Source organism: Mercurialis annua, linkage group LG1-X (genome assembly GCF_937616625.2).
Source record: "Mercurialis annua linkage group LG1-X, ddMerAnnu1.2, whole genome shotgun sequence".
Taxonomy (NCBI): Eukaryota; Viridiplantae; Streptophyta; class Magnoliopsida; order Malpighiales; family Euphorbiaceae; genus Mercurialis; species Mercurialis annua.
In genome coordinates this window covers 43,352,163-43,424,251 of record NC_065570.1, presented here as the reverse complement: position 1 = coordinate 43,424,251, position 72,089 = coordinate 43,352,163, and the positions used below count along the sequence as shown (strand labels likewise).

Below are 72,089 nucleotides of genomic sequence, written 5' to 3'. Positions count from 1 at the left end.
TGCCATCTCAATACTTGCATGATAACTGTTGTTATAGGAAAACTCAATCAATGTCAAATGAGTATCCCAGCTACCCGAAAAATCAAGAACACACATCATAGGCATATCTTCCAACGTTTGAATAGTCCTCTCAGACCGACCGTCAGTCTGAGGATGAAAAACTGTACTAAAATCCAATTTAGAACCCAAGGATTCCTGTAACGCCTTCCAAAACCTTGAAGTGAAAACATAACCCATGTCTGAAACAATCGAAATCGGTAAATCATGCAAATTGATAATCATGTCGATGTACAACTGATCCAATCTCGAATCCTTATACGATACCTTAATCGAAAGAAAATGAGCCGAATTAGTAGTACGGTCGACTATCACCCAAATGGAGTCGTACCCCTGCCGAGTACGTGGTAACCCAACCTTAAAATCCATGACAATCCGCTCCACTTCCATTCTGGAATAGGTAGTGGCTGTTGATAGCTCCAACTTTACCTGCTGGCAAGTCAGACACTTAGAAACATACTCAGCTACATCCTTCTTCATACCGCTGCACCAATATGTACCCTTAAGATCACGGTACATCTTAGTAGAACCGGATGAACACTGTAAGCAGACTTGTGCGCTTCCTCCAGAATCTGGTCTCGCAAACTATTTGAATTTGGAACATACAATCTCGAACCATACTTCAAAACTCCATCCACAAACACAAACTCAGTATTACCATCAAACTCAACCTAATCCATAATCCTTTTTAACTGTGGATCCTCAGCTTGTAAAGCTTTGATCCGATCAATCAAAACAGGTTGCACCTGCATATGTGCCAACAAATTTCCTCCCTAAGAAATCTGAAAGCAGAAACCCGAAACCAGCATTTCATGCCACTCACGGACAATGGGTCTACACCCAACCTCAGAAATATGAGCTAGACTATATGAAGACTTGCGACTCAAAGCATCAGCTACCATATTAGCCTTATCCGAATGGTACTGAATAGTAAAGTTATAGTCCTTTAGTAGCTCTAACCACCTCCTTTGTCTCAAATTCAACTCTTGCTGATCAAAGATGTACTTCAGACTATTGTAATTAGAGAAAATCTCACAAGTCGCACCATAAAAGTAATACCTCCAAATTTTCAAGGTAAAAATCACAGCTGCCAACTCTAAATCATGAGTAGGGTAATTCAGCTGATGCTTCTTTAACTGACGGGAAGCATAGACAATCACCCGTCCATGTTGCATTAACACGTAACCCAAACCAATTCTAGAAGCATCACAGTACACAGTGAAACTCTCAATGCCAAAAGGTAACGCCAAAACAGGAGCTGTAGTTAGAATCTCCTTCAGCTTCTCAAAGCCTGACTCACACTTGTCAGTTCACTCAAACTTAACACCCTTCTGTGTCAATTTAGTCAACAGTGGATATATTCGAAATAAATCCTGCACGAACCGATGATAGTAGCCAGCTAACCCAAGAAAACTTATGATCTCGGTTACTAACCTTGGCCTCTGCCAATCAATCACTGCCTCAATTTGTTAGTAGTATGTGCCCAAGGGCCATTTTGTATATATACTTGTATAAATTTAATCCTCATGGCAATGATATATGTTTTATATGACTAAGTGTTCTTATCAAACTAAGTGTTCTTTTATTACGTATTGTCCTTGATTACTTTGTGAAATAATTTATTCTTAAGTGTTAAAAATATGAGTGATAGATTCTTTTATACATGTAATCTAAATAACGGTTCACGATCTTATGAGGTCCTATGTATAAGGACAACACATTATCCAGATCGTCACCACTGTTTATTCTCCCGATTAGTAAGAGTTACTAATGACCGGAGCTAGCGAGTCTCATGCTACTTGAAGATGGAAATAAACATGTGAATAGTCAAAGGTTGAGTAGGTTGAACATTTGTGACGTTAGATGACTAATACATGGTAATTCATACAAGTCAATATTATGTCATCTACTTCGTGATTGTACACATGTCCTTTGACTTGTGGTAACACCGTTATCTTGTATATAGGTGATTAGAGTTTGATACTCCTTATTTCTATATCTTTCATGAGCTAGGATCGTGGGATGTGTTGGATCTAGTCAGATGTATATAGAGATAAGTGATTACTCAGAGAGGATTCATTATTCCAGATGAACGAGGGTAAATGCTGTCTCAAATTATTCTTGATGGATGATAAAACTTGCGCAAGTGTTTATGACTTTAATAGAAGAGTTCTGATACTATAAAGGTGTATCTAGTATGAGTCATATTTATCAAGAACTAGAATTGAGAGATGAGAATATGATCTAGACATAATATTGTTTGACCATTTGTGACACTAAGTCGAGATTGGAATCTTGTAATGAAAGGATTTTGAGTGTACGCTAATAATGAACATTGGTTCATAAAGAATGTATCAAAACATTCATTCCTATTTGGGAGTCGCGATATGTTGCTTGACGTCGCTCACGATTTACGAGAGTTAATAATTAACGAGAGTTTAATTATTAATGATAATAAGCAATGGGTTTTTTATTTTTCTCGTTGCCATCTAGATATGAACCTAGTAGTCACACATAATAGAGTGTGTAATCGATTGAGTTTATAAAAGATCGATTTCATATAGATACTAGCATATCTCGGAAAGTATTCTAAGTTGAAAAACGTAGTTCAATTTGGGACTAATTTGTAAGAGTTGTAGATTAGTAGGAATCTAATTGTACTTGAACCAAATTTTATAATTAGAAGGCTTAAGTAATTAATTAGTGTAATTAATGATACTTATAACACTAATCATAAATTAGTGGAATGATAATGTGATGATGTCATGGTGACATTGTCATGGGATGATGTCATGTGATGATGTCATAGTGACACATAAAGTAGCTACATGTGCAACACTTGTCTTGTCATGTGTCAGATGTTGGCAACACCTAAACTGCATGTGCAACACTTGTCTTTCCATGTGTCAGATGATGGCAATACCTAAACTACATATGCAACACTTGTCTTGCCATGTGTCTTAAGGACACTAAACATCCAAGCCTATAAATAGAGCTTCAATGTTGAGGTAAAAGCATAACAACACGATCACAAAAGTATAAAAACACAATTTGCTTAAAAGTTAAGCACGGTTTTAATCCATTTCAAGCTGTGGTACGTGTTGGATATTGGCTCATTTAATTTTTTATACATTGGATTTCGAAGTGTTAGATTTCATGGCATATTTTAATTTTAAAATTCATTTTACGGGTCAAAGTTTTTTATTTTCTGCTTTGATTTTAGCTTAATGTCACAAAAAACCTCAACCTTTCAATATTAACCAGTGTTGTAAGATCACCAATTGTATTTAAATTTATGCATTTGGGTTTCAATTGTATCCAATTTTGTAAATTTGACCTTTTCCACTCGAAGAAAATTCAAAAAACCTCATATAAAATGATTTTTTTGATTTATTTTTTCATTTAAAAAATCAAAGTGAATAATTTATTTAAATCTTTTTTTATTTGAGAATAGGTCAATATAGTATTTGTTGATGTAATTAAAAGTGAAAGGTGTGAATTTAGGTACAATTGATGATTTTACAATGTCAGAGTGAAATTAAAAAAAAAGCTAAAATATTGAAATTTTTTTGGGACAAGGACTTTAATTTTTGAAAACAGGATATTTAAATAGTCGGTATTTTTTTGTCAAGAGATAGATAGATATATATTGAGTATAAAGGCATAATATAAAGTGAATTACACAGAAGCTCTAAAATACATTATAACACAAATCTTTTCACGTTGAGCAAGTAAATGAGTTTCTTCATTGAAATTTCTACTCATGTGCGTAAAAGACGATTCTTGAAAGATTGTAGCTAGACGCCAGATATCTTGACAAATTCCCCAAACTAATGCCAAAGGAACCACTTTTGAATTGATTGCCTGAGAAACTTGCAATGCGTCACCCTCAAAAATCAGTTTACGCCAGCCAACAGATAATGCCCAATGCATACATTCTCTTAAAGCCAAGAATTCAAGAATACCGGAATCCCAGATGCCACGAAACATTAATGAAAATTTAGCAAGAATAGTTCCCATAGAGTTTCGAGCAATGGTTGCAACCGTACCAAACTGAAGTTGGCTATGAGAGGCTGAATCAAAGTTAATTTTAATACTGCCAGAAGGTGGAGAACGCCATCCTTAAACAAGAGGAACTCTTGGATTAGACAATAAAGAACTAGCATGGTTAACTGGAGTTTTCAAAATCTGGCACTTAACAAATTCATAATAAGCAGCAAATGCCAATTGAGCTGTTTCAGCTTCAGTAGCAATTTGACCATTAAAAATCCTTTCATTTCTTGCTTTTCAAATGTACCACAAGAGAAAACAAATTTGAGCTATAACCTCATTAGATAAAGAAGAAGATGGAATAGCAGTAATAAGCTTAATCAAATATTTTGGAAAAGTAGTAGCATGAATAGAGTTGGAATGAAAAGACAATGGTGAATAAAACCATACCAGTTTGGCAAAAGGGCAGTAAAAGAACAAATGAAGCAAAGACTCATATCCCTGATAGTAAACACACAACGGAGAATGATGAAATCGAAGATGTAATTCCTCACCGGTTGGCAATCCTTTAATCAAAAACTTCCAAACAATTTTTTTTATTTTGTTTGGAATGACCAAATTCCAAAGCATTTGCCATTTTTTGTTCTCCATAACAAAAATATAAATAGAATGTCAATACGTATTCTGAAGAGCAATGTAATAACCCGACTTCACCGTATATTCACCACTTTTAGCATGAAACCAAATAAATCTGTCAGGCAGCGGACTATAAGGCAGGGGGAGAGATAAAACTTTAGCCACATCAGCTGGTTCGAAGAATCTATTAAGTAAAGGAACATTCCATCTCTAATTATGATATTGAAGCAGACCTGAAACCATAAGAGGAATTGATGAAGATGAGATCCCTTGCTTCTGTTGAATATGAAAAGGAAAGACAGAATGTATCCAAGGGTCCTGTAAACATTTAACAGAATTCCCAGAGTTGATTTGCCAAATAGAACCCTATTGAATAAGCTTCAAACCAAAACATAAACTCCTCCATCCCTAAGAAGGTTTAGAACATAAAGATGCAAGTAAAAGATTAGTTCTAGCAAAACATTTACTCTTCAGGATTTGATAGAGTAAAGATGTGTTATTAGAATTAATTCTCCAAATCTGTTTGGCTAAAAGAGCTTGGTTAAAACATGCAAGATCTTTAAAACCCAGACCGCCCTCCCATTAACTACAACACATCCTTTGCCATTAAACCCAACATATCTTCTTTTCAGACTGCTTTTGACCCCACCAGAACTGAGAAGTGAGCTGATTAATACGTTTACAAAGAGTATTGGGTAATTTGAAACACATCATAGCATATACAGGGATGGCAGAAATAACGGCTTTAATAAGAATCTCTTTACCCCCAGCAGATAAAAGTTGTTCCTTCCAACTAAGCAGCTTATGATAAACTCTATAACCAATATAATCAAAAGTTCTTATTTTTGATCGAGAGAAAAAAGAAGGTAAACCCAAATAAGCTTCTTGTAAACCCAAATTATAAAATTGTAATAAAGCAGAAAGGTGATCTCTATCAGCAAGAGGAACATTTTGGCTAAAGAAAACAACAAATTTAGAGTAATTAAAAATCTGACCAATAGCCCTTCCATACATATCTAGTAACCGAGTAACATTTAACACTGAATGTTGAGAAGCACTTGAAAAAATTATGGAATCATCAGCAAATAAAAGATGAGAAACAGTCGGACATGAACGAGTTAATTTGATACCTGAAATCTGATTAGAAATCACTGCTTGATCAAGTAAATGAGATAACCCTTCAGAGCAGAGCACAAATAATAGAGGAGATAACATATCTCCCAATCGAAGACCACGAGAAGGTTTAAAATATCAATGGGAGATTCCATTAATTTTAATAGAGTAAGAAACCGAAGTAACACAATCCATTATCCAAGAAATAAAAATAGGATGGAAACCCCAAGCAGTCTAAATCTGGACCAAATAACTCCATTCTATTCAATCGCAAGCTTTACTAATATCCAACTTAAGTGCCAAGTACTTCTGTTTTCCATTTATCTTACTTTTCATGAAATGGAGAATTTCACGAACAATAAGAATATTGTCAGCAATAGACCTTCCTTCAGTAAAAGTATTTTGAGAATGGTGTAATATTTGAGGTAAAATTCATTATAGCCTAGCAGTAATAATTTTAGAAATGATTTTATAATAAACAGTGCATAAACTGATAGGCCGTAATTCTGTAACATAATATGGATGCTTCACTTTAGGAATTAAAGAGAGTAAAGTATAATTGAAACTACGCAAAAGTTTTACCTCCCTGAAAGAACTGTTGAACAGAATAAGTCACCTCCTGACCAATAATATCCCAGAATTGTTGGAAAAATAAACCTGTTAAACTATCGACACCAAGAGCTTTAGTTGGATTAATACTAAATACCGCCTTCTTAACTTCAGCAAATGAAACAGAAGCCACAAGAGAAGAATTCATAGTAGCTGTCACTTAACTACGAAAACCATGAAGAATCTGTGATATATTCGAAGGATTTGTTGTCGTAAAAAGTATTTGAAAATAATTAAGTACAATTGTAGCAATCTGGGAAGAATCAGACTGCCAAACTCCAAAATCATCCCACAAACCATGAAGTTTATTTCTGAGTCTTCGATGCTGAGTTGTAGCGTGGAAATATTTTGTGTTGCGATCACCACATTGTAACCAATTTTGTCGAGATTTCTATGCCCAGTAACTCTCTTCCTGTTGATGAGCAATATGAAGTTGGTCTACTAAGCAATTAATGATACCCCAATCTAATTTTTGAGGAGAGGATTGTTTATGTGCTTGAATTTGATATTGAAGGGTATCAATAGTCCTATGTGAGTTAAAGGACTTAGAAACTTTCCAACAAACTAGCTTATGACGAATAGACTCGAATTTAGAATACAAGCAGAACATTGGAGAACCAGAAACAGCTTCACACCAATAAAAAGAAATAATATGTCTGACCTCTTAATTCTGTTAGTGATATGCACTAGGTCAATCATGTTTGACCATGTTTTGACTTTATCATTTTGTTATTTATTGATTGGCAGTTTTTATCATTTTATATTAATGATTAAAATACTTGAATGGTTAATTCTTTCTAAGGTCATCAAGTATGTGACTTGATAGTAGAACCCTTAGGTTTAATAAAAGAATTATATACCATCTATCCCTAGTCTTAATAGAACATTGAGACTAGTATGATGTTGACTGATGATTATGTTTTACTAATCATGTATATGAGATATTAAGTCAAATCATAGGTGCTATTTGAGAAATAAGGCACTGGATGACCCACTGTGAGAATACTACATAGATCACTGTCATAAGTAATTCTCATTACAGTTTTATTAGTATAATCCTTTGACCTTGAGATCATCATGGATTTCTACATAGCTATTTCATGTTTTGATACAGTCTTACATTATCTTTAACAGGATAATGGAATAGATTGTCATTGGATATAAAAGTAACTATGTGAGAAATGTGAGTGACTGAGAAGGAATTTGTCCCTCATTTATTTGAGTAAGATATCTATGGGCCCCTTGAAGAAGATAGACTGAAGGAAATGCATGGCCATGCTAATTGATAAGGAGTTATCATTTTCAGTCTACTTAGAGTCAAGAAACTAATGATTGAATATTATAAGGATGACATGACTATGCCTTATATTCAATCTGGATATCGAGAGACAAAGGGATTAAAATATTATTGTAAATGGTTAAATCAGATTATCGATATTCGTATAACTTGGGTAGTCATAATGTCTTGCTAGAGGCCACTTATGACTTGTGGGCTGAAATAGGGATTTCGAGCCTACTGCCAACGTTATATGAATCTACAGGGTTGCACACTAAGAACAGGCCCAAAACAGTTATGGGTTGTACAAGCCCAATGTGATTAAGTGATTAATTATATATATATATATAATTCGTAATATATATATATATATATATATATATATATATATATATATATATTAATAAATATATATATTAATTCGAAATTTAAGGATAAGTGTCTTCCTTAATTTATTATTTTTGGAAGATAATAAATATAATAATTAATATATATGGATAATTATCAAAAAGAAGTTTTTGATAAACATAAACTTGTAGAATTGCAATGAGATTGAAATTCGAATTTGTCTCAAACCCTAGTATTGTTTATCACTATAAATACACATTAAGCAATTGGTTTGAGAATCACGAAATTCATTATTCACTAAATCACTAAAATTCGAAATTGCTTGTGAAGCAATAGTGCTAGCACACAAGCACTAGTTTTGGCTAAGGTCTGTTCGTGTGGATACTCGTAGAGGACGCATTCTTTTGGAGGCGTTTCTGATCCGAGGCCAGGTATCACCAAAGTGAACCACCTCCTTCCTTCCTACATTGCTGTTGAATTCGACATACAAGTAAGTAATTATTCTGTTAATTCGAATTACATGGATCTTGATTTGGGTTTTTAGATAAATTTTTGAAATTTCGCTGCGTTATGAACCTATAAAACCCTACAAATTCATGGCCCATCTTTGGTCAAATATGAATGTGATAGACGTTCTTGGCATACAAGGTAAAGTGTTCAGCAAAATTGTACAATGATCTGATCCTAATTCGGGTAGATGAGTAACAAAAGCCATTGAATATAAATTAATCCAACTCTGAGAAGCCATACATCTATCCAACCTCTCTCTATCCAGCTGAGAATATGGTCTTTTATTCGACTAAGTAAAAGGAAAACCATGAAAACCCAAATCCAACAAACCTAAGGAACTAATACCGAAAAAAAGATAAATGAGAAGAAGGCCTATACAAAATACCCCTCTCTTTTTCAGACGGATGCAAAATATCATTCCAATCACCACAAAAAATATAAGGCTGAGTTAAACACCCTCTAAGACAAACTAAATCGTGAAATTGAGTACAACGAACTTACAAAACAGAATGCATATGACACAGAAGCAGAACAAAAGAAGAACCAGTAGAAACACTAACTGTACACATCCAAAAAAATAGGCCCTATGTGTAATAGTAAGTTGTACATCATCTTTCCAAAGCAGGAGAAGGCCTCCAGATAAGCCTATTGGATCCATTGTGTCAATATTGTTGTATCCAAATCGTTTAACCCAACTGTGAATCTTGGATGATTTGTTTTTTGTTTCCATGATGAAAACTATATCAGGAGAATTACTTCTATATAAAGATCGCAAATGATGAAGAGTTAGAGGCCCCCTAGCCCCTGACAATTCCAAGACAAAATTTTCATTCTGATTGTAAGTTCCAATCTGGACTGGCATCTTTTTCATTTAGAAAATATTCCGCAACAAAAGTATCAGTGATATGCAAATAGAGCCTCGGTTCAAAAATTAATATATGCTTTATTTGGTCTAGCAATTTGATCATCTTGACTAGTTGGTCCAATGAAACAGACAAGTGTGATGTGTTCACATCTTTTTTTAATTATTTTTCTAAATGTCTTAAAAACCGGACCGGACCAACTGGTTCGACCAATTGAACTGGTAACCGGTCACATGTCCGGTTATTTAAACTTGGAGAACCGGAAATCCGGTCCAACCGGACTGGACCGGATTAAACCGAATGAACGGTCAGAACCCGTCAAAATAAATGATTTTAATTTTTAACTAAGGTAAAAGTGAAAAAGTTTTTTAAAAAATTAAATCATTAGTTTCCATATCAACTATATTCATATTTCATTCGTATATAAGATTAACTAATGTGATTTTTAAAATATACTTATACTTTAACTTTATTAGTTTAATTAAAAGTTAATTTATTCTATTTCGTATATAGTAATATAGTACTAAATTTTGATAAATAATTTAAATTATTAATTGAATTTCATTGCATAATTGTAAATTTTTAACATTTTAAATTAAATAGGTTGTTTGTTTCTACGTTAATTATAGTCATATTTAATTTATATATGAGATTATATAATATAATTTTAAATATATAATTATGTTTGAGTTTCATTTGCTTAATTAAAATTTAGAGTGTGATATTTATTTAATTTTTTTGTGGTAATTTTCTGAAATACATGTTTCGGTAACTTATTTACACTTTTACCTGTCAAGTTTTGACTTTTCTTTTCTGACCTTTTTTATTTACGAAAAATACATTTTTTTAAATTTCACAAATACCTTTTTCGGTTTCCAATTTCGGTTTTCAGTTTTTTCGGTTCAATCGACCGAACCGACCAATTGCACAACCCTATTTTTCAGTTTTTAATAATTTATTCTTTTATTATAGATTTTTTTCCTGATTTTTTTTATAGTGTAACAATAGTGTATATATAGTGTCTTTATGGTGTTTTTATAGTGTAAGATTAGTGTATATATAGTGTATATATAGTGTATTTATGATATTTTGTAATGTTTTTATGATGTATACCATGAAAACGCTGCAAATACACCATAAATACTATAAATACACCATAAATATACTAAAAAACGGCAGAAATACACTAAAAACATAGATATCCCGAAAAACACTGGAAATACACTATAAATATACCAAAAATACAGCAAAACATAAATATATTATAAAATTATTACAAATGCACCATAAATCAATTTGTTCTTTATAAAATCAGTAGCAACAATCCATAGCGCGAATGTAAGAGACGAACAGACTATCGTGAATGGAAAAGACGAACGAAAAAAAGATCGGAAACGACGAGAAATCTATCGGAAGTTTACGAACGGAAGCGCGAACGGAAAAGTAAGTGGATGAGACAAACTGAAAATCAAACGAAAAAGAAGAAGAAATGAAGAGAGAACTTTGAAAGAGAAGAGAGAGAAAAAAGAAAAAAAAGAGTGGCTATGTAAAAATTTAACATAAAATGAGATAAGACTTCTATATATAGTGGGTATTTTTGCAAATAAGTTAGAAAAATAGGTAGCGTTGGAAATAAGGGAAAGATGGGTTAAAATGCTGTGAATACTTTGCCAAAACAGGTATTTGGAAAATAATCCTAATTTTTTTAGCATTTGATAACTAAATATAATAAATAATTTAATTACTTACAAATGAAGAATTTTTAATATATAAATTAAATTAGTTGTTTATCTTCAATTTGAATAGAATCATATTCAAGTCATATATGAGATTGAGCGTCATAATTTTAAAGACATGTTTATATTTGGCAATTTTAATTAACGAACTAGTTGACAATTTTAAAATGTATTTGCAATTGTGAGCGGAGCGGGGTTCGGGGGCCGCTCGCCCAAGACTTATGGATGACTTCTCGATCTGGAAATGGTTTGAAAAATGGAGTCGCCACCTAGTTTTATTAGGAAATGCCTTTTAACCGGCTGGATAGCCTTACTCGCCTCCGGTAAGATAATCGTGCATCGGACCAAAGACAAGGGTTCGTGGACCTCCCCGAGTCTCATGTGCTTGGCTTATCTGTTATCGGCTTTATTTTCTGGACATATTTGTTTTATATCTCATCTAAACAGTATATGCAGTCCACATGATATGAAATCTGTAAATAAACAGTGATGAAAGCAGTAAACACGTTTGACGCGTATATGACTCGGTCTGGACTGGCATTTGAGGCAAGTAGCAGGTACTCCTAAGCATACATCTAACCTTAGAGGTTTCTAGCAAGTAGCACAAGTCTGGCTGATCTTGAAAAACCTATACAACTGTTACTACTTTTTCATGTTAGTCCTACGATGTCTAAGTGATGGGCTGAATTTGCATTAATGGGCCAATTTTGAGTGATTAGTCCTTTAACCTGTTAATTATTGGATTTGGATGCTTTTGGAAAGCAGTAAACAGTATCAGCATGCTAAAGGGCAGTTGGATATACATACAAGGTTAGAAATACTTTTAAACCTCGTTGACTTTGAGTGCCTAGCACTCGCGCGGGTTTTGACCATCGGTCTGGTCAGAATTGGCCTTCGGTCAGATCACGAGAGTTGTGCGTCTCGTTGATCCGGTTCTATTCGTTCAATCCGGAGTCGATTCCGAGTTCGGATTAGCCCGGAATCGGCCCTGGAAGTTGCTGGTTCGTTGGGCCTCGGACTCGTGGGCCCGGTTTATACACTATGATACATATTTGGACTTCTGGGTCCGTTTTACATCGGGTCTGGCCCGTTACAATACAGAATATTAAAGTACATTAAATTCTCTACGTCTGGGTTCAAACTGGGCCTTATTCCGAGTCCGGATGAGCCCGGAAACACGTTTTGAAGTTTCGATCAGAGTTTGGAAGATCTGGGAACGATTCTGGGAAGATGTAGCAGCAAAGAACACGGCGCCGGTGTGACTGCCGGCGCCGGAAGTATGATGTGGCGGCGCCGCCGGATTCAGCAGCAGCGGCGGTAGTTCGTCGGCAGTTTCTGGGTTATTTTGTTTTGCTTCGTTCTCACTCGTTTTAGCTCCGTTTTTCATGAAAAAGTAGGCAAAACAGCAGAAAATTGAATAAGGAATCCAAAAAACACATAATCGAAGTGTTTAAAGCTCATCTACGCAAAATTATTTTCCGGGCAGCAAGTACGATTTTAGCGTTTACGGAGTGGTGATTCAGATCGTCCTCATAAGAAGAAACCCGAGAGTCGTCCTTCCTCATCTGTTGATCCCTCTATTCCTTTGCCGCTATCTAGAGTTTTTTTGTCCTGCATCCTCCATTGGTCGGCCGATGGTTCTGCCTCCTTATCTCCTTATTCCTGAGCGACCTCAACATTTCTGGTATATGCCCCTCCATCTTATACTGGTGCCCTTGCTTCCCAAGTGGATTCCTCGCTTTTGACCGCTAGTGATGGCATTTGTATTGTTCAGCAGCATTATATTGCTAAGGAGTGTGAACTGGTGGCAGAGCAAGCAGATTGCTCTTTTTGCCGAATTTCAGGCGGAGGAGGCAATTATTGAAAAAGATCTCATGCGAAAAGAAAATGACGATCTTCTTGCCGAACTTGTTCGGCTTAAGTCTGATCATGCTGTGGTGGATGAAGATTTGGAAGATCTGCTTTCCTTATCTTTCGGCTACTAAGTTTGCACCGGAGGGCTATCCGCGAGAGTTATTTGTCCTTGAATCCTGGAAGGGATACTTCCTTTCTCACAGTTGATGCTCGTTCTTTGAAGGAAGAATTTCAACGCTTGTTCGCTGATCACAAGCGGGCTAAAGCCGTACCTCCCGCTGCTACTCCTTCTTCTACCTCTGCTACCGTTGCCTCGGTTCGCGCCAACCATCCGGGCCTACCTCCGTCGTCTTTGAGTTTCCCTTCTCCTTTTGCCTCACAATATTTGGGCTTTCCGGATCCCAGCATGCCCTTCCTGTTTGAGGGTTTTGGGTTTCTAAACACGCCCAATGGTGGTTGACTGACCTTGTAATAGTTTTTGTAGCCTTCTTTTTGGTAGTTCATAGCCATGTAGTTTTATTCATTATACAATTTCAAGTGTTCTACATTCTAGAATCTAGGCACTTCTTGTCCTTCCGTTGTTTCTTAACAGTATGCTCCTCTTCTGGTCGTCTTGGTTACTTGGTATGGTCCTTCCCAGTTTCTTTCCAGTTTTCCTACACCAGCATTGCCTTTCCCAGTTGCAGCATCTCTTAGGACCAGGTCTCTTGTCTTAAAGCTTCTTGGTTGAACCTTCTTGTTGTAGTATCTGGCTATTTGACTTATGTAGGCTTCTGCCCGGATGTTTGCCGCATGTCTCCTTCCTTCCAGCTGGTCCACAGATCTCCTTAGTTCTTCTTAATTTATTTCTTCGTTGTAGGGTTTTGTTCTTATCGATGGTATTTCGATTTTTACTGGGATGACCGCTTCTACCCTGTATATTAGGCGGAATGGTGTTTCTCGTGTTCCTTTCCTTGGAGTTGTTCTGTATGCCTAAACTACGATGTTCAGCTCTTCCACCCAGTACCATTTGCTTCATCCAGTCTCTTCTTCAATCCTTTCCAGATTATTTTATTGGTAACCTATGTCATTCCGTTTGTTTGGGGATGCGCCACCGATGTAAATTGTAGATTTATACCAAGGTTTTTGCAGAAACCTCTTAAATATGCACTGTCGAATTGCTTTTTATTTTCTGTTACTAGTGTCTTGGGTATACAAAATCTCCATACCACTTCTTTCCAGAAGATCTCCTCCGCCTTGGCTGTTGTTATCGTGGAGACCGCTTCTACTTCTACCCATTTTATGGAGTGGTAAATTGCCACGAAGATGAATTTCTTCTGGTTTTTTGCCTGTTGGGAATGGCCCCAGGTTGTCTATTCCCTATTTTGCAAATGGCCAAGGGCTGTGGGCCAGCTTATTTTCCTGAGCCGGAATGTGCGACCTGTCCCCGTGCCTTTGACATTAGTCACATTTCTTTACCAATTCCTTAGAGTCTTCTTCCATGCTTGGCCAGTAGTATCCTTACAAGGATGCTTTTCTTACCATGGCTGTTGGCCCTTCGTGTGCACCGCATATCCCATCGTGTAGCTCGCTTAAAATATATTGTCCCTCTCTCCGAGATACACATCTGCACCATGGGTGGCTTGCGGCCGTCCTATATAACGTTCCTTCGTAAATCTCATATCGGCTGGCCGTCCTTCTCACTTTTTGTGCTTCGCCTTGGACTTCGGGAGAGTTTCCCTCTTCTAGGTATCTCCAGATAGGCTCCATCCACTCATCCAGCTCTTATATGGGGCAACTTGTTGGCACGTTGACTGTTGGTGATGCTATCTCCTCTATGAATTCCATTGTTTGTAACTTGTCGCTTTTTTCTGATGTTGCTTTTGCTATCGCATCAGCTTCTACGTTTTATTCCCTTCCAATCTTTTTTATTTGCCATTGTCCTCCTCGCTTCTCGATTTCTTGTAGTAGTAGTTCCTTTTCCCTTTTGTTGTACTTTAGCAGGTTTTCCTCCTTGGTGGCGAACGTCCCATCTATTTATCCCACCACTAATTGTGAATCACGTTGGATCTTTAAGTTCTCGGTTCTTACTTCAACTGCTAGCGCCCGCCCTACTATTAAAGCTTCGTACTTCGCTACGTTGCACCTTGTGACGGCCTTTAAGGATGACTCCTGCTCCTGCCTTCTTTTCATTTTTTGCCCCGTCAACTTGGAGTTCCCATTGTTCTTTAACTTCCGGATCTATCTCTGAACATCCGGTCAAATCTGCTACAAAGTCGGCTAATGCTTGAGCTTTCATCGCTTGCCTGGGTTCATAACTGATGTCATGTTCTGCTAGCTGTATCGACCATTTGGAGCGCCTGTCATAGTGGTTGGTCGGTTCTTACGACTATCGGGTGTGCTTGGAAGTATGGCCTCAGATTCTTTGCCGTTGTTGTGAAGGCTAACACCATCTTTTCAATTTCCGGGTATCCATGATCTGCATCCTTTAAAGTTTGGCTTACATAGTATACCAGTAGTTGTTGTCCTGTCTCCTCTCTTACTAGAACCGTTGCCGTGGCGTCTCTGCATACAAAAATGTACAAGTATAGAGTTTTGACATCTTTTGTTCGGCTCAGCAGCGATGGTTTTGTTAGGAACCTTTTTAGGTCGTCGAAGGCTTGGTCGCGCTCTTCTCTCCATTTAAATGTCTTTGTTTTCAGCGTGTTGTAGAATGGGAGGCATCGTTTTGCTGATAACGAGATAAATCGTCCCAAGGCTGTTACTCTTCCGTTGAGGATCTGCACTTCTCTTTGGTTCTTTGGTGGAGCCATTTCCAAGATGGCCTTAATTTTCTCTGGGTTTGCCTCCACTCCTCTTTGTGACACCATGTATCCTAGGAACTTCCCTCCTTCCACCCCGAAAATGCATTTTTCTGGGTTCATCTTCATATTGAATTTGTCGAGTATCTCCATCATCGTTCTTAGATATTTTGGGCGATCTTCTTCGCTTTTTCTTTTCACAATCACATCGTCAACATATACTTCCACTGTCTTGCTGATTTGATCCTTGAACATGTATTTCATCATTCGTTGGTATGATGCTGTAATATCCCGTAAAAGTTTACATTTATTTTTCGATAATTTCCGATCCGGTTGTTTTAAAGTAAATTCTAAGATAGTGATTTGGTTCGAGTTGGTTCGGGATTGGAGTTGATCTTGGTTCAACCACTTTAATTTTAAAAATAAAAAAAATATAAAAGGGATCAATTCCCGTTCGAGAATTAAGATTCTCGAACGAGAATCAGGCTTGGGACCTGGTCTCGTACGAGACCAGGGTTCTCGTTCGAGAACAAGCCTTAAATGGCTGTTCTAGTTCGAGAACAGCCTTGGCTTAGCAAGGAGCCACTTTTCCCTACGTTTCTAACCTAACCTAGCCATATAAATACCTAATTTGTTTACTCAATTCGTTTCTCCACACTTCAAAGAAACTGTAGCCGTCATTCCCTTCCGTTTTCGCTGAGGAATCGCTATTCGAAATACTTTCCGAAGTTGACAGAAAATCAGTAAGCTTCATTCATACAATTTCAGTTTTTGGTTTTAAACGGCAATTCCGTATTTTTGATCGTTCTGTCTCGTTGTTAGATCGAAATCGATTCCGCTCGATCCTAGAGATTCTAGACTCACGTACCTTCAATTCCCCACCTCGTTTTCATTGAACGGTACGCTATCGATCTCGTTCCATTCGCCATACGGTTTCCGTTTTTGGAATTTCTTAACTAATCTTGATATTGTATGAGATGCTGACGATGATCCTTTCACTTGGTGGTTTGATTTAGTTGATTCATGTTGTTTAGTCTCTATATTTTGGGTAGGCAAATCGTTGAATCTCAGTTTGTGCTTCGTCTCGGTTTTGTTTAGTTCGTCTCCGTGTGATGTTAATTAATGGGTATTGTTAAATCTCAAACATGAGTGTTGTTCTTATGATTTTGAGTTATTGTTTAGGTTGTGTTTAATGATATAGATTGATTAAGTTTGAGATTGAATTCTTGTTTAAGTGTAACACAGTAGCTAAAAGAAATGGAGTTTTGCTTGGTGAGTTGATGAGTTAGGCGGGGATTGGAATGTTTAAAAGGAGGAAGATGGTCAATTGCCGTGTTTGGTCACCAAAAATGTGTTGCTTAAATCAATTAAATCCTTAAGTTAGATTTTTAATACTCGTTTGATAATAACTTTTACAATGGTTTAATTTGATTTGTAAACTTATAAGTAAGAATTGTTTGCAATTAAAGATAATATAATTACTCGGGTAATTATATTGGGTTTCGAGATTAAAAGTGGCAAATGTACAATTTAGCCCCTAAACGTTTTTAAACTTATTTAAATTAAGTTTTTGATCAGTAACATTATATTTTGTATTAATTATAAACAAAAGTAATTAATTTGATTTTAAATATCAAATTGGCTAAAGTACAATTTAGTCCCTAATTGGCAAAAGTACAGTTTAGTCCCTAATTGGCTAAAGTACAGTTTAGTCCCTAAACTTCATAAACTTAAAATGGTTAGATTTTTGGGTTGTAACTTGGGTTACTTGGAATTGAAGTTATTGAGTTCTGCTTTTCAAATGGATTATTATTTTATCGAATTATTTTATAAATATAAACTCGGGTTTATATTGATAAACGTTTTGAGTCGGGTTAGACTTGGGTCACCCGACAAGTGAGGTTATCTTGGTAGTTATTGGTAACTCGGCTAACCCACTATTTGGAAATTTATTCATTATTTAAAGATTATTAAATAATATTTATAAATTAGATTTTAAAGCGAGAACTCAATAGACTTGTATTAATCGAGCTTTATTACCTATTGGGTATTTTTGTGTGTTGGTTTGGAATGTTATTTCCGACGTGTTATTTGTACTAGTCCTATGTGGTGTCTAGTACTCTCTAGAGTTAGGGTTTGTTTTTAATAATTATTTTATTTGTCTAGACTCGTCTATTGTTCGTGCTCCAGAGGCGAACCAGGATTAGTTGCTTGCCGGTTTTCACGTGGATTAGCAAGCAGTGAGTTTGTACTTACTATTTACCGCTTTATTAAGTAAATTGTTATTTTAATATTAAATATATATACTGTATGTATATTTCGAACTGTTTTTATATTATGGCTTCTAGTTAGAACATGCTACCTAATGGGCATCATTAGGACTGCGTGCGCACCGGTATTGATCTGTGTAAGTTATATATGGAAATGTGGTAACTCGGTGTGAGCATAGCTCTCGGGACCAGGTAGAGTAACTCGGTGTAGTTCAGCTCTTGGGACTCTGGTATAAGTGTGGTCAGTGGTAACTCAGTGTAGCTCAGCTCTCGGGACCAGACCTATTGGATTATGTTTATATTTAGAATTGTGGATTAGGGTTCCAACTATTATTCGTAATATCATTATTAAATGTTTTAAACAGTTTTTAAAGGTTTTTCACTTAATAAATGTAGATAGTGGTATAAACTCATCTCAGTATATCTGGCCCCGTTGCTTTCCCCAATTTTCCCAGGGTTATGATCTGAGAGAGTCTGGTGATCTCCGCATTTACTTTTCTTCGGAGGTTCCATTTATTTTGTTAGAACTATCAACTATTTCATTCTTAGACCGCAGTAGTTGACTAGAAGTCTTTATTTTATTTTTATTGTCGGATTGGTCCGACTGGATTATTATTGCTTTGACATGTTATATTATTATTCAGAATTATTTATGTTAAGCCGAATTAATACTTTTATTGGAAAGCATGTTATTTTAATTGCTGAATATTATAACTGCTAGATTTAGGCTGAAGTCTCGGTTGCCCCCGAGCATTGGTTTTCTGCAGGTTTATGTGATTGTATGTTAATTGAAAGGCTAGCTACGGGTTTTGGTACTACATTACCCATACTCTAGTGCCGGTCGCGATTCATGAAAATGGGTCGTGACAGATGCCTTTGTATTCTTTAGTCCAAATGGCATCATTGTGTAGCAATAGGTTCATTCGTCTGTGACAACGCTTGTTTTTGTTTGATCTTCTTCTTTCATCGGAATTTTCTTGTATCCTTGCACCATGTCCGCTAGGCTGTACATCACATATCCAGCTGTAGAGTCGACTAGCTGATCGATGTTGGGCAGGGAGAAACAGTCTTTTGGGCATGCTTTATTTAGGTCCGTAAAGTCAACGCACATGAGGTTCTTTTCGTTTGCCTTCTTTAGTAGGACCATGTTGCTTAACCAGTTCAGATATTTGACTTCTTTGATGAACCTTGCTCCTAGTAGCTTCTCTACCTCTTCAGCTATTATTCTCTGTCGTTCTTTCGAGTGTCGTCGCTTCATTTGTTGGATTAGCTTCATGGTTTTGTCGACGTATAATTCATCACAGGCTACCTCCGGATCCGCACCCTTGATTTCTGCGGCTTTCATGGCGATCGTACCTTCGAATTCTCTGATTACTTTCTGGATCTGTGTTTCTGTTGATTCTTTCATGCCATTGCCCATTTTCACGCTTTTCCCGGTATGGACTTCCCAAGGTGTCGTCTCTCCCGCCGGTTCGGCCGTTGATTCTTCACAAGGTAATTCTAGTATCTCATATATGTGGAGAAGCTCTGACCATGGTTACACGGCGGCTTGTGTAACACTTTGTATTTTTTCGGCCTGTTCTGATGAGTTTTTCAATGTGTTTTGGGTTGATGTTTGGTGGTTTGGTTCCTTGGAACTTTGGTTTGGCTTGCACAATAGTTATTTTGATGTTTGAGCTGTTTTGAATGTGGTTCGGGCCGTGTGGATTGACCTTGGGCCTAAGGCCCAGAAAATCAATAATTTTGGAAGCAGGGGGTGTATCACGGGCATGACAGGAGCATCACGGTCGTGATACACCATCACGGGCGCAATTCAGCCATCTCGGGCGCGACGCGGCAGTGTAGGGTTCGTTGTTTTGCTATATATAGCTCCTTAATTCGATTCTTTCAGCCCTTATTCACCCTATCAGACCTAATGCAACCCTACACTCAGATAAATCCTATTTATATCATTCCTTTATGATCATTGACAGTTTTTAACAATTGTTTGGTGATTATTTATCCGTTTTGCGATTCTTACGCGATTTGATTGTGATATTTTTCGTTGGTGTGGTTGTGGCTCTTGTTGCTTATGGTCAAGACCCTTCCCTTGGATTTAATACTTATATAATCTTGTTATTCTTCATTCTAAGGTAATGATTTCCATCTCTTATGTATTGGTAAATCGTTGTTCATATCTATTGCGTAGAATTGGATGTTTTAGGGTGTTTTGGAGATTGAAACTTTATGATTGATGGTATGAGATTTATGATCTGAATTATATGTTTTAAAATTAGTATTGAATGTTTATAATTTGATGTGTACGTTTTGGAATTGGATTGGCATGATTTGATCAATATAAATGCGTTTTCTAACTTTTTGTGTTATGGATTCGCTTGGCGATTTGTTTATAGTGTTAAATTTGACATGCCATGATATTTATGTATATTCCTTATTAGCTACTGATTTAGCATGTTTTGGGATGATGGCATGTGTTGGTTTTCTTTTGGGTTTGATAAAACCTACGATTTGCCCATTTTTGCAATATTTGGAATTATGAGCGTTGTGGTCATGAGCATGTTTTAGAATATTGTACCTACTTATGTTAGGAATAAATTAGGATGTTTTAAATGTATTATATCCGTTGTTATGTATTTTAATTCATTGGATTTATGATTTGAACCTAGTGGCATGTTTAGTAAATTTCTAACAAAATTGCGATATTGGTTGTTTAAGTGAGTTTGGCTTATGTTCAAATCTTAGTTACTTTAGTATGAGGTATATAAGAATGATATATTACTGATCTAAGGTTTTTTAGTTAATGGTTCGTACCTTGAATTTTGTTATGGGCTAATTGCCATATATGCTAGTTTGTCCTATTCCATGAAAGGCGTGTTTTGTTAATCCAAATATTTGCCTATATCAAGTGTTATACTATATGAGATTAGTATGCATGTTACGGCTGATGTGGATTGGTTTGGCTTATGTATATGTGGCTGTCCTTTGGAGACTTGTATCTTACTCTGGATGGGCTTTTTGCCATATTTTACTATTGGATGGTTTCCTTGTTCCCTTGTTTTTAAAAGCGATACTTTGGGTTATTCAAATATTTTCCGGATTTAAACTTTGGTTTTAATTTGGTTTTATCTTGGTTTGATGGTTGACTTGGGTTATACTTAGGTCGCCCAATTTGTGAGAAGAAGCATGGAAGTTGTGATGACTCGGCTGACTCACCACTTTGGATTTTAACTTGGTTTATTATTTTTAACTAAGTTATTTATTTTATAATCCGGATTATGTTTGTCAAAGAGGGAAATTGTGTTGCTTGATTATGGATTGTGTATGGTATTTCTTTGGCTATTGTGTTTACTTTGGCTTGAGTTTGAGATGCTAGTCCTACATGGTGTCTAGTATTCTTAGAGTTAGGGGATGAATTGTTTTTAACATAAGCTTTGTTTCTTTGACCTGTCGACTTCTCTTGCTTCAGAGTCGAAACAGGTTTATTTGCTTGCCAGATTTTTCACGTGGATCCGCAAGGTGTGAGTTTATAGCTCTATTTCCCGCTTTATTAAGTAAACTGTATATTTTGTATGTATATTATATAAACAGATTTCAAACTGTTTTCGACATTATGAATCTGAATTGGAACGGGCTACTCGATGGCCATTATCCAGCTGCGTGCGTACCAGTATGATCATATGGTAATTCAGGTAAGTGAGAGATACGTCTCGCCTTAGTGAGAACGCCGGTGGAAAATACGTCTCCTGGGACTCACGTGATTTATTTAAGTGGCAATCGGGGATCGGTTATGGAGATACGTCTCACCGACACGACAAATGGATTTAGAATTGTAGTTTAGGGTTTCAATGCTTATCCATAATGATATAAATGTTTTATAAATGTTCTTAAATTAATAAATGTAAATGGTTTATGAACTCATCTCAGTATATCTGACCCTGTTGTTTTCCCCACTTTTCAGGTATATGATTTTGAGCATTTTTTGTTGATCTCCGACTTCTTTATTCTTCGGAGGTTCTTTTTATTTTAAGATTAAATGGTCAAACTGTTTTAAACTCTTAGACCGCAGTAGTGTTAGACTTCTTATGTTTCTAGACTTATATCTTTGTTGGAGTGGTCCAACTGTTTTATTATTGTTTGGCATGTTATACTTTGTTATGGATATATCATATATATGCCATTTTGTTGGAGTCTCGGAGTTGAGCCGAGCATTTTTAGATATATGTTGTTTATATAACTTTTAGACTAGGTTGGAGTCTCGGTTTCCCCCGAGCATGCAGTTTTATGCAGGTACATTATGATTATTTATATTTGTATATTTATCCGCAAGGCAAGCTACGGGTTTCTGTACAACCATACCCGATACCCTAGCGCCGGTCGCGGTCTATAAAAATGGGTCGTGACAAAGTTGGTATCAGAGCTTTGGTTTCAAACCAAGGCCTTATGCATGTTATGTGTTTATTAGTTTGGCATGATAAGTTGATGTTGTGTCTTAGGAAATACTGCGGAATTAGGATTCGTGTCTTGTCTTTTGAAACGTCATCTTTTGTTTTCAAACTTTCAGCCGACATCCTATAGGTGATGTGTGTCAGTCATTATTTAATATTTATGCTATGATTGATAATTGTTTTCACTTGGATGTTACTTTATATTTTTATCATGTTGAGGTCATTTCACTTGGGCGATTTTAGTGGCTTCTGATTTCTCGGGAAATATTAGATTGGTATTTTGCTTAAATTCATACTTGGGTATGATATTGTTTGCTTATCTTGTTGATGTTGCGTTTCGCTTGGAAGATAATTTTTGACTTAGTTGCCTTTAATGATTTAATAACGTTGAATTATTTGATGAGTAGTTTTGAATTTGGCCGAGAACATGGATTATTAAAAATGATATTTCGTTAGGCTTTGGCCCTGTTTCTGGTATAAATGATTTTGACTGTAAAATCTTTTGTCACGTTTTGTAACTTTACGTTGCTGAGCACATATTGGTTTTGAAATTCTTTAAGAATTTTTTTTGGTCTAACTAGTGTTGTTGACATAAAACTCAGATGGGTAGTCTGAGTATGATACCCTAAAATGTGATTTTCATTACATTGCCATTAAAATAATTTTTCTCATATTTCAAAACTTACTTTTGACTGATGATTCCAAAATAGCTGTTTTGAAATAAAAGTTATGGTGTAAGGTGATACCATTTCAAAGATTTAACATACTTTTGCAATTTTACCGCTTGGTTGCTTGTCGACACTTTGGTGTTGTTGGTCTTAATTGCTTGGTTGCCATTTTTGCCAAAGTATGTGTTTTGAATAGGTTATTTAAATTACACTGATGTCTCACTTGGGTGATGACTTGATGTTGTTACTTTGGTGCTGTCGAGTTCCCTAGTTGAAAAGATTGAGGTTTTGTTTTAAATTGCGTTTTTCTAGATTTGAAAATGCGTTGTATAAGTTATACAAATGGTTATTGTGGGTTTGACTTGGGTCACCCAAATTTGGAGTTGAGCTTGGAACTAGCAATTACTCGGCTAACCCTGTGGTTTCTAAATTGATGTATTTGTAAAATTTAACCATGGTTTTTTTATAAAAGAGGTTTTTCGGAACAGACTTTTAAAACTGTAAGGCTCGACACAAACTCAAAACTTATTTTGTTGACTTTAAATTTCAAAATGAATTTTGAAGCGTACTCTTAAAAGATGATTTATTACAGATTGATTTTGTTATGAAAATTCAAAGGTTTGTTGTAGCATGTTGATTTTGTCTTTTCAGTATGTTTGGGTTAATGGTGTTCAATGGTATGCTTACGTGGTTTATGGTTTGTAGAAATCATAATATTTTTGGTTTTAATTTGCGTTGTATATCTCGTAAGTTTGGTTGGAATACGTTGATTGTTTGTTGTGTCCCTTCGTGCGGAGTAGCACATGAGGTAAATTAATTTCATACTTTCTGTTGGTATTTGGGTCGGGTCGCCCATGACGGATTGACCCGAATCCAATTACATATTCGGGTTTGCATCGGTTTGCATGGAATAGGGTTGCAACCTTTAATGAAAAGTTGCAACTCCATGAAAGGTGGTAACTTAATGGAAAGTTACACCTATTCATGGCACCCATTATATGTTTATATATATACATGTAATGATACCACATAACTAACTAATGAATCATAACTCAATTCTCTATCAAATATACACAATTAATAGGTACATTAGGTGGTGAAACATATGTATTTTCCATTGTGAAAATACTTGAGACTTAGTGCATTAAATCAATCAAACTTGTGGAATCGACAATAGGTATGTCTAGAACGATCCTATTTAATTTCCGCATATTCCAACATTGGTATCGGAGCCTATAATGTTGATTTTCATGCTTTGATTGATTAAAATTCATAATATTTGAAAAAATGAATTTTCAATGCTATATGCATTATAATTTGCTCTACTTCGTATGAAATTTAAATATCCAAATTCTGTGTTTTATGATATATAATTTATATATTTATAAAATATGTTGTTCAAGCTTTAAAACGATATAAAGAACACGAAATTTGGATTAGTGTAAAGAAAGTTATGATTATTCAAAGTTAGGTAGTTGAAATTGCAATTCTGGAAATTTCGAATTTTTGTGTGTTTTCAGAAATTTTGGCACGTTTTTCAAACTACATGTATGGCAGATAATTTTGTAAAAATTAAAGATTTGAAAACTATGTAATGTCATCTTTAAAATGACATAAAGATCATGTAAAACGGATATTTATAATGAAAGTTATGAATTTTTGAACTTACCTTCATGAAATGCAAAATCTGGAAATTTTCAGATTAAAGGGTGTGATGTTTGAAGATAAAGTGTATTTTACACTCTCTTTGATAGAGTTTGAGATTCACACCCGTATCAAATGATGTCGGAATTAAAATCTGATTGCACCGTTGAACTCAGAATGGCCATAAATGGGAGAGGGGGGTAGGAAAAATTTCGGAGTCGGAAATCAAAGTCACGGAGGAGCGTGTATGACACGCTCCACGCGCAATACTAGGACTGGCTGCATAAGCAGCCAGTGCATTAAACAGCCCCACGCGCAGTGGAGGCGCTTGGAGGCCCTTCCAGGGGTCGAAAAAATTCTGAAACACCACTAAAATAATGTAAATTTAATTTCTGAATTTTTGGTATATTTTTTTTATTTTTCCAAAATACTTATTATTTAATTTTAATTTATTATTGAGTATTAGTTCAAAATTCAAAATAAATTATTTTTGACAGAAATTAAATATAGAAAAATATTTAATATATTTCAGAAAATATTGTAAATATTATTGAGTTTCAGTGGGAGAATTTTTTTTCTACCTATGTGTTTTGAATTTTTTTTAATCATTTACTTGATTAAATGCAATTTTTTTTTGAATTTTCATTTGAAAAATTTATAAAAATTGTATGTAAGTGTTAGAAAATTATTTAATTACTTAATTTAATTTTCTAAACTTAAATTTATACCCCACAATAATAAATATTTATTTTTTGGTGACTATTCTTGAGTTATGGTGTGTTTAAATGTTTGATAAATATTTCATGATCATTAAAATATTATGGATTATTAAAATTATTCCAATAAATATTTTATGAGATGGGCATTCTATGATTGGTAGAATTTTGTTATTCTCATCAAAGAATTAAATGGCGCAATTAAATTAAGTTAAAGAAAATTAAACATTTGAATGATGAATTTGATTGGGAACATAGTGAACTTTTGGTTCTAGTTCATATGAAAAAAATTTCAATAACTTATTTTGTAATTGCGACTAGATTAATATGATGGTGATGTGTATGATTACATAATAGATTAATTTTTGCATTAAATATGTCTCTTTGTAGTTATTATTGAATTGAAATGGCTTCGAAAAATATCATAGCCGAACTTAATAAGGGTGAGAAACTCAATGGTGACAACTATAACATATGGCATCTGAAAATACATTATGTGCTTGAGGAGCAAGAAGCTCTTGATGCTGTTAATAATGTAATGGATGAATCAATGGCCGATGAGGGAAATGTCAATGATGCGCAATTTAAGTGCGACATGGCTACATACACTATTTGGAAGAAAAAGGATTCAACTGCAAGAGGAATTCTTATCAGTTCCATGAATGATGATTTGGTGTATGCGTATCAGCCGTATTCTACTGCTAATGCCATGTGGGTCGCTTTGCGTGAGAAGTTTGGAGGAACTACTGTCTCCAGACTTAGGCAGCTGACTATCGAATTCGACAATTATAAGAAAATCCCTAACAAGACAATGAAACAATTGAGGGATATGTCGAATAAGATAATGGAGCTGAAATTATATAGACATAACCCCATAGATGAACATCAAGCAGTCGTTCAATCTTTGCCTAACAATTGTGAGCACATGAAAGTGAACATGACTCACAATAAGAATATTAAGAATTTTAGTTACATTGCACGCCACTTGGAACTTGAGGATGAGCGCCTTAAGGCTGCTAAACCTGATATTCAAGCATATGTTGCTGAATCTAATTTCCAATAAGGTGGTCATAAGCGTAAATGGTCCAAAAAGAGTTGAAAAAATAAAGGCAAGATGGATGGAGCTAGACCGGAACCAAAAGGTGGAAACAAGCACCAAAATCGTGGTGGAAAATGGGATAAGACTAAGTCGACCTATTACAATTGTGGAAACATGTGTCACTATGCTCGTGAGTGCACTGAGCCTAAAAAGGTAAAGTCTTATATTACTTCTTTTAAGAGAAGTTTTGTTTCTATTTTTGTTGTTGTTTCTAGTACTTCTTTATTAACCGAATCTCATCCTATGTGGATTGTAGAATCTGGAGCCGCAGACCAAGTAGCTAGAGACAGAAATGAATTTTTGGAATTTTTTCGAATTCTAAGTGGTTCTTAAGGGATATATGTAGACAACAATGCAAGAGTTCAAGTTAAAGGAACTGGCACATGCAAATTATTTTTGCAAGAAGGCTAGATTCTATATCTACATGATGTCCTTTATGCTCCGGAGATTCGACGGAACTTGGTCTCCGTTATTTCTTTGTTAGGATTTGGTTTATTTTTTAAGATGTTTATGTTAAGACTTATAGTGGTACTTTATATTATGGTTGTGGATTTTATGTGGAAGTTTTTATAGTGTTAAACACTAAATGTTATTTTAATAATAGCGATGTTTGTTTTTCATTATTTTCTCAATCTAGCAATCATGATATGACATGCTAGATTAGAACATATTGGGCAAGATAGAATGAATAGATTGACACACGATGATCTTTTAGGATCAAACACAAAATTCATTTCGCCCACTTGTGTTCTTACAAGAAATAACGACTAGAAAACCTTTTGGAAAGGGTAAACGAGTTGAATTTTCTTTTTTGCAACTTATTCATTCGGATATTTATGGATCAATGAATGTTCAAGAAAGGCATGGCGTTTCATACTTCATTACCTTTATAGATGACTTAACTCGATATGTTCCTGTCTATTTGATCTCCCATATATCTGAAACATTAGATTGTTTTAAAAGCATTTAAATGAGGTCGAGAATCAATTAGATAAAACGGTAAAACTTAAGGACTAATCGAGGTAGATAGTATCTATCGGACCAATTTATAAAATTGTGTGAAGAAAAAGGTATAATGAGGTAATTACCAGCTCCTAGAACTTCGTAACAAAATGGTGTTGCCAAGTATAGGAATAGAACTTTTCTTGAAATGGTTAGGTGTATGATGGCTCAAGCTAATCTCCCAGTTCATTTTTAGAGTGATATATTGTTGATAGCAGCCTATATACTTAACTGTATATCTTTAAAATCAGTATAAAACACCTTATGAGTTATGGGCTAAAAGAAAACCCATTTTGAATGAGTTGCGTCCATGGGAATTTGAATCATACATTCTTGATTCTTCCTATAAATTTGGTAAATTAGGACCAAGAAGGAAGAAATGTATCTTTATTTGGTACTCTAAAAACTCAAAAAGGTGATATTTTTATTGGTAAGGATAATGATAGAAAGAAAACAGAAATTGAGTCCAAATATGTCATTTTCATTGAAGATATTTTTCCTACAAAGAAACATGTGGATAGAGATTTTCATCTTTATGAGATTCAAGAAGAGGGAGAAGTTGATTTTAATCAACCAATAGTTGAACCTCAAAGTGAGGTACCTAATCCTATTTTTGATAGTGGGAGCACACAAGGGTTGCTTCACCCATCTCAATTGAGTGGGAGAGTTGAGGAATCTGAACCAATTTCAATTGGTGAAGACGATAGTTCTCACTGACAAAAAAACTATAATTGTTACTCCCACTAATGATAATAAATCCAAAATAATGAAAGAGGCATTTTGAGTGTCTTCTAAAGAAAGAGTGAAAAGTTGCAATGGAAGAAGAAATGAAATCTATTTTGGCTATTGTGGCGAATTTAGATTTAGAATTGCATCCACATAGGGGTAACTTAAATTTCATAAGGCCATGTTGACCTGTAATTTTTAAGATGATTGATGAAGATCACTGTTTTTACATTAAAGGATCGAATGATAAATTTGCAATTCTATCTCTTTATGCTAATGATATTTTTGATTACTGGAATGACAAAGACACTATAAAAAATTTGGCTTGTTGGGACGAACAAAATTTATCATGTTAAGCCCAAAATTTGTCACAACAACGTTATTGTGACTACTTTGTGACAAATTTTGCTGGTCAGAACAAACAAGTCACAATAAGTCCATTTTATAGTTCGTCACCATAAATTTTCTATTGTGATACAATTGTTTTGTCACATTCATATTTATTGTGACGAAAATGTATATCACAAGTAATCAAATCTTGTTAAAATTTGTCGCAATATACATCGACTTCTAGTGATAAAACACTAATAACGTGACAAAAAAATATTTATCACAATTCATATAAATTTGTCACTACATATACCGAGTTATTAGTGACAAAAAGATTATGCAGTGACAAAACCATATTTATCACAATTAATATAAATTTGTCACTACATATGCCGAGTTATTAGTGACAAAAAGAATGTGAAGTGACAAAAAAATATTTATCACAAGTAATCTATCATAAAGTGACGAAATTAATTGCCATAATAATTAATTAGTTGTGATAAATTTAATTTATCACAACAAGTAATCTAACATAATGTGACGAGATTAATTGTCATTATAATTAGTTAGTTGTGATAAATTAAATTTATCACAAGAAGTAATTTAGCATAACGTGACGAAATTAATTGTCATTATAATTAGTTAGTTGTGATAAATTTAATTTATCACAACACGTAAGTTATGATAATGTGACGAAATTAATTGTCATTATAATTTGTCAACGGTGACAAATTTAATTTATCACAATAAGTAATTTATCATAACGTGATAAAATTAATTGTCATTGTATTATTTCCATTTTTATCGATACTAAAATAATTGAATACGGTAATTTGTTGCTAAAATCAATAAATAAAAAACAAAATCAATTTAGATATTACATAAAATTATCAATAAATAAGTCTTTAATAATACTAAATAACCGATCGTATGCAAACATGTAAACTATTTGCTATAAAGAAAAGAAACTAAATTAAGCCTAACTTTTGATATAGGAGACGTCCATCTTCTTTCATTCCAACAATTCCCATCTGTAAGAAAAAAAATACGTTTATTATATACACTTTTATTTTCAAACTGACATAATTAAGTTATTTTTTTTGAAATTATAAGGAAAAATTAAAAGCGTAACGAATTAAAAAATATATTTAAGTAAGCCGTCACATACCAATCATTAGATGGTTCGTCATCAGGAGATTTTTCGCAGCCATCAATATATGTTTCGTTGCCATCAATAGATATTTCCTCATCATCTTTTGCATTGAACATTAGCTGAACAAGATGCGTGATTTTGCTATATGATTGAGAAATGTTGTCAATTTTCACACAAAATAAACACAAAATAGAGAAATAAACACGAGTTGCAGAAAAATATATGGTAAAGAAAAACACGAAAATAATCTTTCCATTACGGCAAAAGCATTAAAACACATTTCTTTTTGGGAAGAAGACCTAAGAAATACTACAGTTTATCTCATGTTAGTTTGCTTCTCTATTAAAATTGATATGTATGTCTTATACTATTTTTAAATTTTATTTAGATGCAATTTTTTAAAAGTTTTTGTGACCGAATATGAACTTTATGTCAACCTCCCAGCTGAATCATACGATTATAAATGGCACATGCTTCCTCCAAACATCCTTGGAGCACTAAGGGATGCAATAATCAAAATATGAAAAGCAGACTCACTAGGCACGCGTCCCTGATTGATGATATCATCAAAACTCTCCCTGCACTTTGCAAACTTCCGTTCTTTGCCCAAGTAATCTGATAATTTTGTAGCCAAAGAAAAATCAAACCGATACTAGTGCTACTGCATCATCCATTTATACACCTTCACATCAATTAAAGAAAATTTTCAATTAAAAATTCATATTAGTTTGTCCAAACCTGTTTATATCGAACTAACTCCAAAAGAGGCTGCAGCTTTATAACTAAAACAAATTCACACATTTTCATTCGGCCCAAAACTTTGTGAAGTTTCATAACCTCTGCAAAGTAACTCATGTTCAGCCTAAATGAAAAACCCGAATCACAATTTCCAAATGTCAATCTAAAAGTCATAGGCTAACTTATTCACGGTGTTTTAGAAAGTCTCAATATGCAAAATCAGTTGAATTGAATTGTAGGGATCAATCTCTCTTATTTAGCAAGGTTAAAGTCCCTATTCGACTTGATAAAACTAGGCGTTTAAAGAAACTAATCATACCACAAAATGACATGTTCTTGCAAAATCAAACAGTTAAATCAAATCCAATGACATTAGTAACTCAAACCAGCAAGTTCCCAACAAGCTCACAATTTTACTTAGTCATTTGCCAACATAATCAAATTATCAAATATTTATAATAGAACGAAAAAGAATCAATTAGATTACCCTAAAGCCCGTCTCATTTTTGCGAATGCGCATACAATGAACAGCAACATAAGTAGCATCATCTTGTCTCATCCACTTCTTCTGGGCAATAAGTATTTTAACCAAGGTCCCAACTTTATGAGCAGGCAGTTGCTTACAAAGCCAAGTCAATTCGCCCGCCTCTACTGCTCCGGCAACTCCTCCAATTCCATCACTTCCAGACCCAACTCCGAGTGCTTCAAATCCCCACTTGCCCCAGAAACCCCTGAATTGCCGTCGAACTTAAAAACATCATTTTCATTCTCGTTGTAGCCAGAAAAGTCCCGTTTCTCTTCATTGCACGCCAACTGTTCGGAAGAAGTACGCAGAGAATTTTATTTAGATGCAGTTTTTTTAAAAGTACTAATAAAACAAAATTAAAAGCCTATCTGATTGATCTATCATGTTTCCAAGTGAAATAATTCTTAATATTGATCATTAACTTAGGGGTAAATCATCTTAATGATATTCTGTTCTCACAATCATCCATTGAATTTAATTAATAGTTTGAATTAAATAAGAATTTAAATAAACACATACCTGTTTGCAAGGAGCGGCAGCGGCGATGGTGGCGGTCGATGGCAGCAATGGGTGTCGAGCGGCTACAATAATGGAAGACGAGCGGCAACAGCGTTAGTGGCGGAAGCTTCTTCGCAATTACCAGTCTTCACGACTTTATGAATTTGTTTCTAATCCCAACAACCATGAATTGAGAAAAACACATAAGAATTAGAGATAAAAGCACAGAAGAATTAGAGTGTTAATTTTCACTGCAGTTTGAGTGTTTTAGGAAAAGGATTTTGTATTATATTAGGTTTTTTTATAGGATTGTATTATATTAGGTTTAAGAGGTGTTTAGGTAAGGGTTTACGTTTTTAGAATAAAAAAACTAGTGGGAGTTTTTTTTTCATTTCCCGCCTATATTTTTCAATAAAAATAATGAATAGTTAGGGTCTTTTTAGATTAATTATGACCATTTAAAATGTATGTCATTATTATTATTATTACAAATGAGGACGTTTTTATACTCTCATAAATTATAAATAAAATATACTTTTAGTGACGATTTTTTAAAATCCTCACTAAATTCTCGTTACTATAAATTACATTTTTTTATAGTGTTACCTGGTGCCGGTGTATGAGTAGGTGGAGAATTTGTTAGAGATGTAAAAGTAAACGAATAAAATCTTGTAAAACGAAGAAACCCGAATTGTTTGTGTTTGTATTTGAAGTTAATTCTGGACTTTTATTTACGCTAAGGGGTGTTGCTCTTTAAATAGGAAATAGTGTGAATTGTTTTATATTTTTAATTAATTTAAAGTTTAATTTATATATAAAACAATCAATAATTTAAAATTAAATTTCATTTTTACTAATTAAAATCATTTTACCTAGTTAATAAGAGTAAAATTAAAAAAATTACAACACTCCAAATTCCGTCCACAGAAGGATTAGAGTACAAACTAAATATTTAATTGACTATTTAAATATAAAATATTTGCTAAAACTAAATATTATTAAAATTTTAGAATAGGTTTACCCCAGTCAAAATAAAATAACCAATATTTTAATCTTAAAAGTTAATCTTAAAAGTTAATTAAAAACATTATTTTCAGCCACTGTGGCCTAGCCCAAGTGGCTAAGGTGCTGCAGTGCATTCATGAGCTATCGATTTCGAGTCTTAGTAGGGTCAGTGTAAGCGGAAGCGGGGTTTTCGGGGTCCCGTTCGCCCAGACTTATGGCATGACTCTATTTTAGGTGATTTGCTAGATCTGGTTTAATTTGCTAATTTAACATGATTGGTCCTTTAACCTGTCAATGTTGGATTTGGAAATGCTTTTGGAAAGCTGTTAAACAGTATCTACATGCTCATCTGTAGAGGATATACATGCAAAGTAAGAAATACTTTTAAACCTCGTTGACTGGAGTGTGCGACACTTGCTGCATTTTGACTGTCAGTATGGTTGGAACTGGATCTCGGGCTGAACAAAGAAGTTTTTTGTCTCGTCGATGCGGTTCTAGTGTTTAAACCGGGTCAATTCCGAGTTCATACGAACCCGAAAATTTCTTCTGAAACTGGTTGGTTACGTCGATCACGGGCTTCAAGGCCCGACTGGCTTAGTAGGTTTCAAGTTTGGGCTTCGGGACCCGAACTACATAGGGATAGGCCCATTACAATACATAATATAAAAGTACAATAAAAACATTACATGTGGGCTCAAACGGGACCCAATTTCGAGTTCAAACGAGTCCGAAAACACAAAAACAATATCGAATTTGGTCTGAAAGGATATGGGATCGATTTTAGGGCAAATGGGCAGAAAGAACACCGCGCCACTATAAGTGGCGACGGCGCCATTCGGAACAGGCGGCAGCGCTGGTTTTGGGAGGTCGAGGGACTACTTCCTTTTCGGTTTTGGGAACATGCAAACAAAACTCAAAAACAAGTTAAAATTTTCAGAAAACATTCTAAAACAATCTGAAATTAAAATATGAAGACAAGTATTCTCAACAAATTAATACAATTGAAAGTGTAGCTTCAAATTTTTCGAAAAATGTCAAAAACGCTATATAATTAAACGCGGAAAAAATGAGCGCGCCTCTAAAAATCAATCTTGCTTTCTATTGTCATTTTAGTCCATCCTTTACCCTCCAAAATCATTCGATGAAGGTCTTCCTCTTTCCTTAATCAAAACCTAAATACTTATTTGATCTGCTGTAAAGATTACAGAAATTTCATAATTTGAATTCAATTTTGAACGTAATTTTTCTTTTTTTTTTTCCTCTTAAACTTATACATTAAAATTTCTCTTGTTTTTTTTTTTGGTTTATCAGTTTAGCAAATGGATGAGATTTTAGGTTACTCTAAAGTTCAGTTGCAATCACAGCCACTATCGCCTCTAAAACAGCGCTTGTTCGTCACCGTAATCCCAATTTGCTTCATCAATCACAATTGCAGGTCTGCTTCATAATCTCGGTCACTCCAAAACCTAAGAATAGTTTTATTAATGCACATCTCTCTAGCTGCCAGTTATATTTTGTTTAGTTTTATTAATGAATTCTTATTCCTTAACACGATCAACGATTTTCTGTTTAGGATTTTGATTTTAATTTTAGGTTTCTGATTTTGATTTTAGGTTTTTTTTTTTTGATTTTAATTTTGAATTATCTGGTGCTATCCGCTAAGCCTGTTATCTCTCTCAAAAAATCAAAGAAAAGGAGAGGAAAATGGCAATGATATATTTGAGACGATCGATTGCTTCTAGATATTCATTGACGACGCTACTTAGAAGCTATTACTACTAATTCTCACAATGTTATATCTTTTCAACGCAAATTGTTGTTCTGCAAAAACCAATCAGATTTTGGTTTCTTTAATAATCTTGTTGAGGCTACGCCAAAGGCAGTAAATCAAGTAAGTTTTATTTCTGTTGTTCTACAATTTTGAGTTCAATTTAATATCTTTGTGTAATGCAATTTTATTTCTTTGGAAGAATTAGACTTTCTGTGTTGTTTGATTTTGAGCATTACAGATATACTCAAGAAAACTGATGTTTGCTTGTATGGGGATATCAGGGGATGATTCTGATGGAGTAACTGTTCAAGTTGCGACCAGCATAGGCCCTGTTGTTAAAGAAAGTGTTGTGCCTTATATGGATACAGCAATAGTCGCATTGTCTCGTGTGAGTTAACCAAATTACTAACTGGACAGGCTTCTGCAGGTATGTCTATATGTGTTTATATATGTCTTGACATTGTCTCGTGAATTAACAAATTGTTGTTTGAATTAGCTATTTTGATGCTGCTAATACTGATAAATTGAAATTTAAGACGATTGGCATGCAAAGCAGTAGAATTAACATAATTAGATTCTTGAATTTGAATTTGAATTTGATTTTATTTTCTAATTATGTTATGTGAACTGTTAATCTGTTATCTATGATTTACTATCAGAATTGTCGAAATTATTCTCTGTTTTTCGCAGCGCCTTGGTGCATTCATTGTGAGTGGATTCTCGAAAGCGGTGGGGATGGTGATTATCTGTGGTGGTTTGTACTCTATGGTGTGCTTGGAGGTAATCTGTTGCTGCTTCTTTTTGTCCATTCAAATGAGACATAATTATATCTCAGCATTCACATTAAGTGTAGTAAAAAATATTCTTTTGAGTTTTTTGTGTGACATAAATGAATGTGTTTCACTTGGAAACATGATAGATCAATCAGATAGGCTTTTAATTTTGTTTTATTAATACTTGTCAAATCCATTTCTTGTATCAAACAATTCTAGAACAATTATTGCTGATATTCTTTTGTTATTAGTTTGGAGGAATGCGGTCGTTATAAAAATATATGAAAACAAGCTTGCGGATCTGTAATACCCCAAAATATTTAATTATATAACTGGACCACGTGTCCAGTTTGGACTCGCCAGAGTGGCGTTATCGGAAAGTTTTCCGATAAGATTAAGATAAATAAGTTTTAGCAGGTCGGTTTTGGAAAAGATTAGTGCAGAGAATTTAATATTATATTTCAATTCAAAAGTCCGAATTGGAATAAAGAGGAAAAATGTCACGAAAAGCTCAAAATAAAGTATAGGGACCAAAGTGGTAATTTAGCCACTTTGTGTCGAAAATGGAAATTTATTGGATTTTGACGGGAAAGTGTTAATATCGAGCTTTGTATTATTTATCGGATATAAATAATACTTATAAGTCGTAATAAAAGAGTTTATCGATTTAGGTATGGACTAAATCGTATAAAAGAAAAGTTTGAAAGATAATTTGTAACAAATATAGAAGATAAGGATCAAAGTAACCATTTTATCTTAATATATATAAGATGGAATATGAAAGAGATTAAGATCAGAAGAAGAAAAGACAAAGGAAGCTCCAGAAGGTTCATTTCGATCGATACCGTCGTTCGCTCGCCGTTTCGCCGTTCGGCGTCCGTTTCGGACGATTCTCGTGGCAATCTCTTCGGAATTGGAAGCTCTATCAATCCTAACCTCTGTTTTAAGGTAATATTCAAGGTTTGATATTAAATTCAAAGAATAAAGGGCTGTTTTATATAAAAAGTTATATTCGAATCGTACGGTTAGGAATCGAGTTGTTTTGATGTTTTTGAGTTGTAAATTGATAAGATAAGTATTTAAATGAAGTGGGTATGTATTGGTGTGAGTGTGGGGAGTTTTTGAGCCCCGGAAATGGTCCAGAGGCGCCAGAAAAACGTCGCACACGTCGGTGCACGACGTGCTGCACTTCAGCACGTCGTGCAGGCGCACGACGTGCACCACAAGGGTGCACGACGTGCACCATGAAGGGCACGACGTGCCCTTCACAAAAATTGAAGGGCATGACGTGCCAAGCTAGCAAGAGTCGTACTGAAAGCATACGAGACATCAGGTCGAGTGCACAACATTGCATACATGATAGATCCAATAGCATAAGCATATGGGATCTTACTCATGCGGTCTCGCTCATCTTGTGTCTTAGGACACTGAGTCTTGCTGATACTGATGCCATGTGACATAGGCAAGAATCCTCTCTTGGAGTCTTGCATACTAAACATGTTTAATACCTTATCAACATAACTTCTTTGACTTAGACCAATGAGTCTTCTAGATCTATCTTTATAGATCTTGATGCCCAATATATATGCAGCATCGCCCAAGTCTTTCATTGAAAAACAATTTCCTAACTATGATTTAACATTTTGTAGTATAGGGATATCATTTCCAATGAGTAGTATGTCATCAACATAAAGCACTAAGAAAACAATCGCGCTCCCACTAACCTTCTTGTATACACACGGTTCATTTTCATTTTTGATGAAACCAAACTCTTTGATTGCTTCATCAAAACGAAGATTCCAACTCCGCGAAGCTTGCTTTAATCCATAAATGGATTTTTGAAGCTTGCAAACCTTTCCAGAATTCTCCGGACTGGAAAAACCCTCAGGTTGTGTCATGTACACATCCTCAAGTAAGTTTCCATTAAGAAACGCTGTTTTGACATCCATTTGCCATATCTCATAGTCATAATTTGCAGCTATGGCAAGAAGAATTCGAATGGATTTGAGCATAGCAACTGGTGAAAAAGTTTCATCATAGTCTATACCATGTATTTGTCTGAAACCTTTTGAAATTAGTCTTGCTTTATAGGTATGCACATTGCCATCCATGTCAGTCTTCATTTTGAAGACACATTTGCACCCAATGGTTTTTACACCATCCATTGGGTCAATCAAGGTCCAAACTTGATTAGCATACATGGATTGCATTTCAGATCTCATGGCTTCGAGCCATTTTTCAGAGTCAGGACTATTTATGGCCTCTTGATAGGATGTGGGTTCTTCTTGATCCACAATCATCACATCATTGTTCTCAGTAATGAGAAATCCATATCTCATAGGATTATGATGTGTCCTATCAGACCTCCTTTGGTCTTGTGGTACTTGTGCTGGTTCAGCAATTGCTTGTTGATTCTTTTGAGGTTCCGTACTTGGTACAATGCTACTTTGTGGTTCTTGAATTTCTTCAAGTTGTAGTGTACTCCCACTGGTTCCTTTGGAAATAAATTCTCTTTCCAAAAAGACACCATTTCGAGGACAATAAATTTGTTAACCTTAACCAAAACATCCTCCACAGTCCCATGTGGCTTCTTCAAAGAGTGATCTGCCAATTTTAACATCATTGGGGTAGCTTGTACCTGCTGATCACCAAACATATTACGAAAAAGAGATAGGGGCATCAAATTTATACTAGCACCTAAATCACATAGACAATTAATGCACTGCATGTTACCAATAGTACAAGGGATAGTAAAACTCCTTGGATCCTGAAGCTTTGTCGGGAGATTGCTCAGGATGATTGAGCTGCAGTTCTTTGTCATGGGTACTGTACCCTCTGCCTCCCAACTTTGTTTGTTGGTGATGATGTCTTTTAGAAACTTGGCATAATGTGGCCTTTTTCGTAAAGCGTCAGCCAAACTGATGTTGATTTGCAGCTTCTTGAAAGTTTCTAAAAACTGATGAAACTTCCAAGTATCTTGCGGCTGCTTCAATCGTTGTGGGAATGGTATTTTTGGTACATACGGAGGTAGTAGAGTAGGTTTAGTGACTACCTTTTAAGGTTCCTTTTCCTTACACTGCTCCATTTCTGCCTCTACGGTAGTACTTACTGCATATGGATCATCCAATGCCTTTCCATTCCTTAGCTCAATCGCCTTAAGATTCTCTCTGGGTTTTCCTCAGTAGTGGCTGGTAAACCCCCTTGATTTCGGTTTTGGAGTGCTTTAGCCATCTGCTGTATTTGCAATTCTTGATTATGAATAGTAGCAGCATGATTTTTGAATGCTTGTTGAGTCTCTGCATCCTTTTTTAGCATCAACTCCATCATTTTGTCCATCTTACTGTGTAGAGACTCTCCACGTTCTTTCTGTTGTGGCCTATTATTCTGATGGTGGAAGTTGCCTTGATTTTGGAAGTTACTCTGATTCTATTGTTGTGTTTGTTCTCCTTGAAAACTAGGACCTGCCTGATTATGGGTCTGGTTTCTATTATCCTTCCATGAGAAATTTGAGTGATTTCTCCACCCTGGATTGTAAGTAGCAGCATATGGATTATTTCATGGTCTTTGTCCTCCCACAAAGTCGACTTGCTCGTTGAACGGCTGCGACATCACATAGCACTCACTTGCCATATGGTTAGGATCTCCACAAACCTCACAACTATTTTGAATTGCAGCCACACTATGAGTGTTTGGTTGCTACAGCTTGTTTTGTGAGAAAATCCTGCAGTAATGACTTGACCAATTCTACCACTGGGTCAGTATTAATTGCCATAGCTCCTCTCTGAGCAGGTGCTTTGGCCCTCTCGGTTAGCCAAGAACAGTTGTTCACTGCCAACTCATCTAACAGCTCAAATGCTGCGTCAGTGGTCTTCCTCATCAATGACCCACCTGGGGCTGCATTTATAATACTCTTGGTCTGATCATTTGATCCATTGTAGAAATTTTAGATCAAATTTTCTCGCGTAATATGATGATGAGGAACCTTTCTTTGCATTTCCTTATAACGCTCCCACGCGTCAGTCACTCATTCCCCATCCAGTTGTTGATAAAGCATGATATCTCTTGTCAGCTTTCCGGTCTTCGCCATGGGAAAGTACTTGTTCAAGAATGCCTTGGCTAAATCTGACCATCTATTAATTCCCACTCTAGGTAGAGCATGGATCCAACTCTTCGCTTTATCCCTTAGAGAAAATGGGAATAAGCGCAACCAAACTTCATCTTCTGTCATGTTACTGCGCTTGAACGTATTGCACACCTCCAGGAAGTTCGAGAGGTGCACATTTGGATCTTCATACGGTAGCCTATAAAAATGACAGCGGGCTTCTAACAACTGAATGATACTGGTCTTAATCTCGTAATGGTTTGCCCGCACAGGATGTGCAAAGTAACCATGAGTAGTATTTCCTATATTCGGCTGAAAGAATTCCATCAATGTTGGTTGTCTCTGCCTGTTGTTATTATGTCCTTGCAGATCCTGCTAATTCTATTGATTCTTTGGGACCACTCTATTATCCCCCTCATTATTTAAGCCAAGCGGGATACCATCTTCGTCTGCCACATTAAGATTCTTTTGAGCTGAATTTTTGATGCTTCGCTCAAAAGTTGTGAGATCCGGTTGAAATGTTTCTACAGGTAGACCTTTGCGACGTGTATTATGCATACACTACAAGAAGAGTACCTGTATCAACAAAAAATAACAAACCCATGCGTAAAACAAGAAAATTAAAGACTAAATCAAGCCGAGCTATCTTAACTTAGATGTTAAAGATATGCTTACCCCGGCAACGACCCAAAAACTTATTGAGAAAAATGCTGCAAGTGCACAGTGTCAACTCGTAATACAGACTGTGAAGTCCGGATATCGTACCCACAAGGAAAACAACTAAATACACCCAATTAAGATACTCAATTTGGATAGCCAAAAGGGTAATTTGATTGAAGTGATTTTAATTTAATAAAACTGAATTAATCAAATATAATGAGAATAAATTTAAGATTTGAATAAAAAATGGGTTTAAACAATAATAAGGAAGATCAGGGATTATTAATTTTCTTTATGTCATTAATCTCATGGGATATGGATTATGTTGTTAAATTATGGTTCAGGCTAGTCTAATGCACCTATAACTCTCTCTCAAGCCGCTATAAATAGAAACATACAAATAACCAATTAATAGGAAAATTACTCACTCTCGTGTTATAATAAACCTAATCAAGTGATTAAATGATATTTATTAAGCAAACCTCAAGAACACGTATTCATTAACTCACTCTCGTGTTATTAACTCATACGTTGTTGATTAACTGATCTATTTCAATTAAGCTTTCTCAAGTCAGAATTAAAACATAGGGCAATGAATGAATTAGCCAAATACATTCAAGCATTATGAGCATTAATAAACACACAATTTTAACAACAATCCAATAACCCAATATGATTAAATAAAAATAAGTCCAATTAATAATCCCCAAAAATGGATTTAGCTACTCATATCTAAAGGAAATTCAACAATGTCATAAATAGAATTCATGATTAACAAGAAAACAACATCAACTGATCTCTCAATGATTGTTGTACCTTAACTCCAGAATCCCGATATGTTTTGTGGAATAATCCCAAATTATAGAATAGAAATAATAAGTAAAACTCTAAAATAGACTACCTCTAATGGCTTTGTCTATGTTCTAAGATGTAAACTACAAAATGTGTGATCTCCAAGATGTTTTTTCTCTACACAAATGTAAGCTATTTATAGAGTTGCTATGAGTGGAGCCCAAGTAAAGAATCCCTCTTCTCTTCATGGAATTTGAGTGATGATCAAGCTTTGTATCTCTTCTTTCCATATAGAGCGGAGTGGGGAGCAAGTTCTTCCATAACTATCTTGAGTGAATCATGGTTCACTTATTTCATTTCCAAATATTACTTTATTCAATATCATTTTGATATCTTCTTTCAGTGATAATCAAGTTCTTCCATAATGAGTTTGAGAGTATCAAGGTTGACTTATCTCGTTTCCAAAAGAAGCTTAAGTGTATCAAAGTTGACGTATCTCATTTCCAAAAGCGGATTGATTTAAGTCAACATTGATTTCTTCTTCCTTAATGAACTTTTGTCAACACTTCTTTCTTTGAGTGCAAGCCAAGGAAGATCTCTTTGGGTGTGAACTGAGTATATGTTGCTTTATGAAAGGTGTATGAGTGTGTTTACCAAGAATTTTCACTCCGTTTCCCAAGTATTATATTTTTGTATCCGAATCCAGAAGTCAGCCGGCCCTTGGCCAGTTCAGAGTCGTGGGCCGCCTGAGCTGCTGCTTGTGGCTAGTCTTCCGATTCGATTCGGTTTGACCCGGTTTGACCGGGAACTTGGCTGGCTTTCTTGAACTTGTCTTGAATCTTTATGGCTCTGATTATTTTTGCATTTTAACTCTATTTTATTGCTAAATACTCCAGAAATATTAGATATTTACATATTTCATATAAAATAACAAACAAGTAAATTTAGCTAAATAAGCGTAAATTTTACATAATAAAGTACTAAGAATTAGTAAATAAATGACCTAAAAATAACATAAAATATACACTTATCATTGGGCGGTTCTTCTCAGGGTGGTCGGGAATACTTGACACAAGATCGCGTCTGAGACGCTTAGGAGGCCCATAGTTGCAGTAAATCTGGATGTGTGGTCCCTCAAGTCTCCTTCTCTGTTAAATGTTGGCAAGGTGGGTAGCTTCATGTTGTAGGGGATGGTTTCTTCCATGATTTTGGCTGACGGGGGCGAACCTTTCAGTCTCAGGTCATCTATATCCAACTCTTTGGATTTCAGCGTCTTCAAAGCTTTTGCTATTTTTTTCTTCCAGGCCCTCTTCTGCTACATACATGGTTTTTTTTTCTGAGGCGATTTAGAGGATTCGCCTTTGTCTTCCTAGTTCTTTTTTTGGATTGTGCTTTTCTAGCATCTTTTTCTTGCCTCTTACTTTTTGCTGGCGCGTCTTCTTTCTCCTTTTCTCTTCGTTTATCTCTCTTGGAGCTGAGTCTGCTTTGGGCATCATCTTGATTTTCTCCATTCTTTGCTTCATTCCCTCGATTTTCCTCTTATGACTCGTCGTTCCTGCGTTCCCAGTTTTTTGGGTTTTCTCATTCGTTCTTTCCTTCGTTTCTTCCTTCGTTTCTTCCTTCATTTCTTCCCTCGTTTCCTCTGGTTGGTCCTTGGTGATTTGAATTCCTTGTGTTTTCCGTCCTATGTCTTCGTCGGACAGGAGATGGGCTGAAATTTTCCCTTAGTATTTTCATAGTTTCATCATGATTGTCGTTCCATCGCTAGGCCTTGTTAGCCAATCTGTCCAGATTTGTTTGGACAGCTTCCAACACTTTCTTTAGAATCTCGTTGTATACTTCTGGGGTTACCATGCCTGGTGTTTGCTCATTGTTGACTTTGAGGTTAGGGAATGCAATAGGGTTGCTTCCCCTGATCGCGTTGGTCTGGTATTGGGAGGTGGAGAAGGACTTCCCTCTGGTGTTAGCAGTGTTGCGTTCGCTGTCGCCGGTAATAGTTATCACCTCCGGCGTTTATTGATGGATTTCAGGGTCCATCAGTTACTTATTCTTAAGTTTGAGTTCAAAAAAATCTTCTTGTTCGAAGTTTTAGAGCTTTTTCCCACAGACAACGCCAATTGATGGAGTCTGTCTTCTAATCCGGTGGATTAACCTGTAAAACAGGGTAGAAGCTAACCGGACGGTGTTGGTCCAATTAACTTTCCAATGCTAAAGTCAGTATTGAGCTTTGAGAAAGGTTTTTAGTATATGAATGTAATTGTGTGTTTAGGCATATCACAAGCTATTTATATGGTAGTTGAATGTATACCTTGTAGTCTTTGAATAGGAAAGTGATTCCTACTTTGTAGGGTTTGACCTTGATTAGGAGTGTAGTTCTTTATTCGGATGAAAGTCCTATTCAGGAATATCTCCCTAAATAGATTTATCTTCCTAAGTTGGTGTTTATCTTCCTAAGTTGGAGTTTGTGTCCAAATAGGAGAGATCTTCGTGAATCTAGTAGTTTGGCCGAATCCATTGGTCGACGCACTTTATCCGAGTCTTCGGGGGATTCAGTCTTATCTTCGTAGAATAAAGTATTATTCTAGTCCAGGCGAATCTCATGGATTCGGTTGCTAGTTATATATGGGTTAGTCCTTTGGGAGAGAGTCCGATATCTTCTGAGGATAGATCTCATGTAACTCGGCTCCATAGTACTTATAATAGAATTCGACATCCATCACTAATAATGGAAAAACGCAGTTGCTTTTGTTTTTTGTATTCGGTCGTTTGCTACTTATTGTTGTTTCGTTGTATTCTATATTGCATTTCTTCATATTTTGTGATGTTATCTCTACTCAAATACATAAATAAAACTGATTATCAAACCTAAAATCCAACAAACCCCGTAAGAAGAAATAGTAACAAGTGACAATTTTAAAATATTAAGATACAATTGAAAACATAAAGTTAACCAATATCTTAAATACGACATCAATGATCCTTTTTCATATCTTTGTTCGATTTATCCTAAAACGATTTATGCTCAAAACCTCAAATTTTCGTGTCCCCAAAAATAAAACTCCACGTTCAGATTAGAATTTGAAAATTTAAGAAAATCATAATTAAAAATTAGAAATGAGAACCAATGAACTATAACTCAAATGATATAAGTTTTGAGCAGTAAATTTTTAGGTTGTGGGTTCGGATTCTCACACAAACGCTCTTTTTTTTTCAATTATTGAAAAAAAAAAAATAGAAATGAAATATGAAATGAAGAAGAAAAAGATGGTGTAGAATTATGTGTCGGCAGCATAGGAGTGAAAAGAGGTGAAACCAATGTTTTAAAACCCGGACCGGTGACAGAACCGGTATAGCTATCGGTTTAAGGTTCAACCGGTTCAACCGGTTAAACCACTGGTCCAACCGTTCTTAAAATTGAGCATTGAATATTTTATAAAATTTTAAATACCACATTTGTGCTGCATTTTATTCAAACCCGTGAGTCCGTGAACACTTGTAAGTTGAGCTTTTTTAGAGTCTACAACAATAAAGACCCAAATAACAAAAGCCCAAAATAAAACATCACAAATTATTTAAAACTAGGGTTTCCATTAAATTTCCTTTTAACTTTCAAAGTTCTCTTCTTCCTCACATAGGCATTTTGTGCCGTTCTCTTCATTCTTGTTTCTAAATTTCATAATAACAATCAAATCATAAATTGTCTCACCAATTTTTATCAAATATGTGTCCATCATTATTAAAACCAAGATGAATATATCATGAGTAAGTAATGATATTTTTCATTTTAAATTTAGTTTTTTATTCAAATTTAAACTGATTATATTTCTTCTCATTACAAAAATAATTATATTCATCTTTTATTCTTCTTAAACTTTGATTTTAAAATCATCAATACAATAAAAAACAAATATGATTTTTTAATTTTTGGACGTGTAGAAGTTAAATACACCAGTTTTGAGTAGATTTTATGAAAACTGGTTTTTAAGGTTTAACCGGTTATAACGGTTCTCCGGTTATTGCCGGTTTTTTCCGGTTGAAACCGGTTAAACCGGATATCCGGGTTTTGAGGCATAATTGACCCGGACTGTCCTCCGGTTCCCGATCAAACCGGTTGAACCGGCCGGTCCGGTCCGGGTTTTAAAACACTGGGTGAAACTAGATTAGCAAAACATGTTAAATAAGATGTTAAGGGAATTTGATCCAATAGTTAAGATTGGTTCTAGAAACATGTATGGGTTAAAATGGATTTCAAGTACGTGGGTTGTTGTTGATTTTTTTTTTAAAAAAAAAGTACATGGGTGGTTTGTATATTAAAAATTAAAAAACGTGGGTTGTGGTATAAACAGACAAAATGCTATATATCATAGGCCTAATTATTTAAAAACACCCTATATTTAACTTTTTTTTTGTTTATACCCCGACGTAGAAAAATTTTCAACTGTACCCTATTTGAGTTTTCATTTTCACCTCTACCCTCCAGCTCTAAATTGATGTTTTTTATCTAAAAAAGTTAAAATAATCCTTCATTTTTAACCTATATTCTAATTAAATGTAAATATTAATAATTATATAAAAACACCATCTCTTTTAAAAAAATCAACTAATACAGCGTGTTCCTCTAAAATGGAGGAACAGCGATCTGTTCCTCAAAAATGGAGGAACAGCGTGTTCCTCCATGGAAGGAGGAACATAAAGGAGGAGCTGCTGCTCTTCCTTTTTCGAAAGGGGGACGGCAGCGGCTCCGGCGAACTCGGGTGAAGGAGTCCAAAAATTAAAAAAAAAAAAAATTTTTGATTTAAATTCAGTGACGGATTTGTAAATTGGAGAAATATGGTGTTAGATTGAAAAGTTTCTTTAAAAATTGAAAAACTTGTTTGTATTTGTCCAAATAAAAAAATATGGTAAAATCCTTCTATTTTGGTTGTTATTAATGTTTTTATCCTTAAATTATTTAAATCGTTAATTGTACCCTTAGTTGGGGTAGAGGTGAAAACGAAAACTCCAAAATAGGGTACAATTGAAAATTTTCCTACGTCGGGGTATAAACGAAAAAAAATTCATCGTGTAATGTTTTTAAGTAATTAGGTCTATATCAAACTCAGAAAGGATAAATGGGTTAAAAAATTTGATTGGGATTAATAAATTAACTTCTTTATTTGCGATGAATTATTAGATTAACTTGACCCTCTTACTGAATTGTTTAATTAAATAATTATTTCAGTATGTCGAATAAAATTGATTTTATTAATTCTTTATTAAATTTTTTTTTCTTTAAAAAGTTATTATTATTATTATTATTATTATTATTATTATTATTATGCGTGAAATTTTATACTCAAAAACTAACTCACATTAAATTCTTATCCAATCAAAAACAATCTAATATATATTTTTACGATAATCTTGTATTTATATTCTTTTATTGCTATATTTTTTTATTACAATATAATTTTATACATATTTGATACATTTCTAATACATTATCTATACATGAGAATTCAGACCCGTGTTCGGTATGTATCAACAATGTGTTCGATAAATAATTCATAAAATCACGTTTAAAAAAATTATATTATTTATGTATTTTTGTGCTTTTAAAATTTAATATATTCATGTTTTAAAATTTAAAATAAAACTAATGTTTTCAAAATTAAATATATTAATTTTGTTATCTTTTAGAAAAAAAATAAAAAATAAAATAAAAAAAGACCGAGTGAGACCAAGTGCGCTCTGCTCACTCGGTCAGTTCTTTATTGAGCAGGTGCACCGTGTGCACCAAGTGCACCTGCTGACGCACTACGTCAGAGTCAGACGCTGACGTGAGCAAATATTGTATTAATGAAAACGGAAAAGTGATATGGATGAATGTTTTTTAAAATGTGTTGTATTGTGTGAAAATAGAAGCCATTTTTTGGTATTTTTGTTGTTTTCTCATTAAATTTTGTCATATCGTGACCAATTATATTTGTCACCAAGTCAAAACAACATTGTTTCAATGATGTTATTATGACAAAATTTAATAATTCGTCACCATATTTTTTTTGTCATATTAAACATATATAATGACAATTAATTATATCACAATTAGTAAAATTTTATCATTATTAATTTTATCTTGTCATATAAATACTCTATTATTAGTGACAAAATTTAATTATTTGACAAAAAAAATTATCGCAATTTTAATCATGGCAAAAGTAATTTTTATTTTGATAATCTATTTTGTTACAAACCTTCAATTTGATAAAAAAAACATTGGCATAATTTATATGATGATAAAAATTCCGCTGAAGTAAGAACCAATGAACTATAGCTTAAATAATATAAGCCTTGAGCAGTAAACTTTTAGGTCGTGAGTTCGAATTCTCCCACGAACGCTTTTTTTTCTCAATTATTAGAAGAAAAAAAAATTAGAAATGAAATATGAAATGAAGAAGAAAAGGATGAGTAGAAGTATGTGTCGGCAGCATAAGGGTGAAAAGAGGTGAAACTAGATTAGCAAAACATGTTAAATAAGATGTTAAGGGAATTTGATCTAATACTTAAGATTGGTTCTATGCATGGGTTAAAATGGATATCAAGTACGTGGGTTGTTGTTGAATTTTTTTTTTAAAAATTACATGGGTGGTTTGTATATTCAAAATTAAAGAACGTGGGTTGTGGTATAAACGGACAAAATGCATATATCAAACATGGACTCTATAAAGGATAAATGGGTTAACATTTTCCATCTCAAATTCACAGAAATCATTTTACATCACAGAAATCATTGTAAGTCCATCACAGAAATCATTTTCCATCTCAAATAAAAGAATGAAAAAATTCATTATGTTTCTAGTTTTATGGTTCAACATTGATTATGGCGTAATCGGCCAAAATCAAACGGAATGTCATATTTCAAGATGTCGAAGCGATGGACCAGTTGTTCGGTTTCCATTCCGAATCATAGGAATACAACCGCTGCACTGTGGCTATCCTGATGATTGGTTTAGTCTATCTTGCACGGAGCATAGTGAAACTGTTATGGAGCTGTTACCGAGTTCAGCTGTCAAACTTATAAATTATGAAACTCAAATGATTTATGTGATGGACACCCAAGCTTCGATTCTTAAATGGCTTTTGAACATCACCGCCAACCACATGCCCTTCCGGTTTGTGGGGCAGAAGAAGGTTAACGTTAGCCTTTTCAATTGTTCTTCAGGCTACGCAAAGGTGGGATATTATGGTTGGTATTTATCAGGACTAAGTGCGGATCCCTATCGCATTCTCGCCAAAATATCATCTGCTTCTATCCGCGACTCTAATTTGACTTCTTGCACCAAGATACGTGATCTTTTTTCAGTTCCGCCAAGTTATATGAACAGTATTGATCATTATGCTTCTCATTATGGTCGTTATAGTCCTGTTCAATTGCATTGGTCAAATCCAATATGTAAATCTTGTGAAGCAAAACAAAAATATTGTAGAATGGAGACTAATGCCACTCTTTCTCAAATTCAGTGCTATGGAACTGTCCCCAAATCAACAGAAGGTGTGTTTTCTCTCTTCAAATCTTGGTTTGAAAACCTGATTGGTTAAAGTTTTTGTCTCTAATTTGGTTTAAAGTGATACCATTCAAATCCGTATTTTTTAATTCATCTGTCACTCGAGCTATCGGATCCAACCTGCCCAGATTGTATGGTGCGACTGGATATCCGTTGCTTAATAAAATTTCGCTAGGTCATTTTTATGTTTGCTATTGAAAATTAAATGCCACAATCCAGCTTTGAAATCTAAATGCCACAATACAGTTTGCTAATTGTTATGTTTGCTATTGAAATTACAGATGTCATTGCTACAAGTAATAAAAGTTATCGAGGGGAATCAACAAAACATAAACCAAGAGGTTAGTATTCTATTCTATTCTATTGAATCAACGAAGTTAAACAGAATTAAAAATGCCAGTTGAAGATGCTATTGAAATTACAGATGCCATCGATACCTCTGGTCATGCGGGGGATTCGAAAAAACGTGCAGCAAGAGGTTAGTATTCTATTCAATTCTATTGAATCAACAAAATTAAACAAAATAATCTGAAAATGGGTTCGTTTAAATGTGCAGATGCAACTCTTGGTGCAACTCTAGGTTTAGTCCTTGTGGTTGTAGCTACAATTTTAGCATACCGCAAATACAGCTCCAACAAAATAGAGAAAGAGTACGAAATCAAGATTGAAATGTTTCTGCAACATTACACAACTTTCAAACCCACAAGGTACTCCTATGCTGATATCAAAAGGATTACTAATCAATTCAAGGATCAATTAGGGCAAGGCGCTTATGGAACTGTGTTCAGAGGGAAACTATCTGATGAAATCTCAGTAGCTGTTAAGGTCCTCAACAACTCCAACGAAAATGGAGAGGAATTTATCAATGAAGTGGGCGCAATAGGCCGAATCCACCATGTCAATGTGGTTCGCTTGGTTGGGTTCTGCGCCGATGGGTTTCGACGAGCACTGATTTACGAGTACTTGCCCAATGATACACTACACAAATTCATCTCATCCAACAATCATAACCTTGGCTGGAAAAGGCAGAAAGATATCACAATTGGTATAGCTAAAGGGATTGAATATCTTCACCAGGGATGCGATCAGAGAATCCTCCATTTCGATATTAAACCGCAAAACATTCTGCTCGACAATGACTTCAATCCTAAGGTTGCAGATTTTGGTCTTGCTAAGTTGTGTGCCAAGGATCAAAGTGCAGTGTCCATGACAACGGCGAGAGGAACCGTTGGTTACATAGCACCTGAAGTATTTTCGAGGAACTTTGGAAATGTCTCTTATAAATCAGATGTGTATAGCTTCGGAATGGTGGTATTAGAAATGGTTGGAGGAAGGAAGATTGTTGAAGCAACAACAGACGAGAATGATGAAAAGATTTACTTCCCGGAATGGATTTATCATCTATTGGAAGAAGGGGAAGAACTAAGGTTGGTGACTGAGGAAGAGGAAGATGCTAAAATTGCAAAAAAACTTGCAATTGTGGGATTATGGTGCATTCAGTGGAACCCTATTGATCGTCCTTCCATGAAAACCGTAATTCATATGCTAGAAGAGGAGGACGAGAATATATCAATACCTCCGAACCCTTTTAGCTCTATAACTCCTTCAAGAATGAATGGAAGAATAAGACCAGCGAGACGGATTCATCAAGAGTTGGGTGTTATCTCGGAAACCGAGTGATATCACAGTCGTCGTCTATGTGTCATCATGCATACATGTTATTGTAGCTGTGGAAGAGAATAGGAAGAAGAAAGTTTAACCGTGCAATCACATATATTTGATTCAATGAGAGAAATTTTCATACATTGCAGATTACACATGAGTATAAATGAATAATATTTCATTCTGTCATCTAATATGTATTTTGAATCAAACTACTTGATTATGTTATATCTGATGACATTTTTGGCTTCTTCTTCTTCTGTATACAAAAAAGGCCTAGGAGGTAAATATAAGCTTTCCAAACGGTTTCATCTGTATGCACCCTATCATCTTCTTTGCTAATTTATTTTCATCTTCTGTACCATCTGCAACTGCTATTACCTTCTCACCAGAAGCCTCGTCGTAAACCCATACTGGAGAGTAAGTTTCATTAGAATCCTCCATTCAAGCATTCAATTTCTTTCCTTTTCCTACCGTTTCTAGCAGCAACATTCCGAAACTATACACGTCAGCTTTATATGAAACACGCCCAATATTCATGGAGAATAACTCCGGGGCCATGTACCCTATGGTTCCCCTTGCTGCAGTTATAGACTTCATGTTTTCGTTTAATTTGTATAATGTAGCCAGCCCGAAATCAGATATCTTGGGAATTAAATTTTCGTCAAGAAAAATATTGTGGGGCTTGATATCAATAGGTAGGATTTGCACGTCACAGCCCTGCTGTCAATACTCAATGCCACGCACCACGAGAAATTTTGTGTAGCTTTTCCCATCTCAACGAGATAGAAATTTCCTTATCAGATATAAAACTATTGAGACATCCACTATACATAAATTCATATATAAGAGCACGTGTTGAACCTTCGACACAAAAGCCGATCAGTTGAACCACATTTGCGTGATGAATTCTTCCAATTGTAGCAACTTCGTTCATGAAATCTTGGCCATTACTTTTAGACTTACCCAACACTTTCACTGCTGCAAAATGACTGCTGCGAAGTTTGCCTTTATAAACACAGACAAAGCCTCCTTCTCCTAATTTATCCTTGAAGCCTTCAGTTATTTTTCTAATCCGAGAATAAGAATACCTTGCTGGCATCAGATTATTGCAACTCTGTAAGAATTCCTCAATTGCATTATATCTTGATAAGTGCCTTCTTTTCCATTTGTATATCAATAAAGCAATCACCAACAGAATCCCACAAAACACTTTTGCAGCAAACTGAACTAGTACTGTGATAGTCTAATTGTTGTCAGAATTTTGCATATTGTAAACAATAACTTGAAAATCTTAGTTACATTTAAGAAAATGAGTCTCTTACCAAGAAGCACAAGTACAGGAGGAAGCGACCCTGCAGCAAAACATGAGAATATGTATTAAACTTTAATTGTACTGGAACTATGTTTTATGTAAACTTAATAAATCCTACATTTTGACATTTTCATTTCAGTACTATATTTTGTTTGATTGGATATAGCATGAACAAATTGCACTCACTGGTAATCTGTAAGAACATTCGCATGCTTTGGAAGTGGCTTCATAGACTATATATCAAACCATGAAAACAGAATGAAAAGAATATTAATTTGAAAAGATTGTCAACTTGAAATGGAAATCCTTAAAAGTAGAACTTACGGTATAAATAGTTGCACTGAAATCATCCAAAAGTGAGATAGCACACATGGTTGAAGTACCCTTAATCAAGCAAGAAAGTAAAAGAAAATGAGCATCCAAGTATTAAGAATTTGTCAAAGGGAAATGTTAAAATTCTACACACCGCCTATGCACTGAACATAGTTGCTCTCATCGAAATAGCAGCCTTGCATTTTCCACAGTAGAGAAAATGCCAAGAAATGTCAAACCCAGTATGTCATCTCTACATGAATTTCAGGAAATTATAGTCTCTATCAGGCAACTAACATGGTATTTTCCTGAGTAGAGATACAATACTGTTGCGTTGTTTTCACAGGACAAAGTATATCTATGGTTTCCACAATGTTTGGGAGCCGAAAAGGGTAGCTAATGTTATGGATGCTGCCGCAGGAAGATTTGTGTCTCCCCTGCAAGTTTGGAGGAGTTGCAGAATAAGAAAAGTTGTGTAGGCAGCAAACAGTAGGAGGTTGATTGTAGACATAGTAATACTAATGGCGAATGAAAGATGGTGAACTACTAAACTGAAAAAGAGGAGGTTCATTACAGTGCTATGGTCATCCCAACTCATATGCCCAAATTTTCTTCATTCCCACTAATATTAGCAAATTAAGTTTGTGCTGAAGGGGCAACAATAGGTTATGAATATAAAGTTTCGGAGTTTTAATAGCGTTTTTAGAAACAAAAGCACCAAAGTGTAAGACTCAACAAGTTAATTACCATACAGTATAACCTGGAACAAGTAGACAGGATTTGTATATGCAGCTAATGAATATATATTATCCATGAGTACCTATTAATGTGTAAGAATATCTTCTACAGGGAAATCCGCAAAGGTTTTGGCGACAGGTTAATTAGTAGTTTACAACTTGGTATAAGCTAATTGTTTGTGTATGATAATTTTCTGTTCTTGAGTAGGAACGTTGTGTATGCAGGTACAGTACTCTTGGGTCTGATTCTTATAGTACTAGCAGGGTTAGCATTGTACCGCATCTATAGCTTCGATAAAATCGAAAAGGCATATCAATTAAAGATCGAGAAATCTTTGAGTGATTACAAATCAAGCCTGCAAGATATTCATATTCTGATATAAAGAGGATCACAAATGAATTCAAGGAGGAATTAGGTCAAGGTGCCTATGGAACTGTGTTCAAAGAAAATTCGGCTTTTTGTTTTGTTTTTAGATGCTTGTAAGCCTTCGAATGTATGGTTTCGTCCCTGTCCTATTTCGGGCCTTTCTCATTTTTGCATTTTTGTTTTAGTGCAACATACTAGTATATGATTAAATATAGGATGAAAAAAATGTACTCACTGGTTATCCGAAAGAACATTTGGTATGCTGCGGAAGTGTCTTCATTGACCATTTATGAAACCATAAAAACAGAATCAAAAGAATATTAATTTTCTTGAAGCGGAAAAAGGAATTACATGATTCGAGACAAAAGTTCATCAAATTAGAAAAAAATTCTTGAACGTATTCTTACCAAATAAGTAGATGCACCGAATTCCAAATCTGAGATAGCACACATGTTTGAAGTAACCTTTAGCAAGCAAAAAAGTAAAAACAAAGTTAACATCCAAGTATATAGTAGAATTTGTGAAAGGGCAGTTAAGAATGATAAAATGTTAATTGACGAGAAATTCTTAGGTAGACTCGGTTCACCACGTCATCCGTGGACTAAGTCAATCATATCACAACATCTCATTAAAATGAGGGTTATTTTCTTTAACTCCATTACGCTCAATTTCAAGACTAATTTCTATATGAATCCTCCTCCCAACTTCTTCTTGAGGGGTCATCTATATTTTAATATGTTTTGTGATTATCCCATCACTATCTTTATCTCTCAAACATCAATAATTTTGCTTTTATATTATTATATTTAGTAGAAAATCATAAAGACCGTGACTTAGTAAAGTTGACCCAAATATCAGTTCTAAAATGGCAACTGGAAATAGCTATGCTAAAAAAGTCTGATCATTCTTCTTTTGAAGTTCTCTCTGTTTTACTTTAACATTCGAAAAGAGAACAAAAGGATCGGATGAATTTACTGCTGATTAACTATTTTCTGTCCTTGTTTTTCATTCTAATCATCTTTGTACAACATGGAACAGCTCTTCACAAAAATAACTGCAGTCCCTCAAAATGCAGCCGTCATGGTCCGTCAGTCAGCTTTGAAATCTCAATCTATCAGCTTCTCCGTTCCGATTTTCCGACCAAAGGACAGAAAGTCAGGTCTTGTTCAACTGTTCAAGGACAGCTGATAATACCTTTTTGTCCCTTGCCTCGTTGCTCCTACAACATAGTTAACATCTTTAGTTCAAGCGTTCGAATTGATAATATGAACCTAATGTATTGTACTAAGATGTGTGATGTTTCACTTCCTGACAGTATGATTTGCATTTGAGCTGGTTCAATCCAAGCTGTGAATCATGTGCAACACAGGGCAAGTACTGCGGATTGAAGGCTAATAATACTCGACTTGAAACTGAATGTTTAGGCAAGATCAATCATTTTTCATGTACGTTTCTCTTTCACACTCATTTATACACTTGCTTTATGGTGATCTTTATATAACTGTAAAGTACATAACCCGAAATGCTTAAATGAAAAACAATAAGATGGGTTATACATCTATATTTTGGAGTTTTAAAAGCCTTTTCGGAAATATGAATGAAATGTTAAAGCGCAGAATTTGACAAGTTTTCCTGCAACATTGTCTATTAGTTTTCTAAGCTTTTTTCAAAGTCATTTACTTTCGTATGTACATCTATGATATTCCTAAACTTCATTCGCATTTTGATAATGTTCAAAAATGGAGCTTTTTTTCTAACATGCAAATTTTCACAATAACTTTGATGCTGAAGGGGCAAGAATAGGTTATAAATATAAAATTTTGGAATTTTAGCAGCGTTTTAGAAACAAAACAACCAAAATGTAAGACTCGACAAGTTACCCTACAATATAACCTAGAACAAGTAAGACAGGATTTGTATATGCAGCTAATCAATATATATTACGCATGAGTACCTACTAATATGCGAAATATCTTCTACAGGGATATCCGCAAAGGTTTTGGCGACAGGTTAGATGTTTACAACTTGGTATAAGTTGATTGCTTTGTGTATGATAATTTTCTGTTCTTGAGTAGGAACGTTGCGTCTGCAGGTACAGTCTTGGGTTTGATTCTTATAGTACTAGCAGGGTTTGTATTTTACCGCATCTACAGCTTTGATAAAATCGAAAAGTCATATCAATTGAAGATTGAGAAATTTTTAAGTGATTACAAAGCTTTCAAGCCTGCAAGGTATTCATATTCTGATATAAAGAGGATCACAAATGAATTCAAGGAGGAATTAGGCCAAGGTGCCTATGGAACTGTGTTCAAAGGAAAGCTCTCTGACCAAATCCTGGTAGCTGTTAAAGTCCTTAACAATTCAAAAGGAGATGGAGAAGAATTTGTTAATGAAGTTAGATTAATAGGAAGAATTCATCATGTTAATGTGGTTCGATTAATTGGATTTTGTGCTGATGGATTTAGACGAGCTCTAATTTACGAGTACTTATCAAACGATTCGTTAGAGAAATACATATCTTCTGCTGATTCTAAGACCTATTTTCTTGGATGGAAAAGAATGAAGGATATTGTGATTGGTTCAGCCAAAGGAATCGAATATCTCCATCAAGGATGCAATCAAAGAATCATCCATTTCGACATAAAACCAAATAATATCCTGCTCGACAACAATTTCAATCCTAAAATCTCTGATTTCGGCCTGGCAAAGCTGTGCTCTAAAGATCAGAGTGCCGTGTCAATGACTACAGCTCGAGGAACCATCGGCTACATTGCTCCTGAAGTGTTTTCAAGAAATTTCGGCAATGTTTCATATAAATCGGATGTGTATAGCTTCAGAATGTTGGTTTTAGAAATGGTTGGAGGACGAAAGAGGGAAAAAGATGAACAAATATACTTTCCAGAATGGATTTATAGTCTTTTAGAAGAAGGAGAAGATGTAAGATTGCAGATTGAGGAAGCGGAAGATGCTAAAATTGCTAAAAAGCTTGCAATAGTGGGATTATGCTGCATTCAATGGAATCCCGTGGATCACCCATCCATGAAAACAGTTGTTCAGATGTTGGAAGGTGAAGTAGACAATTTACCGGTACCACCAAATCCATTTAGCTCCATGAATCCAACGAGAATGAATACGATAAATCAAAGATATATAAACCACAACTTGGAAGTTATTTGAGAAACAGAAACAGAAACAGAATGATACAAATTTGAGAAACTATATCCTGTAAGTAATTGTAATTCCAGACAAGAATTCTTGTTGTAATAATCCATCAGTACAAGAAAAGGGAATAACTATAAATACCATTACTTTTGTACTTTAGGCTTACAAGATTATGTCTACTAATTCAATAGTAGAGATTTGCAAATAACATTGAAAATAACATGACTAACTCTATAATATGAAAAATTCCGAACAAATTTCCAATAAGTAAAACCCATTTATATATTTATAAATGAATAGTACTAATTCTATGGATTTGAACCAAACACGATATTAGACATTTTTTTGTGCAACCAAGTTGTGTAGACTAAAATTAAAAATCCGAGAAAAGAAAAAGAGAACGAGCATGCTCTATATGTACAGAAAACTATATAACTTGATTGTAAAGAGAACCAACTATTTTTAGTATACAAAAGAAGAGCTCTATTGAATTTTTACTTTCCTCAACCTGTTCATCAGCGACTCAATGGCGATTTGTATTCGATCTGTTTGTCTCACTTTTGAAGACGCCAGATGCAAATTTTGAATCCCTCGACCCAAACTGGCAATTGAAGGTGCTGCAGGAACAGATTCAACAGCACACTCAATCCCATCTCCATACATAAGCAAACCAGAGCAAGTTGCAATGCTGCACCCAAATGTTGCCCAAGGTAGCAACCCAATGGGTTGTACCCTACGTTTTCTCATTATCTCGTAGAACGCAGTTCTGGTCGCTGAAAAACTGGTCTTCTCGACAGAGGCAATAACACTGTGGACCACTGTCCTTATTTTTTCAGCAGAAGTAGCTGCTTTTAAGAAAGATGTCGCGTTGACCCCAGAATTCGCCAATCCTGGGGCAACCACCTTTGAGGGACCAAGAGTTTTGCCTAGAGCCACTGCCATTGATTTCTGGAATTGGGTTAGTGCAAAATTGAGAGGAGCAGGCAGTTTAAATGTCAAAAACTTCAAGAATGACGATGTAGGTATGATTTTGGATAGCGAAGAAGTTCCTAAAACTGCTGTTGCCCCAGCTCCAACTGCCATCACAGGTTTATTCGAAAATAACGACTTCTTGTCTGACTGGTTTGAAGATTCCCCATCCAAATCACATTCCTCGACAAGCTGGCCAACCATTTCCTTGATCTCTGGAGGCAGCGCCACGCCCCAATTTTTCCTTAGACCTGCTAAGGCACTAGAATCTACTAAAGCTACTATTTTCTTGAACTTTACACTCTGATTTTGAAGGGTCTGTGCAAGAAGTGCTGAAGACTTATCTTCAACTGTAAGTTCTGTAAACTCAGCCTTGGTCTTATTAGTCATTCCCAATTTGAGAGGTAATCGGCCAACACTATTTAGTGCAATCCTCAACCCTTCCACTGCAATCCGGAAGGTGTAAACTTCAGATATAATTTCAGTATCTACAGTTTCCCCTCTATTAACATCATAGAACATCTTTTGTGAAGAAGCTAGAGCCCTAGTTATAGACGGAATATCAGCAAATATATTATGTAAATCCAAAAGCAACGGATAGATGGATTGTGCAAATGAAGGCACCTGGGGGCTACTACCGGGGTGAATTTCTTTCGAACCCGCTTCCGGATCAGAATTTGGGGGACTTATTTTCTGTAAAGATGCATCCATATACGCCGACAATAACTTCACCATCTGTGACTGAACATCATCAGTAAGACAAAACCTCCTTGAACTGGATGAAGCAAGGGTACCGACGTTAACTGGAACCAAGTTACTAACTAAACCATTAACCTTAAACCCTATGTTAACTTCACTAGAAGAATTATTATCCGAAGCAGCTGTTCCAACAACTGGGGTTTCAACCAACAAAAAAGACGAACCGACCTCCTTGGCCACTCTCTTCGCAGCCATAACATGACCATAAGAACCAACACCGAATATTTCCTTCAAGACCAAGTTACAAGCAACATTTTCATACTTATCCTTATTAGTCTTATCAACAAAACATCTTTTAATCACTTCGAAAGCCGAAGTTGGAACCGGGTTGTCTACTAATTTATTTTTTAATTCAATATCTTCGAATTGAATCTCACTCATATCAGAATTTGAAACCTGGGCCACAACAGCTTCAGGCCGAATCGCCCTAATAAGACACTCGGCATCTATAGCTGATCTTTCAGATAAATTCTGAACACAGAGTATATAAATAACTGATTGAGAATCCGGATCACGAACTGCGTAGACAAATCTTTTCGTGTTTTCGGGTACCGATAGCTTACTAACCAATTCATTAGATGCTTTTAAATCATTATACTTGAGAACTGATAAAGGCCATAGATTTTGTAAGCTGTATATAAATGCAAATACCATTTTGCATCAATGGAATTTATTCATGACCCATATGAATGAACTAACAAAAACCCAGTCCGGAAACCCTAAGAAAAATACCCACATGAAGAGAATTCAATTAAACATAACCATCAAACACCGGATAAAAGTAGAACATAAAGCTATGACATATACCTGTGTTTGAGGCCTGTAAAAGCAAAAATTAGCTTCGGAGAAGTTGGATTTGAAGCTGCAACTCCTAGGGAGAAACAGAGCTGACGCATTCGTCTGATATTGAAATCTTAATTTGGGTTTTCTGTTTATTTACTACTTTCTGCTATAATCTTCAAAAATAAATAAATAACTTTCTAAGAATTTTAGAAAGACCATATAAATCATTTTTAGTTTTTTTTACTCTTTGGCCCTCGAAATTTTAAACAATGCAAATAAATCAAGCATGAAAAAGAAAAGGCCAAACCTATCTAAAGGCTCCTGTACTTTACACTTTTTCCCGTAGGTCTTTATATTTCATTTTTGTATTATCTGATCCCTCTATTTACCTATTTTTTATTTTCAGGTTTTTTTTAAATTTTTTTCCGGTCCTTTTGCTGGAGGAAAAAAAGATTGTAAGTAGAGGAACTGGAGGAAAAAAATTATATGTACAAGGAGTTGAAAAAACTCAAAAAGAACCTGAAAATCGAAAATAAATAAGTAGAAGGACCAGATAATACAAAGATGAAGTATAAGGACCTACGGGAAAAAAGTATAAAGTATAGGGATCTTTATGATCAACCAGAGCAATAGTTCCGGCGAACACAAGCAAAAACGGCGACAGTGAACCCAGTTCATAAACTGTTACGTTCTTTTGAGGAAAAAACAACAATTAAACCTCTTAAAAATATTAAGAATTCAAATACCAAAAAAAATAATAGTTAATTATTTTGTTTTCTTTTTTTTTAAAAGTGTACATTTCGCCAATTCTATAAGTTATGTATTTTTTTAAGGCTATTCACCTTAAAAACTACCGGCCTTTTCTTTTGTTTTCAATAACAACCTTGCAATTTCGTCAATTACACCATATTTCGTATTTTTACGTTTCAATAGCACCCTAATTTAGAAGAAATAGACGATTTTACTTTTGTAAGGATTAGATTTTATAAAACAATCAATTTAAGGGTTATTTTATACCTTTTTCTACTTGGACAAATTCTAATAAGTTCCTTAACTTAAAAAACTTTCAAATAAATTCTAAATAAAAAAAATTAATTAAATACATATATAATTAATTATTTACTTCAAAATTAAATAAATAGTTAAAACGAAATCCGACGTCCCCGCCGCTCTCCACCGCAGTACTCGAGCTGCTCGTCTTCCATGGAAGACCAGCAGATCTGGTGTTCCTTGGGGAAGGCCAGCAGATTCGCTGGTCTTCCTTGGGAAGACGATCTCGTCTTCTCCATGGAAGACCAGATTTGCTCGTCTTCCATGGGGAAGACGAGTTGGTCTTCCAAGATCTAGTCTTCCATGGGGAAGACGAGATCGTCTTCCCCATGAAAGACCAGCAGATTTGTCTTCCATGGAAGACGCATAGTTCGTCTTCCATGGAAGACCGGTGACAGAGAGCGGCGTTCGAACGGAGGTGGTGACAGAGAGCGGCGGCGAATTTTTATTTAATTTATTTGTTTATATATTTTTTACTATAGAGAAGAGAGTTTATGCGTATAATTTAAAACATTACATAACATTTTGAGTTTTTTTAAAATATGAAGGATTTGTTTTGAATTTTATCCAAGTGAAAAGAGTTAAATTTAATACTTAAGGTTGCTATTGAAACGTAAAACTACGAAATATGGTACAATTAACGAAATTACAAGGTGTTATTGAAAAAAAAAATGAAAAATCAGTAGGTGATTAGCCTTTTTTTATGGGGCGTATATTGAGACCATTTGTGTTCTTGTATAAACATATTTATTGTTTATGTATCGGTTAAAACTCAAAGTTTTTTTTTTTCAAATACAAACTAAATGTTATTAACTTATACAGGGCCGGCCTTAGATGAAATAAGGCGCTAGACGAGCGAGCATTTTATAAATATATGCTCAGTTTTTTAAAATATAAATTGCACTTTATCACTTTTTCCTTACAAAAATATGTTTTTGGTAGATTATTAATAGATTTTTCTTAGATGGTTAATAGACTTTTGATAAATTTTTCAAAAACATTTTTTATTTAGAAAAAAAAAAGTTAAAACATTTTTTTAGAAAAAGTTTAAAAAAGATATAGAAAGACTATACAGTTTTTTTATTAAATAGATAAATAAAAAGAAATTTTTTCTAAACGGCTAAAAATATATAAACTATATCTTATTTTTATTTTTATCAGTCAAAAACTATACATAAATTATTAAAATAAAAATTACAGCACTTATTACTAAAAAACTCTAATAATTATTTATATATTAAATAGACTTGTATATTTATTCTTTTATAAGACTTTATATAAATATGAAGCCCTTTAAAATTTAAGGCTCTAATTATTAAAATATTTGAATAATTTTTAAAATAAAAACAATATATCTATTACTAAAAATTCAAATAAATTTATATATTTAAACAATTCAGTATATATATATATATATATATATATATATATATATATATATATATATATATTTTAAAAGACGCCATATAAAATGGGGCCCTTTAATACTTGAGGCCTTAGGCATAGGCCTTAGCGGCCTATGCCTAAGGCCGGGCCTGAACTTATACTTTTTAGGGCTTTTTATATAAAATACAGGAATTCAGCCACTATTTTCTATTATACGGCCCAACTCAATTCTTTACTTTACCTACCTCATTTTCTTACTTTAATAACTTGTACTTCAAATTCTTTTCTTTTATACGATTTTTCTTATTTCTCTCAATCATTCTTCTTCTCCACGATTTCTTTTGAGCTGTAAAAGAAAATTTTCACGATTTTTGCTCCTTCGCTTCTGTCGTTCCGCCTCCTCCGTTCCGCCGTTCTGCCTTCGTCGTTCCGCCTTTGCCGTTCCGCCTTCGCCGTTTCGCCTCCATCGTTCCGCCTTTGTCTCGCCGCGCCATCTTTCTTTTATCTTTTTAGTTTTAGATCTGAAATTTTTTGTTCTTTTTTTTATTTTCAGATCTGTAATTTGTTTATCTTTTACTGTTGATTAACCATTAAACATGTATAAAGAGAGTCTTTAAAGAATCCAATACTTATTTCATGTTCTATAGAATAATTTTGTGATTTTATATAATAAAATTCTGTTATTTCTGCATTTTTTTGTGTTTTGTTGTATTTCTGCGTTTTTTTTATTCTGCAGAACGATTTGTTGATGATGATTGATTGCTGAATTATTGTAATGTTACAGTGTTGTTGATTTTATATTGACTTTATGTTGATATTATGTTGATATCTACTGATTCTTTTTATTTTAACATTGACAAATAAGATAATATTGTTTGTGAAATAAACTTTCGTTTGATGAAATGAAACTGTATCATAACCGTCTTTGTCGAAATTTAGTTAGGTATGAGAGGTGGAACGCAAAACAATTATACAAGTGATTTTGAAGAAACTGTGCAGCTGCAAAGAGAATTGAGGAAAAAATATATTTTAAAATAGATTTTTTTAATTTGTGAACTGTTGTGTTGGTGTATATTTAATATATTTTTATTTTTATATGTAAGAATAATTTTATTTTTTTATTTGAATTATTGTTGTTGTTTTTTCATATTGTTTTGATTACTTACTCTGCTAATATCTTTATCTGATTCATTTATTTTAAACATTTTGTACCTTTTTTGTTCTTTAGTAGAATTACTACTATCATATTAACAAGTTATCAACATAATGTCAACATGATATCAACAATTAATGCTAATTTAGTCAAGATGTTTGTAAAATAAGAACATCGATTGATTTAAGCCAAAAACAATCAATATATTATCAAAAACATGTCAATAGCTCATCAATACAGCAATTTCTCCCCTCTCTCTCAAATAGAAAACCCTAGCCGTCAAGCGTTTCTCTTTTGTTTTTCGCTTCGGCTGCCGTCAATGGTTTATTTTCGCCGTTGGCGGTAGCCATTTCTTTTTTATTGCTTTAGAATTAAATAAATGACTGACTCCTTTTCATCTTTTTTATTTTGGTTGGTAAATCTATCGACGAGGCGCATCAATTTCAATAGATATACAAATAAAAAATCAGAGATGGATCAAGCCCTTTCAAGATTGAAGATGAAATCGTTATAGGTTATATTAGTTTTTTTTATTACTATTTTACAGTGATTGTCTTTCTTTTTTGAAAGTTTTGTTGTTCTTTCTATATGAAAGATTTGTTATTTTTTATGAAGAGTTTGTGAGTCTTCTGCTAGACAGAAAAGGATTGGATCTTATTGTGTTAGAGCGGTTATATAATTTTGATTTTGTTTTGTAAGGCGATCTGCGAATCAAGGTTTATATCTTGTTCCATGTCAGGTCATTAGAAACGGTTGTACCCTTTTTGAATTCTTACACCTGTAACTGTTCTTTATTATTAATGGAAGATTATTCGATTGTCAAAAAAAAAAGCTCATCAATACAGCAATTTAAGACTAACTTTATTTTTTTTAATGAGTGAAAAATCAACATGTTATCAACAGTATATCAACAACATGTCAACATAAAATTGAAAATCAAAAAAAGTTGAAATACTTATCAACATAATGTCAACAATAAATCAACAACGAATCAACAATTAATGCTAATTTAGTCAAGATGTTTGTAAAATGAGAACATTGATTGATTTAAGTCAAAAACAATCAACATATTATCAAAAACATATCAATAGCTCATTAATACATCAATTTAAGACTAAGTTTATTTTTCTTTCAATGATTGAAAAGTCAACATGTTATCAACAGTATATCAACAACATGTCAACATAAAATTGAAAATAAAAAAAGTTGAAATACATATGAACATAATGTCAACAATAAATCAACAACGAATCAACATATGGAATAAAATAAAACATAATTTTTTGAAAAATTGTGACAATCGATAAAATATCAACAAGAAATCAACAACATGTCAACATGATAATGCTAATATATCCTTATCTAATCTCATTTAAATTTTGTTTTTTTTAGTTAGTTCACGCACAAAATTATCTAATTTGCTAAAAAAAAATTAGAATAAATTTTTTGAATGTTAAAATTAAGGAAATACCAACTGATTATCAACACAAAATCAACATAAAATCAACAACACTGTAATATTATAATATTTCAGCAATCAACCATCATCAATAAATCGAACTGCAGAATAAAAAACACAGAAATACAACCAAACACAAAAAATGCAGAAATAACAAAAATTTATTCCATATAACCATAAATTTATATTACATAACATGAAATTAGCATTATATTCTTAAAATATAATCTCTATACATGTTTAATGGTGAAAAAACAGTAAAAAAATTGTAGATCTGAAAATAAAAAAGAAGAAGAAGAAGAACAATTAATAAATTATAGATCTGAAATCAAATAGATGACGACGATGAGCCAAGGAGATGATGACGTTGACGAAGATGACAACGAAGATGATGAGAACGATGACGGAGGAGCGGAGGAACAGAGGACGGCTCAGCGGAAGACGACGAACGGTAAAAAAAAGAGAAATAACTGAGAGAAAGAGAGAATTAAATGATGAAGAGAGAGAAAATAAATGAAATTATGATTTGTATGCTGTTAGGGTTTAATATATAGAGTCCGTATAAAAGTTATAATTCAGTCCGCACATGGTAGTTTAGAAAATCCAAACCTGCACCCGTATAAAAGTTATAAAGTGGGCAATGTAGGTTGTTTGTGTAAAAAGCCCTGCTTTTTAAATAAGAAAAAATTGAAAACTGTCGAAATTGGGAAAAATAATTACAAAAATATGGATGTTTCTTAATTTTTGGGATCAACACTTTTAATTCTGTTTTAATTGTTTTGATACGTGATTATTTCAAAATAATTACAGCAAACACGTAGTATGTTTCATTCTTATCTTTTTCTTGCAACTACCCTCTTTTCTATGTTCATCTTCTCTCTTTACTGCATATTTACAGTGATATACATCACAAAACAGAGGAGGCGGGCATCTCAATGAAGAGATGGTGGAGGATATGCTCCGAAAAATTGGATTATTAGAGCTAGTACCTGCACCAAGGTAACCCGCCGGTACCGGATCTTCCATAACCGGCTGATGCATGTTTTTAGCCTTAATTGCAGGCACCTGATCTTCGAATTTTTCACCCATCTCTTTATTGCTGAAGCTCCGATCAAAAATTATCTTGATTTCTCACAAATTTTTTAATTGCTGAACTCCGATCAAAAATTATCTTGTTTCTGGGTTTTTATAAAGTTTCTTCTTTTTTTAATTTTGAATTGTATTACCAAGGAATGAATTGTGACAAAAAAGAGGTAGGTGTACTGAGACCACAATGGATGACGAACCATGGTTTATGGATGAGTTCTTCATCTCATAGACTAATTAGCTGAAGCCTTGTGCCTTCGGCATTTCAAATGCGGCAAGAGCAGATTTCAATTTGGCATCTTCTTATGGCAACAACTTTGGCACTAAAAACTTATTTTTAAGTATTTCTGACATTATGTACTAAAAATAAAAATATCAAAAGTTAGATAAAGTATATGTTTTACATATAAAAATATATAAAAAAAATATACATAACAGATATATATTGCATATTTAATACCCGGTCAAAATATGTGAGACATGACACTTGATTTTTTTTTAATTTTTAAAAGTAAATGTAATCATTACTTCTCACAGTGTTTGTTGTACCTTATGTATGCTTTAAGTCTATACTACATATATTTTAGTTTTTTTAATTTCTGATTCTATTGTTTTTGTATATCTTCGGTATACCGTACTTTAAATATACAAAAATTATATGGAATTTATGCCTAAATATTTGCAACCCATTCAATACATAAAGTGTACGGATTGTATGCCTAAATAGTTGAAAAGCAAAAAGCGATGGTCAAAATTAAACTAAATACGTAAAGTATACATATGGTATATAAAAAATATCAAATCAATCTAATATACATGTTGCATATTAAAAATATACCGAGAGTATACATAAAATATACTTATTATTTTCTAAAACTAATATAAAATCTATTCAAAAACGTTTCAAAACTAATTTTTTTAAATTATAAGATATACATAGAATATAGTTTTATTTTTTTATAAAGTATACACAAAATATACACAAAATATACTTATTATTTTCTAAAAAAAATACCAAATCTATTCAAAAATAATTACAAAGTATACACAAAATATACATAAAATATATTTATTATTTTTTATAAAGTATACACAAATTATACACAAAGTATACTTATTATTTTCAAAGAAAAATACCAAATCTATTCAAAAATAATTACAAAGTATACACAAAATATACATAAAATATATTAATTATTTTTATGAAGTATACACAAATTATACAAAAAATATATTTATTATTTTCTAAAAAAAATATCAAATCTATTCAAAAATATATCAAAATTAATTATTTAAAATTAAAAAGTATACACAGAATATAAACAAAATATATTATTATTTTAAAATTTAAAAGCATATAAAAAGTATACACAAAATATATACAAAATATATTATTATTTTAATATTTAAAAGTATATAAAAAGTATACACAAAATATACACAAAATATCTTATAATTTAAAAAATTTAAAATATATAAAATTATATATAAAATATATTCACTATTTTAAAATTATAAAATATACACAATATATACACATAGTATAGTTATTATTTTAAAGTTAAAAAATGTACACAAAAGAATGAATAATATTAATTTTCAGTTTAATAAGCAATAGCACAAAATTGAATTAGTTAGATATACTCATGTATTAAAATGGTTGTTTATTAATTTTTGTTTAACAACATTCATAGATATACTAATTTTTTATTATATTTATATTTTAATTATAGGGAAATGATATTCATCAAAAACAAATTATAGGGAAATGAGAGAATAAAATATAACACAAATCTCTTATACAATGATTTAAAAGAAAAAGTTATTTTCCAAAAAAAAAAAAGAGTTATTAGCATAACTAATTAATTATTGCATGTCTGGTTTTGCTTTCAAGAAGCAATTTGTAGCACACATGTCTCTCACTAAGCTGGTCAATCCAATTTAAGCATGTCAAGTATGTTATTTTTAATAGAAAAAATAATAAGCAAGTAGGTCCCAACTGTAAGCAAGTCCCATTATCAACTAAAATTGCTTTACATGTCGGTTGCTTCTCACACCATGCAGGAATTTTACCAATCATAAATTGAAGCAAAGTTATCAAATAGAAATTCAAATTGATTACCAAAGCTGAAACCCTAAATGGGATAGCTGAGTTCGGGAACAGATCAGAGAAAGACGTCGGCAGCAGTCGGAGTTCGATGTCGGCAGCAGTCGGAGGACGATGTCGGCAGCAGTCGGAGGACGACCTCGTCAGCAGATGGGAGGATGACGCCGCATCATATAGAAGGACGAGGTCGCATCAGATAGGAGGATGACGTTAGCAGCAAATATTTGGCTTAAGAATAACATGGGTTGAAGGAAATGAAAATGAGTGAAAAAGTAGAAAATAATACGTCTTGTAAGCAAAAATTTAGAGCTTATCACGTGCTTTTGCTAATACATTCTTTTTACTGCAAATAATTAACACATCACGTAATTTTATAAATATTTTCTAAAAGCACGTGATGTGTATAATTTCCTCTTTTAAATATGAACGTTTTTATATGAAAGATGATTTAAATAAAACAAATAAGCCTTCTAAAAAAGAAATTAGCTAAATTTATCGTAAAATTCTTATAATATTAGCTTTTAATTCACTTGATCTTTAATAAATTTTCTAATCTTTAAATAGCCCTTTAACTATTTAATTTATACAGTTATAGTCTTTTTGCGAATGAAACTACAAAAAAACATTGTTGATTCGGAGCCTCTAACAATCCGGATCCTCTAACGACAAATCAACTTTTTGCTTTTCATTCCATCTAGAGAATAGTACGCGGGCGTGTTCTATTTATGTCGTGGGCGCAAACTTTGTGTTCACAGATTTCGCCTGCACGAACTAAAGGGTCATGAGCATATGACCATTTGTGAAACTGTATTCTTGAAACAACTATAGAAGTTCGCTAGTGCGAACTATGAGGTCGTAGGCGCGACCTATAGATCTATTGAAATTTCAATAGATAGATTTGAGTGTCCCAATGTGCCACGTGGTATCAAACGTTGAAGTTTTTTATATATTTTCTTAGAGATCACGGGTGCAACACATAAAATTGCGAAAGGACATGCATTATGATACCAAAAGGCTAGTTCAAAGCTTCAAGAAGACTCCAAGAGTTGATGTGGGTTATAAATACCTTTCAACCACCACATTGAATATTACACACTCTACTACAACTTTCAACAATCAAGCAATCAATTTACATTATATGTTTTCTTTGTGTGTTGGTAATATTTACTGTTTCACCATTAGATAGGTTCTTTAATTAGCCTTGAAAAATCAATTCTTTGTGAATTTGAGTTAACTCTAGAAAACCTCTTTTATAATTAGTTTGGTGTAAGCTTAGACACCCTTTTTAATGAATTACAATCTTAGTTTTTGATTGAGTAATGGACGTAGGATTAGTTTGTGAACCGAACCACTTTATATCTCTTCTCTATTCTCCCTAAACTCAACACTCTTTTAACAACCCTTTAACATTTTTGATTTCTTAACTAAACCTTATGAATATTAATGATAAGTGATAGCGTGTTGAATTGGTAGTGAGGGCCTAACCTTGATGGCAAAGGCCACTCATAATACTTCAAAAGATCGTGTGTTTAAATTCCGCCTCTGCTGCTAACTACTAACATATAACACATGAGATTCTAGTATTCAGATATATGTAAAACAAAGCGTGTTGAAATAAATGGTGATAGCAAGCATGTGCATAACGAGGATTAAATAAAATTACAATTATGAGATATTTTTTTATGAATAAAATATAATAAAGCCATAAGAAGTGGCAAAAACCACCACCTTAAACTTTCGCACAAAAAGTGACACACTCTAGGTGGCAAACTAAAGGCTTAGGAAAAAAGGAGCAGCCAAAAAGATCAACTGATTGAATACAAAATATTGAATGAATTCATAAAGAAATCCATTCCCGAATAGCAAAAAATCCTATTAAAACTTTTAAAAACAAAAATGCTTTAGAAAAGCAACTTAAAATAATCCTCTCCTTATTTGGAAGATCATTCTGAAAAATTCTGTCGTTCCTACATTTCCAAGTTTCCCACACAACCAAATACCACAAAATCTCCCACGACTTCCAATATGAACCTCTGGGTACCAAACTCTGCCATTGAATTATGAACTCCGGTATTGTTATTCATGATATTGATCAGACTCGATATCATCGAGCTGGAATTCATCAAATTGAATTTTGAGGTGAACGATTTATTATCTCTAAACCAAAAGAATTAGGAAAAATCCAAACTAAATCCAATCTCTGAACTACGCCACACCAACCATCCTTCTTCTAGCAGTTAAGTTCTCTATGACGTCTTCTAAATCATCCCCCAAAACCTCTGAAATCCCATCCCTCTCAACATCATTAGCTCGTTCGTGCATGTGAGCAGCAGTATAACAAGCAAACTGTAACTCATCAACCAGGTCTTGAACACGTAAAAAATGGCCATGGTTCTGTTGGGTTGCCATCTGCTCATAAAGATGACCTGCTGGTGGACTCTAAGCTGCTGCTGTAGAATGCCGAGTTACGACAGGAAGAACAACAACGTGGTGGTGAGTAGAATGTGCAGCAGCGTGGTGAGCAAGAGGAGCAGCAGTTGATGATGGATAGAATAACAGTAGCTGCAACAAACATACAAAAGGTAGCTGCAGAAAAAATTGTAGAAGTTGAGTTTCATGAAACAATATCAGCTTTGCCATCAAGAAAACATAAATCTTTAAATAAGTTATGCAAATCCTGAAGTAATAACAGTTCTTATCCTCTCAACCGTCTTCACCATTTCCATCCATCACCTCAAATATTTGCAATATGAGCATGCTTTTGATTTGAAAGATTGAAAAGTCGAGGAAATACCTCCCTAACTGTTCCATTTCCTAACCAATTATCATTCCAAACTAAAACAAGAGCATTATCCCCTATCTTATAACAAACATTCGTAATAAAAATATTCCATATAAAATCATCATTGCAACATCTCGTCTTAATCCCTTTCCAAATCGTAGATAATTTCTTTGAATCTCCATAAATAAAGGAATCACAGTCAAATATTAATGAACAATTAGAGATTATACCAAACCAAAGTGAATTTCTATTCATGAAGCGCAACTTCCAAACCCACTCAAGTAGAAAACTTTGATTTCTAATTTTGAGATTTGTAATACCCAAACCACATAATCTTTACAGGTCATGTTAATGAAGTATGCCCTAGAGCCATACTCTAATAAAACATTGTATAAATTAATCCGAAAGGCATAGGGATATATGTTTTATTTTAACTAAGTGTCCGTTTCTTACATATTATCCTTGATCAAGTTGTGAAAGAATCTATTCTTAAGTGTTAAGAATATGGAGACAAATTCTTTTATGCAAGTGATCTAAATATCAGTTCACTACCTATTGATCTTATGAATGAGGCATCATATTATTCAAGATTGTCAACTTGGTTTATTCTCTAGATTGTATGGGATACTAATAGTTGGAGGTAGTGAGTCTCGTGCTACTTGATGGACATAAAAATAAACATGTGGGACGTTTAGGTGATAAGTGGTTCAAACATGTGAAGTTAGATAATGTTTACAATGGTATTTCACCTCAGTTAACATAACATTATTTAGGTCATATAGTGCATATTAATCCTTATACTTGAGGTGACATGGTTATTGTAGACACATATTTTCCGAACATGTAAAAAGTGATTAGGGACTGAAGTGTCCAATGATGATTTCGAAAGAAATTCGTCTAGGTGACGAGCTATCGATTTGTTTGTTGGATTTCAGACAGGAGCAATCAGTGCACAATTGCAAACTTGAAGGGTTAAAACGTAATTAACCATAAATAGCATATAAAAATCCAAAGAAATCGTTGTATATGTCCAGAAATTGGACTAATTGCAGTATCTTAAAAGTTTATGGGCCAATTTGCAAGTTAGACGGACTGGAATTGACCATACTCAAAACCATAGGTCCTAAGAGACTTTTTAAACATTTTCGGGCACCAAAAATGACTTTCAGAAATTTTTACTTAGCCATCAAACTTCAATACGGATTAACTAATTTAAATGAGGTTTTTCCTAATTCAAACTCTATTATTAATTATCTTTTTAACTTTAAATTAGAAATACTACTAGGTAAAATAGTAAATTAAAATTAACCCCTAACCTCTATAAATACTACTGTTAATCAACCTAGTTAGAGACCGAAAAATTAATTAAAAACCAGAGACTAGAAAAAATCATAAACCCTAGGAAAATCCCTTAGTTTTTCAGCACCCCCCACACACACACACTAAAATCATTAGATTCTAATCCTAAAACGAAGCTTAAACGTTCTAATCAATCAAGTACAAACTGTACGTGTAGATTCAAAGGTGGATTTTGCATCCAATTCGCCAGTAAACAAGCTAAGGACTTATAACGGTACTTCTGAGGACCCTGTTATTAGCATGTCACTTTTTATGTCATGCTGATCATAATTGCCAGATTTTTATGTATTAGGATGCATGTTAGTCTATTTTATTTATATCATAAATTTCCATAATAATCGAATTTGGTGTTCTTTCTATAATTGCTATACGAATTAATAGAAAGCATGTTAATAGGCTAATTTAGTGTGTTTTGTATGCCATATCAAGATTTCAATTGATTATGATTAGAATGCATGTAAGGATGGTTTTATATTTTTTTCCATAAATGTGTTCTTGCTCGAATTGCTATAAAATTAGTTTTTTTAAGTGTTTTAATTCGATTTTAAACACTGTAAAATAATCCCAATACATGTTATTTGCATTCCCTGTTCATTTTTATATATTTTCGAGTATTTTTGCATGAAAAACCGAGACGAAATGACGAAGTTGTTGTTCCAACCGACGCCACCGCCAGACGAACCGTCCGCGCCGCCAGAATATACTACCGGTGCCGGAAGTGCATAGTGCCGCCGCCGACAGTGTGAGTAGCACCGTGATCCTGCCTCTACCCTCCTCCATATCCAATTCCAGATCCTCCGAGACTCTATCCGCTTCTTTTTCGCATTTTTGGTCTCATTTGAGCTCGAAATTAGGCCCAGTTTGAATCCATATGTATTGATTTCTTTGTAGGATCATATTCTGTATTATAATGGGCCTGCTTCATTGTATTTCTGGCCTCAAAGCCTAAAATTGTATTTTAATGTGCACACAATTAAGATGTGAAATACATCTCAAGTTCAAAAGGAACTACTCTTAACCTTATGTCAAGAATAAGATTTGAGATATTGGAACAAGAAGTAAGGGGTAATCGAGAAACATAGTAAGACCAGGATAAGGATCCCATTGGACAATGGTAAAAAGGGTACTACCAATCCAATAGGGAATAATTAACATTGAAGGGATCAAAAGCTAAAGTATACCATGGAGAAAAGGAACTCGATATACATCGAGAAGTACCAAACATGCATTCCACTTCATGGGATTCAAGAATCCATAAAGTATACGGCCGGTATAAGGAACAAGTATTCTTAAATACCATACGGCCTAGATAAAGGTGTTAAGTGAAAGGTTATATAAGCTCACTGTAAAGACACCAGTGACAAGTAAAAGGAAGTGATCAGAGTATCACAGTGGAAGCGATGGAGG

The 72,089-nt window shown here is 34.2% G+C and overlaps 4 protein-coding genes and 1 non-coding gene across 5 annotated transcripts; 3 read left to right on the top strand and 2 right to left on the bottom strand.

Moving 5' to 3' along the window:
* Positions 1-39,101: 39,101 nt before the first annotated feature.
* LOC126666376 (small nucleolar RNA R71) lies at positions 39,102-39,208 on the top strand. Its single transcript, XR_007637879.1, has one exon. It is a non-coding gene; the product is annotated as a small nucleolar RNA R71 (small nucleolar RNA).
* An 8,237-nt stretch (positions 39,209-47,445) lies between these two features.
* LOC126663810 (rust resistance kinase Lr10-like) lies at positions 47,446-50,037 on the top strand. Its single transcript, XM_050356452.2, has 4 exons — positions 47,446-48,221; positions 48,516-48,575; positions 48,659-48,712; positions 48,791-50,037. Exons 1-4 carry the CDS (start codon positions 47,504-47,506, stop codon positions 49,912-49,914), a joined length of 1,956 nt encoding a protein of 651 aa, XP_050212409.1. The 5' UTR covers positions 47,446-47,503; the 3' UTR covers positions 49,915-50,037.
* Positions 50,038-50,053: 16 nt separating this feature from the next.
* Positions 50,054-53,296, bottom strand: LOC126663842 (rust resistance kinase Lr10-like). The gene is given in 7 exon segments (XM_056106356.1): positions 50,054-50,641; positions 50,643-51,132; positions 51,222-51,251; positions 51,398-51,444; positions 51,536-51,595; positions 52,863-52,901; positions 53,035-53,296. Coding segments are annotated over 4 exon segments (846 nt in total). The 5' UTR covers positions 51,423-51,444; positions 51,536-51,595; positions 52,863-52,901; positions 53,035-53,296; the 3' UTR covers positions 50,054-50,340.
* Positions 51,509-55,943, top strand: LOC126670494 (rust resistance kinase Lr10-like). The gene is made up of 9 exons (XM_056104504.1): positions 51,509-51,567; positions 51,719-51,823; positions 51,870-51,966; positions 52,373-52,399; positions 52,469-52,525; positions 53,666-53,791; positions 53,943-54,072; positions 54,610-54,636; positions 54,720-55,943. Exons 1-9 carry the CDS (start codon positions 51,509-51,511, stop codon positions 55,802-55,804), a joined length of 1,713 nt encoding a protein of 570 aa, XP_055960479.1. The 3' UTR covers positions 55,805-55,943.
* Positions 55,944-56,205: 262 nt separating this feature from the next.
* Positions 56,206-58,533, bottom strand: LOC126663826 (uncharacterized). Its single transcript, XM_050356453.2, has 2 exons — positions 58,325-58,533; positions 56,206-58,236 (listed from the first exon to the last, which is right to left on the bottom strand). Exon 2 carries the CDS (start codon positions 58,169-58,171, stop codon positions 56,273-56,275), a length of 1,899 nt encoding a protein of 632 aa, XP_050212410.1. The 5' UTR covers positions 58,172-58,236; positions 58,325-58,533; the 3' UTR covers positions 56,206-56,272.
* Between the last annotated feature and the right edge of the window lie 13,556 nt (positions 58,534-72,089).

Bases quoted from the DNA above. Each gene is read 5' to 3' on its own strand.
- LOC126663810 (XM_050356452.2), top strand. From the start codon at position 47,504: ATGAAAAAATTCATTATGTTTCTAGTTTTATGGTTCAACATTGATTAT. The intron at 48,222-48,515 runs GTGTGTTTTCTC...TTGAAATTACAG, and splicing joins TGTCCCCAAATCAACAGAAG to ATGTCATTGCTACAAGTAAT. The intron at 48,713-48,790 runs GTTAGTATTCTA...TTAAATGTGCAG, and splicing joins GAAAAAACGTGCAGCAAGAG to ATGCAACTCTTGGTGCAACT.
- LOC126670494 (XM_056104504.1), top strand. From the start codon at position 51,509: ATGGAAATCCTTAAAAGTAGAACTTACGGTATAAATAGTTGCACTGAA. The intron at 51,967-52,372 runs GTTTGGAGGAGT...TATCTTCTACAG, and splicing joins GATTTGTGTCTCCCCTGCAA to GGAAATCCGCAAAGGTTTTG. The intron at 53,792-53,942 runs GTTCAACTGTTC...ACTTCCTGACAG, and splicing joins AGGACAGAAAGTCAGGTCTT to TATGATTTGCATTTGAGCTG.
- LOC126663826 (XM_050356453.2), bottom strand. From the start codon at position 58,171: ATGGTATTTGCATTTATATACAGCTTACAAAATCTATGGCCTTTATCA.